The sequence below is a fragment of the Coffea arabica genome, chromosome 11e (assembly GCF_036785885.1).
Source record: "Coffea arabica cultivar ET-39 chromosome 11e, Coffea Arabica ET-39 HiFi, whole genome shotgun sequence".
Lineage (NCBI taxonomy): Eukaryota > Viridiplantae > Streptophyta > Magnoliopsida > Gentianales > Rubiaceae > Coffea > Coffea arabica.
This window is the reverse complement of record NC_092331.1, coordinates 31,378,144-31,450,232: the sequence shown is the minus strand read 5'-3', so window position 1 is coordinate 31,450,232 and position 72,089 is coordinate 31,378,144.

Genomic DNA, 72,089 nt, shown 5'->3' with positions numbered 1-72,089 from the left:
AAACTGGATTGAGTGACCTTCTTCAATATTGTAGCCCTATCTCTTAGCTTCGAAACGGTGTATCTTTCACCTTCATCCGACAATCGTAGCGCCTTTGGTGCCATTACCGTAAAATGACGTCAAAACTATTTTTCTGGTTTTGAACTTAACTTTCATTTCCGGACTTTTCCCTAGCTTGACTTGTACTAGTACTACTTGGAGCTTCCTGAATGGCTATTGGATGAACTTGTTGTTGTGTGTGTACCTTTGGGTTGGAAGGAGGAAATAATGAAGCGATGATGGCTGGAAAAGTTAGCAAATTTAGGGAAAGTGCTGTCCGAACTTTTAAAGGGCTTGATTGCATTGAGTTTGTGATCTAAGACTTGGATTTGCGCAAGGCAATGATATTTGCTGGATGATTTCGGAGCCGTGGAGGTGAGTGACCCTAAACTATTTCTAAAGTACTTGTGAAATGTTTCTTGCATTATTTATTCGATTGCATATCATGCGTGCTTGCATGTGGATTCATGACATGATTTGGCTTTAATGAGTTCTGGGAAAGTCTTGTGCTGGACACCAACGTCTCCACTCTGTTTATGGTTCATGTTCATGTTTATCTGGAGCTCAAGAAGGGGCTCCCTCTGAATGTTAATGTTAATGTTAAATGATCTATTTGAGCGTTGGGTGTTCAAGTGCTATGATTTCCCTGGCTCACGGGAGCACTAAACGAACATTTGATCTCTGAATCATGACATCATCGAAATGATCGAAATGCAACATTGTGAAATATATTTGTTTAATGATTTTACTGGTTACTCGCTGAGCTTCTAACTCACCCCAAAAATATTTTATTCCCCTCCACAGGGCTCAAGACGAAGGAAGGACTTGTTGTGCTTATTCATGTGTCTGGATGGCCTATATCTTGTACAGTTTGAATTTGGAATCATTTTATGTATAGTTGAGAATTATTTCCGCTTTGCTTTTGACATGTAATTATTGGAGAATTTGATGTAATATTTGAGTTTTATCTTGTAATCTGTTTAAGGACTGTAGTGAACGACTGAGTCCCGGCGAGAGCTGGGCAGGCGGCCCGCCGAACCCTCTGGTTCGCCTTAGGGGGAGGTGGGGCTGTCACAATTTTGGTAGTATTTGGAATTGTTTATGACTTGTAATCGAGTCTTATTGTGCTTATTTGAATGTTTTAGGACGTGACGGTGGTCCAAGACGCTCTTTGGGCGGAAGTTTATGAAATATCATTTGCTTGCTTGGTGAGTGTACCACTCACTTGTTTGTTTACAATGTGGCTTTATTATATTGAACTTGATGCCTTGAAGGCTTATTTGCACTGTTGAAACTGATTAAAGTGAGGGTGTACTTGATCGCCCTCACCCCTTTTGTATTATATACGACTGTCTACTGTTTCACTGTGGTACTTGAAATGTACGTGGAAAACTGGATTTGGTGTCGTTTGGACGAGGATCCAAAGGCTTTTACTGTTACTACGGAGCTCAACCCCATTGGTAGTCGATTGAATCGAGCCAGCGAGGGCTTGGTCGTGAAAGTTGACGAGCCATGGGGACTGTTATATGGAATCTTGTAGTAGTGAGACTCTTGATTCCGGTATACTCGAGTATTACCAAATTTCTACTGTTTGGAGTTCGGGCCCGGTAGGGGTATGTTGGGTGGAAGGAATGGATGTAAAGTGGAGCCTACGGTTGGTTACTGTCGTGCCCCATTTTTTATAAGAAAAATAAATGAAATGGTTTAAAAAGTGAATTTTTGTTTGAAAAATGAATTTTTGTTTTACGAAGAAAAAAATGAAGAAAAATATGGGTCTAAATGGGACTTGGAAATGCGACGATTTGACCCAAAATATAGTTTAAAAAGGGTTTTTGAAATAAAAATTGGAGTCGCCACTTGATATAGAGTTAAGATGTACCAAGTCACCTAAAATGAATTTTTTAAAGGAAAAGGTAGAAAGAAACCCCCTTTTAAACGACTCCTAGTCTACGTAAACCAACGAAAAAGGTTCGGGAGTCACATTTGACGAAGGGGAAGGCAAGGATAAAAATCCAAGGCACCCCTTCGACCTAGCCAAGGCTAGTTGCGCGATTTAGTCAAAGATTTTCTTGTTTTAACCAAAGCATTTATCACATTTGGATGCACTATATGAATGCAAAACCTAGACCTAGGGGGACATCGGGGGGCAAAATTTCTCTTCAAAGCTTGAGTTGTGCCAATCACATTAATTGTGATGCCCAATGCGAACTCTTTGAAAAGGTCACGAATGATGCAAAAATATGAGACTCTAAGAAAAGAAAAGAAATAAAATAATTATACAAATATACATGTCTTAAAGGAATGCATCATGTCGGGTACGGGGGACTAATGTTCGTGACTCAATTTTCCCTTTAATAGAGGGAATACGAGCGTGCTAAGGCTAGAAAAGCCAAACTCGTCCATATCCCATATTCAAGGGGTATCCCTAATCTAATCAAGCAAAATGATTTAACCTAATTCTAATGCTAAAATGAAATGCGATTCTAATGTTATGTATCACACATAGGGGTATATATATATAGGGAAATTAGGGATAAGGTCTATACGTATCAGGAGGGATGTCATGCAACATGGTGAAAGAAGCCCTAAAAGTAAAGATATGCATGAGATGAAGTGATCACACAATCATGATCTAATGCGCGAAGGGCTCCTAAGGGCTAGCGTTGGACTAGCCCACATCTACGCTCTCTCACAAGCATTGGACTTGCAAGAGCTCGAGGGTAAGACCATGACTAGCGTTGGACTAGCCACGGTTTCGTGCATTTGCATCCATCATACATATATAAGTAAATATGCATAATTAAAGCGAGTAGGCATGTGAGCACGTAATTCATATAACACATAACACATAAGCATGCATATCTAGATGCCAAACCCTAAGAAAGCAATTAAACACATAGCACATACGCATGCAAATCACACAAAGACAAAACAAAGAAACCCTAACTATTACATTAGGAGTGGGAAGCCTACTACAATCTAAAAGGGGAAACGGAATAAAATAAATAAAATAATAGCCTAGCTATTACAACTTTGGCATTCAAGTGCCTTTCAAATGATCGAAATTGAAAATAACTATACAAAACTAAAACAAATAAAGTGGATAAATAAATGGATGAATAAAATGAAAACATTCAAAAGACATGCAATTAAGCACATAAGTCACATAATGCACATAGGGTCAAATAAAGTGGAAATAGGGGATAGAGTGTACCTCCCTTGAGTTGGAGCCCTAAATGGAGTGAAATCACTTATTTATCCTCCAAAATAAAAGAAAAGGTCAAGGTACCAATTTATTTGGAAAAATTAAAGAAAATAGGCAAACACAAGCTCACTTGGACACAAAGTTCTTAAATTCATGCATTAAGTGCAATCTAAACAAAGCATGGTAATTAATTGAAGCAAACAAGCAATTGAGTTGAAAAAATTGAAGCTGCCAAGGACCAAATTGAGGACATTATTCAATTGGTTGGGTCATAGTAAAACAAAAGGGGACTTGAGGGGTCAAAGTGCAAATTTTTGAAAGTTTTTCATGCAAGTTCATGCAAAACAACGAAGAGAATGCTTCTGCAATTTTTTTTTTTTGCCATTACAGGAATTTGATTTCCAGCAAACACTCGAGCCTGATCTATGCGCCTTTGGACCAACAATCACACAAACTCACTCATCCAATTCCCTCTTTCAAACGCAAGGTTAAATAACCTATCAAGCAAATGAAACCCAGCAACGAACTACAAAGCAAAAGCTGCATTTTCAGATTCGTGAAAGCCATTTCTTCTCATTCAAACATAGCTTATGACTGTTGCCTTTTCCTTTTGTCGAGATTCAAGTTCAAATGCATATATAATCTAAACACTCAAATACATGAAACCAACATCCGCTGGTGTGGGGATCTTAGACTAATGACTTGCGGGAACATGGGGAAGAAAAATAGGAAGGCAGCAGAGAACAATTATCCCAGAAAACAAAGCAACATAGCGTAGCAGCAACGTTCAACAAAGCAGCAAACTTTCAACCCAAAAACCACAAAACATACACTCTACCGTTAAGGACTCATTCCATGTTTTGCATTTGTCAAAGGTTTCCCAACCCAGACCATTTCAAGAAGATGAAAACACAGCAAAGAATGAAAGAAAGAATCTTGCGCTAGACATGTACATGGAAAATCAGTCAAAACAACAAACGAGTTTCAAGCAATCCAAAAGCTCAAGCAACCCAGAAGGAAAATGACCCATTCGACATGGCTGTAACTCTGGACAACCAAACAGAGGAGATTTGGATATAAAGAACAGAAGAAACTGGTTCTACCTGTTGAAAACAAAGGACCGGACCAACTGTACGGCCATGACATCAAGACCGAACCTCTCCTGAGTCTCCTATTTCGGCTGGTTCCAGAGCTTTCCTTCCCAAGCTCTCCTTTTCTCAGCTTTTCCGTTTCTCGCCGCAGCCTGGCCCTGGTTTCTTGCCAAAGCCTTTCTCCTTTATTTCCATTTCTAGCCGAAGCCACCTTCTCCTCTCTTACCCTGGCTTCGTTTCTCCTCAGCCCATAGCCTATCTAGTTTCCCCTACTCCGCCGCTCCTTTCTTTTTTCTGGTTTTTTCTTTTCTTCTATTTTCTAGCCTCCGATGAAGCACTCTTATTTTTCCTCTCAACTGAAGCCCCCCCGAAGCTATTTTTCTTTCTTAGCCGTTTCCTTCTCTCCTTCACGTTCTTCTTTTTCTCTCCCTCCAACCGTCAACCAGTCTTCCTCTATCTGTTCCCCCTCAGGTCCCCCCCAGTTCTCCTCCAGATATTTCAGCCGTCCTCCCACCCCCGTAGCTTTCCTCTGCGTTTTTCTAGCCGTCAAAACTCTCAGCTCCCTCCAAAACCCTCGCCTTTCTCACAGCCGACCTCCCCCCCTAATCTCCCAGAACTCTCTCTCTTTTATATCCCCTAAACCCTGATCTTCACGGCCCTTAGTAAATCTTGTTTCACCTCATTTTTATGGCCATCCGATCGCTCTTCATTCCGGATGAGAGCCAGGTAGGATGAAGTCAAGGTAATCCAAGGGTAAAGGAAACACAATGGAAACAACGGCGGAAAATGAAATGGGCTAAGCTGTATTTTTTCTGCAATTTTCCGTGCGTTTTTCTTCTTAAATTGTAACATGAAGAAAGGGCTAGAATCCTATGCTTCTCATGGTCCGTGAGCTTGTCCTTTTTTCTTTTTCCTTTTTAACACGTAATGAAATAATTTTAACAAGATAAATGAAACGCTACAAAAATTGAATTTAAAAGAAAAATAAACATATTTTTGTGAACAATTTTCTCTCTTCTTTTTTTCGATAAATCCTAATACTAGAAAGTCCTAAAATAAAATTAAACGACTAAATGAGCAAAAAATAATAATAATAATCTAAAATGCTACAAAAAATGCTAAAAAAAATGCCTAAAACAAAAATCATGGGATTAATAAATAAATAAAATAATTATCAATAAATAAAATAAATAAGTTAAAAATTTGGTGTCTACAGTTTGCCCCTCTTTGTTTGAGTTTTGGAAAAACTTGAGACAAAGAAGTAGACACCAAATGCCCACCTGTGTTATTCGGCTGCAAACTGCTCGAGCGACTGAGGACTGACCCCTTTTAATGAGACTGACTCAGACGAGAAATTTGAAAAAGGACTGACTGAAGCAGGAAATTTAAACGGGACTGACCCGAACAAGAAATTTAAAACAGGACTGACCCGAACAAACTTTGAATCATGGGATTGACCCGAACAGAATTTAAATCATGGGACTGACCCGAACAAACTTTAAAATCATGGGACTGGCCCGAACAAAATTTAAAATCATGGGACTGACTCGAACAAAATTTAAATCATGGGACTGACCCGAACAAACTTTAAAATCATGGGACTGACCCGAACAAAACTTAAATCATGGGACTGACCCGAACAAAATTTAAAATCATGGGACTGACCCGAACAAAACTTAAATCATGGGACTGACCCGAACAAAATTTAAAATCATGGGACTGATCCGAACAAAATTTAAAATTGAATGCACACTAGTGGGACTGACCCTTGTTTAGTGGCAATAAAGCTGAAATGCACGCTAGTGGGACTGACCCATGTTTAGCGGCAATGATAATAAAATGCTCACTAGTGGGACTGACCCATGTTTAGTGGCAGTAAAATGCACACTAGTGGGACTGACCCACGGCTAGTGGCGATGGAAATAAAATGCTCACTAGTGGGACTGACCCACGGCTAGTGGCGATGTAAAATAAAATGCTCACTAGTGAGACTGACCCAACGGCTAGTGGGAGTGAAAATGAAATGCTCACCAGTGGGACTGACCCACGGCTAGTGGCGATGCAAAATAAAATGCTCACTAGTGGGACTGACCCACGGCTAGTGGCGATACAAAATAAAATGCTCACGGCTAGTGGCGATGCAAAATAAAATGCTGGTATGTATGAAGAAACTATATAAGATTTACTTGAAGAATCATCCAAAAATTTGCCCCAGTGATGAATTGGTCAGTGGGATTAAACCCGAGCCTGCCTTAATTGGTGGTACAAAATCCAAACCCAACATGATGTTTGCGAAGTTGGCGGCACAAAATCCAGGCCCAACGTGATGTTGGTGATGTTGGCGGCACAAAATCCAGGCCCAACGTGATGTTGGTGATGTTGGCGGCACAAAATCCAGGCCCAACGTGAACTTTGTGATGTTGGTGGCACGAAAACCAAGCCCAACGTGATTTTTCAAAAAGATTTGTCGAGAAACAAGAAGTTAAACTTGATTTTTTTTTTAAGAGAATCTTTTCAAAAATAATTTGCCCCAGTGTAGGGCTCTTTTCCCTTCTTTCTTCTCTTTCTTCGGCATCGGCCTTCCACATCACCAGATGCTCTTTCGTCGATTTCAACTATGAATACCTGCACAGGGGGCTTACCAAAGTATGACATGTACTTAAATTTCATGAAAAGAGCAGCGTGATTGATTTGAAAAATGTATAATTTGATTCTTGGACAAAATCCTCAAATGTGTTACAAAATTTGCCCCAATGTGGGCTTATTTCGCGAAATCTCACAAATAAAAATTTGCCCCAGTATGGGCCCATTTTGCAAAATCTCTTAAATGAAAATTTGTCCCAGTGTGGACCTATTCAATTGCAAAAATTTGTTTGGATGACTCTCCATTTATTTGAACACTATGTTTCCTAACAGAAAATTTCATGATGAATTTCTCAAAATAAAACCAAATCACAGAAGATTTCTTCCTCACCTTGGCATTGGTGCTTAGGGTAACGGGTCACCATTTCTTGTTGGCTCATCTTGCAGGACCAATCAAGTGGTCGTTATTTCTGATTTTGAGATGGCTAAGGAAAAATGAGAGGTTATGACCTGCTTTATTCTTGTGCCTCGATGGTATGTAACCTATCCAACATCACATCTTAATGAAAGCAAAGAGTTTGTCACCCTTATTTCTTAAGAAAACTTAGTCAACACATAGGTTTTGTATGCTTGCAACAGAGGGGTAGAAACGATAGCTAAACATGCGAAAACTGGTTATACCCTTATGATCACAAATGATTGATGGATTTTCTTATGAGCATAATCCTCACTTTGGGTTGTCATGAAGGATAACTCAGCGATGGACTTTACGAGCTTGTAATGTGGCTTGAAAACGATAGTTAAAGAATAAGTCTTTCAAGGACATTGCACCGAAGATCGCATTTTTTCAAAATTGCCCCTATTTTGAACTCAAAGATCTCAGATTTGGTGACCTTCATTATCACTTAACGGGGACTTCACCATCAAATCTTTTGCATTTCCTTTGCATTTATTTTCGCTTTTTCCTTTTCTTTTCTTTTCAAAGGTGCCCTGGCGGAATTTCAGATGATGAGCAATGTCAACTTCAAAGCTAATCAATTCAGAAATACATCCAAAAATTTCTTGGCGTCAGTATAGGAGCATCACTTGCCAATTAGAAAATTTCTTGACAGAGATATTGCAAAGAACAAAAGTCAGGACTTTCGACTTTTGTAATGGGGTCAGGTGGGGTGCTTAGAAAAGTTAAGACTTGAAAGCGGATTTCAAAAGCGGTTTGAAGAATCCGAGATCGCATTGTTGCGCCAACCCTATTTTAGGGCTAAATCAGAATTTGCCCCAGTTTATACTCAACTGAGGCTTTTCTCTTTCATTTTCTTTCTTCTTTTGATTTTTTGGCCTTCTGCCATTCTTTTGAACTTTCACAACATTTGTCCCATTTTATTTTTGAACTGAGGTTCTCTTTCCTTCTTTTGTCTTTTGATTTTGTTGCATTATCACTTTTCACTTTTTGAAACTTTTCCCTTTTCAACTCAAACTTGCCCCAGTGTGGGGTTTGCGATTCTCAGGGGTTGCCAAATGAAGTATTTTATTCTGAAGGTTCAAAAGGGATAACTAGGGATAGAATGTTTGATTGGAAAAGAAGAGGGCCTGACTTTTATTCCGTTCCTTATAATAACTCTGAAAGGAAACTTTCATTAATGCGAAATTTCTTGCATATATCTGAATTAATTGACTGAGGAAGACTCTTGTTCATCCATATCTATGAAACATAAGTGATCCGCCAGACAGAACTCGTCCTTTTTCTTTTCTCTCTTCTTTTTCAAAATTGAAGCCCAGATATTAATGGTAGAACCAAAATTTCCCCAATTCGCAATTCCCTCTCTTCTCTTTTTTCTTTCCAATCTCCTTCCCCAATGTGGGGTGCGATCATAGGTGCTTTGAAAAAAACCACCCATTTTAGCTCAAATAAGGATGCAAGGGATAAATAGTGTTTAGGTTGTAGAAACGATGGCCAAAGTATCATTCTTACACCTCATGACAATCAAAGTAACGAAATGGTCATTGATAATCCATTCCCCTTTTTGATATTTGAAAATTTTCCAATGTAGGGTAGTGATCATCAATGCACTTATTTTGTGACGGCCCCACTTTCCCCTAGGGCGTACCCCAGGGTTCGGCGGGTCGCCTGCCCAGCTCTCGCCGGGACTCACTCACTCACTACAGTCCTCCAATGAAGTATAAGATAAATCTCAAATATTACATTCAATTCTCCAAGAATTACATATCACAAGTACCAGAAAGTAAAACCTAGAAAAACTCATAACTACAATCACCACGCCAACTATGTACATCTTACTCGTCAACTTTTAACAAATACAAATTCAAGTATTCTATAGCTCAAAATCTAACCACCTTCCCGAGCGATCCCCGTGCCGTCCCCCTGCTAAGGAAAACAAATGGAACGGGGTAAGCTATATGCTTAGTAAGTAAACAGGGGCAAAAGCGTAAATTTTCACGTATCAACCAATTATATGGTAAGAGTAAAGCAAAAGCAGAAAGATAACATCACATAGTAAGGATACGGGTGGCTCCAAAGCCAGATCGTTTGCCATGTGTGACCTCCTGCCGACACTCCGTCGACCTCAAATAATGGTCCGTAGAACTTCACTTGTACACCCACCGTACACCTTATCACCCTCTCTGGCCAGGCACCTCACAAACTTGCTCGAGCGAACGAAATCACAAACTTGAGCTTGGTTCACAAGCTCGGGTCACAAACTTGGTCCACATTCTCGGTGAACCGGATTCACAAACTTGGTGACCTCAGACTAAGTTGGACTGGTTTCGACCAAGCCCGGACCGGCTCGAATAGTCCATCTAGGTCGGAAGATCAACCCCAAACTCACAAACTTCACAAAATTATTCAAAAGTCACCCCGAGCCACAAGCTCAAGGGTTTTAGTTTCAAAATTTCTCATATACACAAGCCATGTACAAATATGTGCGTAAGTTAGGGTTTAGGTCGAGTGCAATAAAGTACACCCTCGCCTAGGTACCCTCTTCATACATATCAAAACACATAAGCAACTAACACACAAGAGCAGCCTGATACTTACACAACGAACAAAAGAGCAAAATTCAAAATTTGTGCCGCGAATAGTAGCTAGTAGGCCCCACCGGCTCCACGTAGCTCACCACCGTCTGAAATAGAAGATTGCGTCACAAAATATCATAAACGGATACTAATATGCCTAAAACAAGCAAAACGGCAAAATCGGAACATACGGGTGCGGAAACGACACACGGAAACGGGAATGGCGGCCTAGCCATTTTGCCGTCAAAACTGTTTTGAACCTAATCGAAGCTATGAGTGTCGGATCAAGGTACATAAGGTACCGTTGCGAATCTAGGAGGAAGGGCTACAATTTTCATGAAGACACCTAAATCCGGATCTGAACAGAAATAGGTCGAAAGTGCAGAAAACCGTTCCAGGAATTTGCACTCCAGAGTAACGGACAGGGTATGTTTGCTGGACTATAACTCCCAGCTCACAAATCCAAATCAGGAAATTCCAAAGGAATTAGAAAGCTGAGACATAAGGATAAAACTTTGATGTTTTGGCCAAGACCTGAATCCACTCAGAACAGAACGAAATTTGAGTGTCAAAGTACTCGTCAGAACTGTCCAGATTCAAGGCAGTTCTGACGATCGATTTTGTTTTGGTCATAACAGGAGCTACGGAACTCGGATTTCAATTCACTTTATACCGTTTCGAAACCAAAACCAAGATCTACATTTCTTATGAAGGAGTCAAAACCCAGATCGTACGGGATCAAAACCGAAAAAGTCACGGACAGAAGCTAAACTAAAAACGCACAGAACCTGATGTTCAAAACAGGCTTGAGTATTTCATCTATAACTCATGATACACTAATCCGTTTGACCCGAAATTTTACAGAAATATTCAAGACTTAAGAGGCTACAATGTTGAAGAAGGCCACTTAGTCAAATTTCGAGTGTAACGACGTCAAAAATGTAACATACTACGCCAGAATCGCAAAACAGGTTCACAAACCGTAATCTAGTACAAACATCATAAAACAGCCTACATAAGTCCAAATCCAGAAATTCCAAAACCAACTGAAAGCTAAGAAACAGGGATAAATTCTATCAGAAGGCCTCAACAACCAATTCTGAAACAGTCCAAACCAAAATAACCAATTACAATCGCAGTTCTCAGGTTCGGGTAGAAACAGGACAGCAAGGGTAATTTCGACTTTTCTCATTCTACGCTACTCCGATTGTCCTGAAATTTTGTAAGAACCTCTAAAATGTCATTACCTACAACTTTAATGTTTTAAGCTAAGGCCAATTCGGCTTCTAACATGGTGCAAAAAAAACGGACAGAAAGGGGAAAAATTTTCCAGAAATCTGGAATCTTTTGGTTTCAATGATAGTTTTCTTAATTTCCTGCTACACTTGCTACCAAAACCCCCCTATATAACTTTGGATACAACATATATCAATCATACATTAAGTATAGGCAGAAATTAATCAAACCCTAACTTACCTATCTCATCCAAAATCATCACATCAACTTGCATAACTTGTAATCAAACCCAAAACATGAACTATTTAACATCTTAAACAAGAATAAAAGGATCAAAGCCATAGATCAGATTTTATACCTCAAAAAGAAGGCTTGCAAGAGTGATCCTCTACTATTTCTTGAAATTTTTAGTTCCCTTAGCTTCCCAAGCTTCCAAACTTACGATCAATCGGTTTAGAATTCGATTTTAGTACTTGGTTGGTGTAAATCAAGAAGAAAATGGTGCAACTCTTGCTCTCCCTTTCTCTCTCTCCTTACTCAGCCAAGATGCAGAAAATAATGAAGGAGATTAAGCTAAGTTTGTCTTATAAGAAGGTAGAAAGATAAGAATTAATTCTAACCACAAGTTTGGCCAACACTTGGCTTAACCTCAACCACAAAAATTTTCTCTTTCCTTCCTTGCATTTGAGCCACAAATTTCGGTCAAGCTTAGCTGTAAATTAGGAGATATTTTACTCAAATATCAGTAGACTTGTATGGGAAGAAAGTGGTGGTCAAGTGGTGCGTTCAATCGGTAGTGCGCGGGACCCTCCGGTTCGCGCCGTTTTTCTTAAAAAAAAAACACACGTACTAGGGTTTTTACTTCCTATTCACTAACCTTATATCATTGCTTCTAATCATATATTATTTCTTACTTAAAAGTCATTTTTAATCACCAAATTTGATCCTTGCTCCATACTGAAATTTCATCCGGCAAAAAAATCGCGAAAACCCTAATTTGCTCCAATCTTGAAAACGAAGAGTGAAAACTACTTTCTAGGTTTATTTACACTTATTGTGGAGTACTTGAGTAGGAGGATCATATTAAATAAATAATTTCCAAATAAAAGGAATTTTAAGAAAAGTGTGATGAATTTTACAATTCCATAAAATAAAATTAGGGTTTTGAGTCAAATATGAGGGATTTAAACATAGTCACAAGTAAACTAGGGTTTTTTGATTAAAATTTTAGGGTTTCTAGTCTTTTAAAACAAAATAAGATTTTAAATCAAACCCAAAGAAATAACTTTAGTATCTTCCCTGAAACAAAATAATGTTTTAAAATAAAATGAACTAAAGAAACCGTAAAAAAATAGCATCTTAAAAGTTGGGGTGTCACAATCTCCCCTCCTTAAAAGAATTTCGTCCTCAAAATTCCAATCAACGAACTAAAGGGTGGAATACTCAAAATAATCAAAAGATCAAAATGTATCCATATATATACAAGTCACGCCAAAATATACACAATATAATGCATCCTATACACCAAGGGACATTTCAAGTTAGACAAAGTCAAAACTGCAGGTACTATATATATAGGTATTCTCATACCACAAGTAAATGACATGTAGTGCAAGGGCAAAATGAAAGAAACGCGACTTATCGTCCCACGCTCAGGGAAAATAACCCTTGTCCGGTTTCTTACTCCACTCCCCAAGGTGCCCGTTGATATCTTGTACTCACTCTAGCCAGACAAAGCCTGTTCATGTTCTCAAAATGCTAGTCTCAAGTACTAAACTCTGGAGTACTCAGGCACAAGAATCCGAAATAAGATAATTCATATCTCGAGCTGCAGTCCCAAGAGTAAACTATCTACAATCGAAATTCCTACCTGACGTACCTATCTATAGTCCTCAGATACCATGAGAAAGATTTAAGGCCTATAACATTTATGATCCATAACTTATGCTCGAACGAACACTTGGTCCTTCATACTTATTCGCCACTTCATCCAGGCTCACTCTGCGCAGAGACCACGCGAAGCAGCTATAGGTTTTATCCCTCAATTGCTTAACTTTCAAATCACATCAAATCAAATCAAATCCCACAGTCCGGCATCCTAACTTCAAGCCAAGGATACACTACAGGAATTTGAAGCCTAAGCTCTGATACCACCTGTGACGGCCCCACTTTCCCCTAGGGCGTACCCCAGGGTTCAGCGGGTCGCCTGCCCAGCTCTCGCCGGGACTCACTCACTCACTACAGTCCTCCAATGAAGTATAAGATAAATCTCAAATATTACATTCAATTCTCCAAGAATTACATATCACAAGTACCAGAAAGTAAAACCTAGAAAAACTCATAACTACAATCACCACGCCAACTATGTACATCTTACTCGTCAACTTTTAACAAATACAAATTCAAGTATTCTATAGCTCAAAATCTAACCACCTTCCCGAGCGATCCCCGTGCCGTCCCCCTGCTAAGGAAAACAAATGGAACGGGGTAAGCTATATGCTTAGTAAGTAAACAGGGGCAAAAGCGTAAATTTTCACGTATCAACCAATTATATGGTAAGAGTAAAGCAAAAGCAGAAAGATAACATCACATAGTAAGGATACGGGTGGCTCCAAAGCCAGATCGTTTGCCATATGTGACCTCCTGCCGACACTCCGTCGACCTCAAATAATGGTCCGTAGAACTTCACTTGTACACCTACCGTACACCTTATCACCCTCTCTGGCCAGGCACCTCACAAACTTGCTCGAGCGAACGAAATCACAAACTTGAGCTTGGTTCACAAGCTCGGGTCACAAACATGGTCCACATTCTCGGTGAACCGGATTCACAAACTTGGTGACCTCAAACTAAGTTGGACTGGCTTCGACCAAGCCCGGACCGGCTCGAATAGTCCATCTAGGTTGGAAGATCAACCCCAAACTCACAAACTTCACAAAATTATTCAAAAGTCACCCCGAGCCATAAGCTCAAGGGTTTTAGTTTCAAAATTTCTCATATACACAAGCCATGTACAAATATGTGCGTAAGTTAGGATTGAACCTTCGAGTGGTTTGACTTTCCGCAATACCCGCAAGGCCCGCGTGCCGCAGAAGCCGAGCCTCCTCTCTGGCCTCTCCCCACTTGGCCGCCTAGTGACGGGCCCTCTCGTGACACTCCCGGCATCCTTTCTTCTCCCGTTCCCCGCCCAAACTTGGAAGGGGTACTCTCATCCCCCTGTCCCGAACTACTTCCAGGAATTCCTCGCTTTTTCACCTGGAAGTTCCTCACCTGTAGCCTAGCATTCTCTACTCGTTACGCCTTCTCTACTGCATCGCTGAAGGCGTTAATTTGGGCTACCGCGAGGTCCTTCTGGATTTCTACGTTCAGGCCCTGGACAAATCCCCGTGTTCTTCGTTGCTCGGTCATGATGAGTTCGGGCGCAAATTTGGATAGGCGGGTGAATTGGTTCTCGTATTCCGCTACAGATTGGGCCCCCTGACGAAGCCGAATAAATTCATCTTCCTTCCGCTCCTGAACTAGAGGAGGGAAGAATTTGGCATTAAATTCCCGATTAAAATTCACCCAGGTCCTGGGCATTTGTTCTCGTTCCCATTGTTGCCGAATAACGTTCCACCAGGAACGGGCCGCCCCTTCCAGCTGGAAAATGGCAAAAGTCACCTGCCGTTCTTCGGTGTAGTGCAGGGCAGCGAAAATGTCTACCATTTTCTCGAGCCACCTTTCAGCGACATCCGGATCGGGGCCCCCAAGGAACTTTGGTGGGGTAAACTTCTGGAATCTTTCAAGTGCCCTGTCGTCACTCTCGACGTGGTTGCCAGGGTTTCCAGGGTTAGAATTAGGGTTATGACCCTGTTGGTGCACTACTTGGGCTAGTAAATTAGTCATTTGCTGCATAGCAGCCGCTATTTGGATGTTAGGATCAGCCCTAGGTTCAGGGTTAGGTCCAGATGAGGTTTCCCCAGTGCCCCTTTCAGGCGTGGGTTGCCTACCCCTGCGTCCACGGCCTCGACCACTACGAGTGCCTTCTATCAAACTAAGTCGATCTAGGTCACAAAATAAATATATTGTTAAAGGGCACCTAACCCTCATTTTCGTAGCACTAAACAGGAACAATTAAACAAGAACAATTAACTAAAACAACTACCTCGTAGAGCATTTAAACACATAACACATATACATAGAACACATAACCGAATCAAGCAATTATACAGAATAGTCAGTCAAGTACATATAAAGTCATCCCATGAAAAAAAAGGGGTCCTCCAAAAGTACTATAGACAGACTAGGTCACGAGTACAAAAGAACTCACGAAAAGCTTTCCCCCCCTAGGGCTCCGTCCATAATCTACGAGAACAACACCATTTATATCATAATCAAGGTTGATCACGTTTAACCATACCCTAACAAACCACACGAAGTGCCATAGAATCGCATTTCTAGTTCACCCAATCCTTTCTAACCTAGGCTCTCATCTCTTTTGTATCCGGGCGCAAGAATCTCATCTAAGATGATTCACAACTCGAGCCGGCCGGTCCCAAGCGTAAATCATCCATATTAAAGATTCCTACCCGACATACATACCTAGCTTCCTCAAGTCCCATGATAATGATCCTTACACTTACGACATGCACAGTTCATAGCTTACGCTCAAAAGAGCACTTATACCTTTTGACGTATTCAAGAAAACAGGACCATAACACCACTTGGCCCAAGCTCACTCCGCGCAGAGACCACGCGAAGTGGCTCTGATACCACCTGTGACAGCCCCACCTTCCCCTAAGGCGAACCAAAGGGGTTAGCGGACTGCCTGCCTAGCTCTCGCCAGGACTAACGGTTCAGTTTAGAGCGATCTAATACGTTCCGGAACTTACAACCGCGCGTAAAGAAGTCAAAATGTCAAAATAAAAAAAAATGAAATCGTAGTCGGCCATGAATAGTAACCGACACTTCAAAACCCAACTAAACATCAAGCAAATATTTACATGTTGAAATTAAGCATATACAATCCAAAGTGGCATACAAAAGTTATTCAAAAGTGGATACATGTACGGTTTGCCAAATCACAAGAGAAACGGACCCAAAAGTACATTTAGGGTTTCAATCAAGGAGCTATACAAAAGATATGTCCATCTAGCTCAATTCGGCAACCAACTATCAAATCCAGTCCAAAAGTATTTATTTTCCTGTAAGGAAAACAAAAGGGAATAGAGTGAGCTTACGCCCAGTGAGATAATACCACTCAAGCAGCAAAGTTCACATAAGCATAAAGCTTTTCATTCCAACTCATCAAAAGTAAGCAAAGGCACACATCAATAGTGGTGATTAAAGGATACGGGCGGCTCTCAAGAGCCCTTTTCCTCGTTTGCATTCTTGATCGAACCTCATTGACCCTCCGTCAATGTTTAAGAGTAACCAACCGTAGGCTCCACTTTACTTCCATTCCTTCCACCCAACATACCCCTACCGGGCCCGAACTCCAAACAGTAGAAATTTGGTAATACTCGAGTATACCGGAATCAAGAGTCTCACTACTACAAGATTCCATATAACAGTCCCCGTGACTCGTCAATTTTCACGACCAAGCCCTCGCTGGCTCGATCCAATCGACTACCAATGGGGTTGAGCTCAGTCGTATCAGTAATGGTCGTTGGATACTCGTCCAAGTGACACCAAATTCATGAACCAATTCAGTATTTCATGTATCATTCAATTATTACAGTAAAACAGTAGACAGTCATATGAGATACCAAATGGGTGAGAACGATCAAGTACACCCTCACTCAATTAAGTTCAACGGAGCAAATAAGCCTTCAAGGCATCAAGTTCACATATACCAAAGCCACATTGTAAACAACAAGTGAGTGGTACACTCACCAGGCAAGCAAGTGAAATGTCATAAACTTTCGCCCAAAGAGCGTCTTTAATCACCGTCACGCCCTAAAATATTCAAACAAGCACAATAAGACTCGATTACAAGCCATAAACCAATTCCAAATACTACCAAAATAGGGCTCCATAAGAATGTATAAGCACTAGAGTAAACCAGGGAAATCCGGAAATGGAATTAAACTCTAAACCATAAAAACAGTTTTTGACATCATTTTACGGTTTTGGCACCATTGGCACTATGATTATCGGATGGAGGTGAAAGATACATTTTTTCGAAGCTAAGAGATAGAGCTACAATGTTGAAGAAGGCTACTCTGTCCAGTTCCGAGTGTAACCAGGTCAAAATTTCAATATACTACACCAGAACCTCAAAAACAGGTTCACAAACCGCATTCTGGTTCAAACATCATAAGTCTGGCTACCTAAGTCCAAATCAAGTGATTCCAAAGCCATCCAAAAGCTAAGATACAAGGGTACAATTCATCAGAAGACATCAACAACCAAATCCAATGCATTCCCTATCAAATTTACCAATTACCAGAACTGATTACCAAGTTCGGGTAGAAACAGGGCAGCAGGGGTATTTCAGTCTTTTCACAATCTACGTTGCTCTGATTGATCTGAAATTTTGTAGCCATCTCTAAAATATCATTACCTACAACTTTCATGTTTTAATCCAAACACATTCGGCCTCTAACTATGAGGTACAGTGCCAGGCAGAATGTTAGAAAATAAAACCCTATCTTCCAAAATTTCTTTCCAAAACAGAAATTTCCTGCAATTAACCACACTTTCCACCTTCTAGCTTCCTTCAATAGCATTTCCAATCATCATACATAGCCACACATTAATAATCATATGAAAACAGAAAAATCATCAATAATTATAAAACTTCACCAAATTCAACCAAAATCAAGATATAATCCACAAAATTCCCTCTTAGGCTACCACAAATCATGAATTATACATCATTAGATGGAGGAGAGGGGTTCCTTCACTACTCACCTTGGTAACCAAAGAAAAGAGACCACTTAGCAACTTAAGCTTCCAAATAACTTCACCAATCACCTAAATACCACTAAACTAATAGGTTTTATGGAGTAATTTGAAGATTAACCGGTTGGAATGAAAGATTGAGCAAGATTGAAGGTAAGAAAATTGAGTAGTTTTTCTTCTTTTTGCTTGAGGAAGAGTCGGCCAAGAAGCTTTGGAAATAAGGGTGAATTTTGGTCAATTTTTGATTTAAATGGTAAAAGGTTGAATAGTAGTCATAACTTAAGACTTAATCTTATGGTGACACTTGTCACCCTATTTAATGCATCTCTATCTCTTTGTTCCTCTCACACCAATCCACTTGGTAACCTCTAATTATCTCTTAACACCCGATAAATTAAATCCAGTATCCAAATCTTAACCTAACTGGCCGAATTTTTCCGAACTTTTCGCCCCAGTGGGTCCCACGTCCGATATACGTTCTTAATTTCTTAAAAACTAACCGATACTAGAAAAATCACCGAAAAACTATATTTACTCATAAACATTATCTAGAAATTTTCCTAAGAACGAAAATGCAGAAAAACATGCCATTGAATATAATAAAACCTAGAAAATGAGAAAATTACGGGTTCTCACAGACTGACCGTCACCGTCAAAAACCTCAAAATCTGTATGGGTAGATTATATACATACATAAGTGAAACGGCCATACAAAAGCAGTTTATAATTTAAATGATCAAATACGGTTGAAAACGATCAAAAATAATCAAAACGGGTTACACGATTTTGCCCATAACTGGAGCTGTGGTTATCGGATCAAAATGTACTAGATGGTGTCTCGAACCTTAGACAAAATGTTATAACTTCCGTGAAGATATCTCGACCCATTTTTCAGTGCATCCAAGTTAAAGTTACAAAATACAGAACTAGAACTCCAAAGGCTAGTTTATCTTTCTCTGAAAATTTGGCGGCATGCCCCTTGTTTTTACCCATTTTCCAGCCATTATGGCTTCAATATTTTCCTCCAAAAAACCCAAAGTTACACATAAAATAATCTCATTTCAATAGCCGTTCAATAGGCTCAAGGTAATACAGGTACAAAGTCAAGCTAACAACAAGTGCGGAAATGAAGTTTACAAAAGACAGATTTGACGGTTTTTTGCGGAAAGAACGCATCCAAGGCTATGCTTATCGGATTGAGGTAAAAATTATACCATTTCAAATCTAAGATGAAGGCCTACAACTTTCATGAAGGTCACTTAGTCAAATTTCCCGTGTAACCTGGTCAAATTCCAAATTTACAGAGCCAACTTCCAACTATACGGCTAATTAACTGCACTGCACTAGAATGGTCATATCTCAGGCTACCAAGGTCCGTTTAAGGTGTTCTTGTAGGTGTTCAAAAGCTAAGATAGAGTAATAAAACTTTCATGTTTTGGTAAATGGCTACATCAGCACGGATCCTAGTGAATAAACATGATAAACTGGATGAACTGACTAAAACGGAACACTGGACACATCCTAAAATAGTGAGGGTAGTTTGGTCTTTTCACAAGCTACGTTGCTCCGATTGAGCTGAAATTTTGTAGACACCTATAAAATACCATTCTATACAACTTTCATGTTTTATTCCAAGCCTAATTCGGCCTCTAACATGATGCAATAAAACCGGACAGAATGGCTAAAATTTTCCAGAAATCTGGACTGAGTGGCCTTCTTCAACATTGTAGCCCTTTCTCTTAGCTTTGAAATGGTGTAAATTTAACCTCAATCTGACTAGTGTCGCTTCAGTTGTGTTAGTTCCGCTAAGCAACAGCAAATCTGCCTTTTATTTTCCAACCTAAACGTCATTTCCGCACATGTCCTAACTTGATTTGGTAATCATATGACATTGAGCCTATTGAGTGGCTATTTATGTTGTGTGTAATGTTGGGATTGATTGAGGAAAATAATGAAGTCATAAATGGCTGGGAAATAGGTAAATACAAAGGGCGTGCTGCCCAAATTTTCGCTCGAGGGCTAAGTTTCTATTTGAACTTGTATATTTTTCGTTTGGCAAATACTATGACCATTTTCCATATTAAAACATGATCCTTCTTCAATTGGAAACTCCAAATGTGTACTTACTCTTACCCAAATAAAGAGGAGTGGTTTAGGGTTTTCCTGGGTATTTTGACCTCTTTTTTTCATGAATTTCATTAAGACCTTTAGTGTATAATATCTACTTGAATATGAGATGATTTTGAACCGTATAAACGATTCCGAAAACAGTATTTCTTAGCCTATCTAGTTGGATTCCGACTTGTCTTTAGTTTGGTTTTACGTTTGGTCTACGAAACCCTAATTATTCTTGTCCACGGGTCCAAATGTCCTTGTTTCACTTTAAAGTCTTTTTATACGTTCTACTCATCAATTGTTGAGTTTCTTTGATTTCACCTAATTGTTTGTGCTAGATGAGTTGTAATATTCTTTCTCGTTTAATCTTAGATTTTCTCGGTGACTAAGGATAATATCCGGAAGAATATTTTGCACGTTGTTTCACGTACATAGGTGAGTGTTCCTTGTTTGTTATATTCTCCTTGACTTCATGACTTGTTGTTATTGTTTGATAATGTGTTAAGTGTTTCCAATGATTTCCAAAACGAATTTTCTAGGCGAGCGTGTACTTTATCGCGCTCGACCTAAATGGAACGTGAAATTTTCAACGATTTAATGATTGATACATTAGTTGTGCATGATGTAAGCCTTTTGGCTGAACTTGGCCCTGCCCTTCGTTACCGATCGACTCGAGCCAGAAGCGGACTCGGTCGGGCGATATGGTGACCCTGTGTGTGAACGTTGGTATACTCGAGTATTACCTTGTAGATTGGTGGAGCCTGGCCAACGTCCAGGAGGGGGTGAATAAAATGAACGATCGAACGAGGGTTTTACTTACAAAAATGCATTTTCAAATGATTGGAGGAATACGGGGAATGACAGGAGAACGAACGAACAAATAGCTCCCTGTAAGCCCGTATCCTTTTAATGTATGTGTTATTATCACTTTCCATTGTAAATGTTTCTTGAATTATTGATTATCGATGGTTAATGTATTGGTTTTATTGTTGAATATGTGTTCAGATCCTCACTGAGCTTTTAACTCACCCCTTTAGTTTTGTTTTCCTTAACAGGGGGATGCGAGCAAGGACGAGAGCCCAATGTAGGTTAGCCTAGTCTAGTTTTTTTTGTTTTGTAATGGTTCTCGCCCTAGTGCTTGGCACGGGCTGGATGTATGACGAATTGAGAACCTTTGTATATTCGATATTTGTACTTCCTTTTGAGATAGAAATGTATATAAGTTTCGCTTTAAGTTTTGGATTGTTATTTCGTTTGATCTTGTGGTTTTATTTCGGATTTGATTGAGGTTCGACTGAGTCCCGGCGAGAGTTGGGCAGGTGGTCCGCCGAACCCTCTGGTTCGCCTTAGGGGGAGGTGGGGCTGTCACATTAGAATACTTGTGTTGGGTCTTTATCTTAAATTCTTGAGTTTAAAGTGAGAAGTATATGGAATTCTTTGGAATACTGACGCGTATGTTTTGGCTAGGTGAACCTACTAAGTTTAAATCTATTGTGATTATGAATCTTGCCTCAGGGTTTGATAGCGATCATGGTTATCATCCAGAGATTTAACATTTACTCTACTGATATCGATAAGTGTTCCTTGCATGTTTGTGCAATAAGTGAATATGTTGAATCTGATTACAACTTTGGTCGGTAACAATTTTTGGTCGTGACCCATGACCAGAAAGGAGGCAAGAGGGAGGAGTGTTACAAGAGAATGGAAGGGAATGGAGGAGAAAGGAGTGAAAGGTAAGGGAGGAAGAGAGGAGAAGGAAAAGAGAAAGGAAGAGAGAGGAAGGGAAGGGAAGGGGTCGTGGTGGGCGGAAAAAATTATAGTAGGATTTTTTTTTTGTGTTTTTATTAGATGTATTTGAGATATTTTCATAATTGAAATGTTTTTGGGTGTGTATTTTGGAGGTGTTATTTTAACTTCCAAATACAAAAAAAGTGAATAAAAAAATGGCAAATTCGCAGAGCATAGCAATGAAAAAATGAACTTTGGATTGCTAATATTTTGAGCACTAAACTAACTCAATGTGTTTCATGCATTAGCAAAATGTTATTTGAAAGTCCTCATTTTGTTGCACATTTATCAATCAACCTTCTTGGGTTAAGGGAATGGTTGTATGTTTCGGGGAAATGAGTGTAAGTGAGAGGTCTCATGTTTGAACCCTCTCACTTATACTTAAAAAAAAAACTTCTTGGGGTCAGAGGTTTTGAAGTTAAATTTTTTCCATTAGATACTAATGTATTTAAATATATACCATGAGTTTTCTCAAAAAAAAAAAAAATTTCTTACCTATTCTTGCTCAATGAATTTCTAAAGGAAAATTAGATTGAAAAGGTTCAAAGAAACTTTCCTTCTCCAATATTTTGTGCACCAGTCTATATATGAGTCATTAAATAATCTGGACCTTGCTTTTTCTTTTGGAAAAATGGCCAATTTCATCCCTCAACTTTTTCACTTGCACCGATTTAGTCCCTAACTTGTAATTTTGGCCTATTTGATGTCTAAACTTAACATACGAGTCCAATTAAGGTCCTCTGTGGTAGCGTCACCACCTATAACCCATCTGACACTATATAAGACCAACTATATAGGGGTATATTTGGAACATCACTTAAAATGAAGTTAAATGTATTTTTACACTAGACAAAACTTAAAAAAAAAACCAAAAAGATTAAAAACAACTTTTGCCTAAGAAAGCGAGGGTCGTTAATTGCTGTTAATCGATGATAAGGGGTGCATAAATTAAAATTGATTGATGACATATAAGGAATCGGAGATTGTCAGGACTACAATGATGGACAGAGTGGGTGGTGAAATGCAGGAAAGTGGCAAATTTGATGAAAGGCATCATGCAGAGCAAGTGCAAGTGCTCAAATGATGATATTCCGACAATAGTTTAGTCATATTTGGAGTTCGTGAGAATCCGTAATTTTCTCATTTTCTAGGTTTTATTCTCTGAATTGACATGTTTTCTGCATTTTCTTTATTAGGAAAATTTTTCCGATAATTTTTATGAGTAAATATAGGTTTTAGATGATTTTTCTAGTATCGGTTAGTTTTTGAGAAATTAAGAGCGTATACTGGACGTGGGACCCGCTAGTGCGAAAAGTTCGGAAAAATTCGGCCAATTAGGTTAAGTTTTGGATACTGGGTTTAAATTATCGGGTGCTAAGAGATAATTAGAGGTTACCAAAAGGATTGGTGTGAGAGAAAACAAAGTGATATGCATGCATTAAATAGGGTGACAAGTGTCACCATATGATTAAATCTTGCATTTTGACTACTATTCACCTTTTTACCATTTTACTAAATAAACCCAAAAATTGACCAAAAACTCTTCATTTCCAAGCTTCTTGTGGCCGGCCACTTCAAACAAAAAGAAAGGGAAAAGCTCTCCAAATTGTTGCTCCAATCTTGCTCAAATTCAACAAACCAACCATTTAATCTTGCATTTACTCCATAAAAACCCTTAAGTGAGTGGTTGTAAGGTGATTAGTGGAGTTGTTTGGAGGATTAAGGTGCCAAGTTGCTCTTTTCCTTTGGTTACTAAGGTGAGTAGTGAAGGAACCCCTCTCCTCTATCTAATGATGTCTAATTAATGACTTGTCGTAGCCTAAGAGGTGATTTTGTGGATTATATCACGATTTTTGGTTGAATTTGGTGAAGTTTTATAATTATTCATGATTTTTCAGTTTTAATATGATTCATATGTTGTGGCCATGGATGATGATTGAAAATGATCTTGAATGAAGCTAGAAGGTGTAAATTGTGGTTAATTGCAGAAAATTCCACGGTTTTCTTCAGGCTTCAAAGGGCCGAAAATTCTGACTTGAACAACCACCAAAGTAGGTAATGATCCAACACTCTAAACTTGTCCTATGGAGGTTAAATTACACATATGAGCTTGAATCTTTACATGGGTAACTTGTATTGTTGGAAAATTTTGATGGTGGGCTCTATGAACTCCTACCCTTGGCTTGATGGCTGATGAAATGATTGATGTTGGATATAATGCTGGTTTAGTGTTTAAAATGGTGGATTAATGGTGTATTATTAGTAGAAACTTCAAGGAACTCATGGGATAGAAATTTCCGATTTTGCCCCTACCTTGTTCGGTTATTTTAAGGCCAACTTTTGATGATCTAATGGCTTGAATATGATTTTTATATGTTGTATTAGTTGTGTAAAAATTTTTCATTGGAAAATATTAAGGTTTGGTTGGGCAAATGAATTTCTTTGTGAAACTAGTCAAGCTGGAAAACTGTTCCCGTGTAGCTCTGTCCAGCGATAGTGTTTCGGCCGTAACTTTGTCCTCCGATGTCGAAATCAAGTGCCGTCGGTGGCATTTGAAACTAGACATCCATACCTTTCCAACGGCATAAAATACACATTTGGTTCCAAGTATGTGAGTCAAACCAATCATTTTAAGAAGGCTGCCCTGTTTCTCTGTTCTGCTGGAATGATTTGATGATGCTGCAACTTTAGGCTCAATTTCGAGCCAGTTTCATGCTGAATCTTAGAAAGATTTCTTCTGTGAAAATTTAGCCTCATGAATTTATTTTCCAACACTATCAACCATAATCAATTCCGAGTTAAATTGAGTGAGTTATGATCAAAATACGGTGACTGCCCTGTTCTTGAAAACCCTTGGATTTGGACAGATTTGATGTGAGACTTGTTGTGGTCTTACTAAATGAATTTCTTGGTGCTAAACACCTACCAAATGTACCATGTATGTTTCTTAGACTTTTCTTGCACAAATGAACCATGTTTGGAGGTTATCCTTAGCCGAATGTTTGGAAACGGAGAGAAATGGAGCTAAAGGCAGTTTGGCATTAGTAATTTCAAAACTTTGGTTGATTGGTTAACCACCTTCCCGAAGGTATTTTTTCACGAAATTTGATCGAGAGATACCCTTCATATAGGAGTACTATACTACAAAATTTGGCAACAATCCAAGCCCGTTTCAACACTTAACTAAAGGTCCAAAATCGGAAACCCAAATCTGGAAATTGTTCAACAGTCTTGAATTTTCCCTAAGTTTGAGCCACCATATCTTGGTGCTCGAAACTCTGAGTCCTGATCCGCTTGTTCTGTCCTAAACCTTACTTTCACCTCTAATTTATTTATAAATTTCAAGGGCTGGTTTGCAACGAGTGAATTCTGCCGAATTTCCAAAGTTAGCGAAAAACCAACCCCTGCTCAATCCTGGGTGATCTGGAACAGCAACTTTAAGCTCATTTTTGAATACCTTCCACTTGGATTCGTGGAAAAGTGTCTTGTAAAAACTTTTAGTACTTTCCAAGAGGTTTCCAACGGTATAAAGTTTTCCAATTTTAGACTTGTATCGAGTGAGATACGATTTTCAAAGATCCATATCAAAACTGAAATTTTCCAACTTTCAAAGAAATAGAGTTTTCCAAGAACTCTTTATTCTTTCGACATTATGCAAACGTTTTAACCTCAATTTCCAAGATAAAAATCCAAATGTTTTTGTATTTTAAGAAACTCTAATTGAACCTCGATTTACGAGTAATTGAGGTTCGATTTCATGAAATTTCCTTAGATTGTACTGGTGTACAATCTTCCTTGATAGTTGGGATATATGAATGACAATATATTATTAATTGCTCAGGCGCACACGAGGACCTTCAAGAGGATCCTACCGTGCACACTTGAACTTCCTGAAAATATTTCTTCTTGATTTGCTCGGTGAGTGTCAAGTGTATGACTACTTGAACTCTATGGAGTTGATTCATGCTTGGCTTACCTGATTACATGCTTAGCCTGCTTAATTTTGAAAAATGGAGTCGGGTGTGTACTTTATCGCACTCGTTCTCATTTGAAACAAATGACTCATGCTTAACATGGTTTGCCTGATTTACATGATCTGAAATACATGCTTAAACCTGTCAAATGCTTAAATACATGACATGGTATGCTATGACTGCGTACGTCGATGGAGTGAATCTCCTCGACACTTACATGATACATGTGGGACGCCCAAACTCATAGGCCGACCTTGGAACCCGAGCCGGCATGGGCTTGGTCGGGAACCTCGGTGAGCCATGAGATTCACATGATAAGCTTTATCTATTGGAGAGATCTTGCTTGGCATACTCGTGGAGTATCGCCTCATAAATATCGTGCGGACCCGAAGCGGTGTATGGTGGACGGATGAGAAGTAAGTGGTGAACTACGGATATGAAATATCAACCCGGATGACGGAGAGTCATCGCGGGGAGATACGAATGACATCGGCAAAATGTGGAACTTAGCTCCTGAGAGCTACCATATCCTTGAATTGTTTCTGGTTACATTCTTGTTGGCATTATTAATTACTTGTAAGCTATTACTTGAATTGTTACTTGGGCTTGTTACCTGAACTGTGTGCCTGCATGTGTGTTCTTGGCCTCACGAGCGTTTTGCTCACCCTATAGATTTGTTTTCCTTAACAGGATTGAATCTAAGGGAAGTATGGAGAAACCCTCCTGATGTACTTTTGTTTTAGGGTTTCTATTATATTTTGGCTATGCCCTTGGTTTTGGATTGTACTTTTGGAATTGAAATGTAACTTTTGGGGCGTAATGTATATTTGGGATTCATGATGTATTTTGAATACCCGACGTGCGGGTTGAATATTGGATGACCATTGTTAAGCTTGAACGCTTCCGCATTTACTGTACTTAAGTTACTTACTTGTGTGGTGTAGTTCGATAATAAGCTTGAATGATTTGGCTTGAGTCTTGGCGAGAGTTAGGCAGGCGTCCCGCGGATACCTTTTGGTTCGCTTTAGGGAGAAGTGGGGGCGTCACAGTTGGTATCAGAGCGCTAGGTTAGAGATCTATATGGGAGACATATTAGATACTCTACCTTTAAGACTCGATATGGGATGACTTAGTCATACCTAAAATGATACTCGGGGCGAACTAGCAACTAAGTTAGTTTTACCTCGAGTGATACTTGGAGACGAATTAGTGAATAAGTAAGCATGCATTACAGGATATTCGAACTAGATAGTGATTTAAATTTCTAACCCGAAAAGTGCTATTATTTTGCAGGAATGGAAAACAGAAATGGAGTTCCAGCAGCTGACGGGAATGGCCATGCGAATGGCCATATAGTGCCTCCTAGGCCTATCTACTACCGGGCTCTAGTTGAGGGACCTCGAGTACGCTATTCCCCATCTAACAGATATCCCCGATGTGCGTGTAGGGTTACCTTTGCTTACCCGAACCACCTTGTGCTTGCTCTGGACGACGAGCGTCGTCAGCTTGTGGATCTTAACAGGGATCTTCAAGCAGAGGTGGACGAGCTTAGACAGATGGTTAGCGCTCAGGGTGAGCGGATTGCCGAGCTCGAGGAGGTGATCGAGGGTGAGGTGGCCACATCTGCTATGGTTAATGAGGAGCTTCGGAGCACTAGGGCTCAGCTTACTAGGTTGAGAGGGGAGGTCCGTAGTCGGGCTTCCGATATCGTAGCTGATGCCACTAGGCTAGTTGATGAGGCTATGGGTGTGGCTCAGGACTCTGAGGAGGAGGTTCCTCCTGATAGTCCTGCTGCGGACTAGGTCTAGATTGACTGACCTTTCTTTTGACCCTTTTGACTAGTATAGCTAGTATTAGCAGGGGTGATGCTAAGTGCTGAGGCCATTGTATTTTGCATGACTGTTTGGCTTATTTTTGAAGCACTTGCTCTTACTTTAGTCTTCTGTGACTAAAAGTACTTCTGTGGCACCTGTGTGCTATATTTTTGTGACTACCCCATGACTTGCTAATTGTATGAACTTGATATGCTAATGAATGTAAATTATTGTTAATTTCAATATTTTCTTGATTGGTTCTTGCTCTCTACTTTGCATCGCATAATTTATTTATTTCTTGCACTAGGCACGCCTAGGTTATGGAAGGGCTAAGAAGGGGTCGAGGCCGTGGTCGACGCCGTGGGTGAAGGACTAGACCGGCCCAACCCCAGGGGAATGACCAGAGATCAGCAACTGGACCGACCCAGGGCCAGGAAAATATTGAGGGTAATCAAGTGGCTACTGCCATTAACAGGATGACTGATATCCTAGAGCGCTTAGCTGATAGACAAGGACCTGGACCGTTCAACCAACCTGGGGGTCAAGAAAGAGGAGAGGATAGAGCCTTAGAGAGGTTCTTAAAATTTAACCCGCCTAAGTTCCTTGGCGAACCTGATCCTGAGGTAGCGGAGAATTGGGTAGAACGGATGACCAACATATTCGCTGCTTTAGACTACACTGAAGATAGGCGAGTGAATTTCGCTGCTTTCCAATTTGAGGGAGTAGCCCGTGCTTGGTGGGATCTGATAAAAGGAAAATGGGAAAGAACTCAGACCCCTTGGACTTGGGAGAATTTTACAAGGGAATTTAATGAGAAGTTTCTTCCGCCCTTAATTCAAGAGAAGAGGGAGGATGAGTTTATTAACCTGAAACAAGGAACCCTTAGTGTAGCTGAGTATGAAGGCAAATTTACTAAGCTTTCAAAGTACGCTCCCGAACTGGTGACCAATGAGCGAAAAAGGATTAGACGGTTTGTTCAGGGACTTAATGTGGAGATACAAGAGGACTTGGCCGCAGCCCAAATCTCTACCTTTACTGAAGCTTTAGAGAAGGCACAAACGGTTGAGAGTGCAAGATTGCAAGAAAGAGACTTCCACAATAGGAAAAGAAACTTTTCTAGCCATACCTCTGGACAAGCTAGTAAAAGTGCACAGCCTTCCAAAATGGGAAGAGGAGCGGGATGACCAAGGACCGCTGGAGCTTCGAGAGGAGCTTTATCTAGAGGAGGTCGTAGTGGACTGACACAGGCTAGGAGAGCGCCTTCTAGTGGTTCAGCGGTGACCCCTCAAGTTTCGTGTGGTTATTACGGAAAACCCAACCATTCTGAAAATGACTGTTGGAGGAAGTCTGGGAAGTGCTTGGCCTGTGGTAGTACTGAGCACCAACTCATGAATTGTCCAAACAAAATGAAGACAGGAAGTGATACCCAGAGACCGGAAAAGTCAGCCTCTAAGCAAACCAGTGCCGGAGGGAGTCGACCGAAAGTACCGGCCAGGGTTTATGCACTGGATTATCAACGAGTTCCTGAGGCAACTGAGGTGGTAGAAGGTACAATTCCAATCTTTCACCGTTTAGCTAGGGTTTTAATTGATCCAGGTGCTACACATTCTTTTGTAAACCCTAATTTCATGAGTGGGATAGACTTGAAGCCAATTAAGTTACCATATGATTTAGAGGTTAAAACGCCTACTGGGGATCAAAGTCTAATTGCTAATTTGGTGTATCAAGATTGTGAAGTCTGGATTGGGGAACGAAAATTATTAGCTGATTTGATGGGATTGACGATTAAGGGATACGATGTAATCTTGGGGATTGATTGGTTAGCCCGTTATAACGCTCAGTTAAACTGTAGGACGAAGATTGTAGAGTTGCGTATTCCAGGAGAAGCGACCTTGAAACTGGATGTAAGGGGTAAATTAGCTTCGTCTGCACTTATTTCAGGAATTCGGGCTAGAAAGTTATTAAGCAAAGGAGCTCAAGGGTATTTGGCTTTTCTTATTAACACCCCTAGTGATAAGGTGAATTTGGAGGACATGCCTGTAGTGAAAGACTTCGCTGATGTTTTTCCTGAGGAATTGGAGTCCCTACCCCTGGAACGGGAAATAGCCTTTAAGATCGATGTAACTCCGGGAGTAGCCCCTATTTCTAGAACGCCATATCGAATGGCCCCAGCCGAATTGAAGGAGTTGAAATTGCAACTACAAGACTTGTTAGAGCGGGGTTTTATACGGGAAAGTGATTCGCCGTGGGGAGCCCCAGTTTTGTTTGTTAAGAAAAAGGACGGGAGTTTGAGGCTATGTGTAGACTATAGAGGCTTGAATGAGGTCACCATTAAGAATAAATACCCACTGCCCCACATTGACGAGTTATTTGACCAATTGCAAGGGGCGGTAGTATTCTCGAAGTTAGATTTGAGACAGGGTTATTATCAGTTAAGGATTTTGGAGAAGGACATACCCAAGACTGCTTTTAACTCGAGATTTGGGCATTTTGAATTTGCCGTGATGCCGTTTGGGTTAACGAATGCACCTGCTGCTTTTATGGATTTAATGCATAGGGTCTTTAAACCCTATCTAGATCAATTCGTGGTAGTGTTCATTGATGATATATTGGTGTATTCTAAGAATGTGAAGGATCAAGAGAAGCATTTGAGAATCGTTTTGCAAACTTTGAGGGAACATCAATTATATGCTAAGTTTAGTAAGTGTGAGTTCTGGTTAAAAGAAGTGACTTTCTTGGGACACATAATTTCTAAGGATGGAATTAAAGTGGATCCAGCTAAAGTGGAGGCTGTTTCAAAATGGAAACGACCGGAAAACCCTACCGAGGTTCGGAGTTTTATTGGATTAGCAGGGTACTACCGGAGATTTATCAAAGATTTCTTTAGAATTGCTGGACCCATGACTGAATTGACCAAGAAGAATGGGAAGTTTCTATGGAGTTCTAAGTGTGAAGAAAGTTTTCAGGAGTTGAAAGGTCGGTTGACAAGGGCGCCTATGTTAGCTTTGCCAAACGGAAAGGATAGTTTTGTGGTTTATACAGATGCATCTAAAGAAGGTTTGGGATGTGTGTTGATGCAAAATAACAAAGTGATAGCATATGCCTCTAGGAAGTTGAAACCGCATGAAGGGAATTACCCGACTCATGATTTAGAGTTAGCAGCTGTGGTCTTTGCTTTGAAGAAATGGAGGCATTATCTGTACGGAGTGACATTTGAGGTTTTTACAGACCACAAAAGCCTTAAGTACTTATTTTCACAGAAGGAACTGAATTTAAGGCAACGTAGATGGATGGAATTTCTAGAAGACTATGACTGTACGATCAAGTACCATCCTGGGAAGGCCAATGTAGTGGCCGATGCTTTGAGCCGTCAAGTGCAAATGGCTGGATTGATGATTAAGGAGTTTCAATTATTGGAAGAAGTGAGTCAGTGGAATCCTCGACTGGAACCGAGGAAGGTAATTTTAGGGAATATTGTACTGAATTCCACTTTGATGGAATGTATCAAGGAATCGCAAGGAAAGGACACTGAAGTGCAGAAATAGTTGGAAAAAGTTAAAAAGGAGGACGAGTCGGACTTTAACTTGGGATCAAATGGTGTATTGAGATTTCAGAATCGAGTAGTTGTGCCAAAGGATGAAGGGCTTAAAAGAGAAATCTTAGAAGAGGCACACCGATCAAAGTTTACGGTACATCCAGGAGGGAATAAAATGTACCAGGACTTGAAGAGTCTGTATTGGTGGGAGAACATGAAGAAGGAGATTGCTAAATTTGTCCAAACGTGCTTAGTTTGCCAACAGGTTAAAGCTGAACATCAGAAACCATCAGGACTTTTGCAACCTCTAGAAATACCTGAGTGGAAATGGGAGAATATCACTACGGATTTTGTATCGGGATTACCAAGAACACAGAGAGGCCATGATGCGATTTGGGTAATCGTAGATAGATTGACCAAATCGGCTCATTTTCTGCCGATTAACATGAAATACCCGTTGGAGAAGTTGGCCAGGTTGTATTTGGATGAGATCATCAGGTTGCATGGAATACCTGTGAGTATCGTGTCCGACAGGGATCCGAGATTTGTTTCGAGGTTCTGGCAAAAGATGCAAGAGGTCTTAGGGACTAAGTTGAACTTTAGTACCACCTATCATCCCCAGACTGATGGACAGTCGGAGAGGACAATTCAAACACTTGAGGACATGTTAAGGACTTGTGTTCTGGACTTTAGAGAAAATTGGAGTAAGTTTTTGACTTTAGTAGAATTTGCCTACAACAATAGTTTCTACTCTTCTATTCAGATGGTCCCGTATGAGGCACTTTATGGTCGGAAATGTAGGTCTCCAATTTGTTGGGACGAAATAGGTGAACGGAAAATCTAAAACCCGACGACAGTGCCTTGGATTGAGGAAGCTAATGAAAAGGTAAAGTTGGTACGACAAAGAATTCAGACCGCTCAGAGCCGCCAAAAGAATTATGCCGATAATCGAAGAAAAGATTTGGAGTTTACTGTTGGAGATTTGGTATTTCTCAAGATTACACCTATGAAAGCAAGTTTGATGTCTGGAAAAGGAAAGAAGTTACAGCCAAGGTTTGTAGGGCCTTACAAGATTATCCAACGTGTGGGGAGTGTAGCCTATAAGTTGGAATTACCGCCGAGTTTATCTCGAATCCATAATGTGTTTCATGTATCTATACTTAAGAAGTATCATCCGGACCCTTCTCACGTCTTACAACCGGAAAATGTTGAGATTGATGAGACTTTGACCTATGAGGAAAAACCGGTTAAGCTTCTGGATAGGAAGGTGAAGGAATTGAGGAATAAACAGATACCATTAGTAAAAGTCCTTTGGAAGAACCATGGGTTGGAGGAAGCAACTTGGGAGGTCGAAGAAGCAATTCGAGAAAAGTATCCAGTCCTGTTCACCAATCAAGGTAAATTTCGAGGACGAAATTTTCTTAAGGGTGAGAGGATGTGAGAACTCGTAAAAGTATTATTTTCGACTCCTATTTTTGATTATTTAATTATTTATTCAAATATTTGCTTCGATTAATATTTTCTAGCCTTATTAGACCTAAGTACATGGTTTTCTAGTTTTGTTATATTTTTAAAGTGTCTCGTTTCAAAAATTATTTTCTTAAAAGCTTGATTAGTGGAAAAGTGAAAACGTGTCTGAAAACTTTAGCCAATTGGAAGTACAATAAGGTCGAAAATTTGAGACATGTACAATGGTCTTAAAATAGGTAAATTTAGGTTTAAGTACTCAAGTAATAGTTAGTGGTACGATCGTTACAAGAATTTCTCGAACGTTTCATTTTATCGCGCCTAAATTGGAAATACGTGTTTTCACGCGCGCGCTTAATTGAGGGACTTTGGACCATTATTTTGGGACAATTAAGAATGAATAATATTTATATGAATGTAAGTGCCTTAGAGGTTTAGTGCACTAGTGCAACAAACTTAAGAGAAATCGAGCACAAAACGCGCGCGTATGCGCACTATTTGCGGTTGACTTTTGCGCACCTAAACTATTAGACGTTAAGCTTTCTTTGTACGCCAAAGAGTCAGACCAAACATATCATTTCTCCAAGCTTCCATGGCTGGCTAGCAGCTGCAAAGAAACAACCAAAACTCCTCAACATTTTCCTCTAAAAATCTTACTCAAATCACTACCAAATCCTCTCAAATTTTAGCACCACCTAGCTCAACACTTGGGAAGTCCATCTAGCTGCAAAAGAAAGGAGCTCTCCACGGTTTTCTTCAGGCTTCAAAGGGCCGAAAATTCTGACTTGAACAACCACCAAAGTAGGTAATGATCCAACACTCTAAACTTGTCCTATGGAGGTTAAATTACACATATGAGCTTGAATCTTTACATGGGTAACTTGTATTGTTGGAAAATTTTGATGGTGGGCTCTATGAACTCCCACCCTTGGCTTGATGACTGATGAAATGATTGATGTTGGATATAATGCTGGTTTAGTGTTTAAAATGGTGGATTAATGGTGTATTATTAGTAGAAACTTCAAGGAACTCATGGCATAGAAATTTCCGATTTTACCCCTGCCTTGTTCGGTTATTTTAAGGCCAATTTTTGATGATCTAATGGCTTTAATATGATGTTTATATGTTGTATTAGTTGTGTAAAAATTTTCATTGGAAAATATTAAGGTTTGGTTGGGCAAATGAATTTCTTTGTGAAACTAGTCTAGCTGGAAAACTGTTCCCGTGTAGCTCTGTCCAGCGATAGTGTTTCGGCCGTAACTTTGTCCTCCGATGTCGAAATCGAGTGCCGTCAGTGGCATTTGAAACTAGACATCCACACCTTTCCAATGGTACAAAATGTACATTTTGGTTCCAAGTATGTGAGTCAAACCAATCATTTTAAAAAGGCTGCCCTGTTTCTCTGTTCTGCTGGAATGATTTGATGATGCTGCAACTTTAGGCTTAATTTCGAGCCAGTTGCATGCTGAATCTTAAAACTATTTCTTCTGTGAAATTTTATCCTTATGAATTTATTTTCCAACACTATCAACCATACTCAATTCTGAGTTAAATTGAGTGAGTTATGATCAAAATACGGTGACTGCCCTGTTCTTGAAAACCCTTGGATTTGGACAGATTTGATGTGAGACTTGTTGTGGTCTTACTAAATGAATTTCTTGGTGCTAAACACCTACCAAATGTACCATGTATGTTTCTTAGACTTTTCTTGCACAAATGAACCATGTTTGGAGGTTATCCTTAGCCGAATGTTTGGAAACGGAGAGAAATGGAGCTAAAGGCAGTTTGACATTAGTAATTTCAAAACTTTGGTTGATTGGTTAACCACCTTCCCGAAGGTATTTTTCCATGAAATTTGATTTAGAGATACCCTCCATATAGGAGTACTATACTGCAAAATTTGACACCAATCCAAGCCCGTTTCGACGCTTAACTAAAGGTCCAAAATCGGAAACCCAAATCTGGAAATTGTTCAACAGTCTTGAATTTTCCCTAAGTTTGAGCCACCATATCTTGGTGCTCGAAACTCTGAGTCTCGATCCGCTTATTCTGTCCTAAACCTTACTTGCACCTCTAATTGAGTTATAAATTTCAAGGGCTGGTTTGCAACGAGTGAATTCTGGCGAATTTCCAAAGTTAGCGAAAAACCAAACCCGGCCCAATCCTGGGTGATCTGGAACAGCAACTTTAAGCTCATTTTTGAATACCTTCCACTTAGATTCGTGGAAAAGTCTCTTGTAAAAACTTTTAGTACATTCCAAGAGGTTTCCAACGGTATAAAGTTTTCCAATTTTAGACTTGTATCGAGTGAGATACAATTTTCAAAAATCCATATCAAAACTGAAATTTTCCAACTTTCAAAGAAATAGAGTTTTCCAAGAACTCTTTATTCTTTCGACATTATGCAAACGTTTTAACCTCGATTTCCAAGATAAAAATTCAAATGCTTTTGTACTTTAAGAAATTCTAATTGAACCTCGATTTACGAGTAATTGAGGTTCGATTTCATGAAATTTCCTTAGATTGTACTGGTGTACAATCTTCCTTGATAGTTGGGATATATGAAAGACAATATATTATTAATTGCTCAGGCACACACGAGGACATTCAAGAGGATCCTACCGTGCACACTTGAACTTCCAGAAAATATTTCTTCTTGATTTGCTCGGTGAGTGTCAAGTGTATGACTACTTGAACTCTATGGACTTGATTCATGCTTGGCTTACATGACTACATGCTTAGCCTGCTTAATTTTGAAAAATGGAGTCGAGTGTGTACTTTATCGCACTCGTTCTCATTTGAAACAAATGACTCATGCTTAACATGGTTTGCCTGATTTACATGACCTGAAATACATGTTTAAACCTGTCAAATGCTTAAATACATGACATGGTATGCTATGGCTGTGTACGTCGATGGAGTGAATCTCCTCGACACTTACATGATACATGGGGGACGCCCAAACTCATAGGCCAACCTTGGAACCCGTGCCGGCATGGGCTTGGTCGGGAACCTCGGTGAGCCATGAGATTCACATGATAAGCTTGATCTATTGGAGAGATCTTGCTTGGCATACTCATGGAGTATCGCCTCATAAATGTCGTGCGGGCCCGAAGCGGTGTATGGTGGACGGATGAGAAGTAAGTGGTGAACTACGGATATGAAATATCAACCCGGATGACGGAGAGTCATCGCGGGGAGATACGAATGACATCGGCAAAATGTGGAACTTAGCTCCTGAGAGCTACCATATCCTTGAATTGTTTCTGGTTACATTCTTGTTGGCATTGTTAATTACTTGTAAGCTATTACTTGAATTGTTACTTGGGCTTGTTACCTGAACTGTGTGCCTGCATGTGTGTTCTTGGCCTCACGAGCGTTTTGCTCACCCTATAGATTGATTTTCCTTAACAGGATTGAATCTCAGGGAAGTGTGGAGAAACCCTCCTGATGTACTTTTGTTTTAGGGTTTCTATTATATTTTGGCTATGCCCTTGGTTTTGGATTGTACCTTTGGAATTGAAATGTAACTTTTGGGGCGTAATGTATATTTGGGATTCATGATGTATTTTGAATACCCGACGTGCGGGTTGAATATTGGATGACCATTGTTAAGCTTGAACGCTTCCGCATTTACTGTACTTAAGTTACTTACTTGTGTGGTGTAGTTCGATAATAAGCTTGAATGATTTGGCTTGAGTCCTGGCGAGAGCTAGGCAGGCGTCCCGCGGATACCCTTTGGTTCGCCTTAGGGAGAAGTGGGGGTGTCACAGAATTAGCCTTGGGTTAAAACATGAAAGTTGTAGAGAATGATATTTTAGAGATGCCTGCAAAATTTCAGGCCAATCGGAGTAGCGTAGCTTATGAAAAAACTGACATACCCCTGCTGCCTTGTTTCTACCCAAACTTGATAATTGCTTCTGTAATTGGTTAATTTGGTTGGGAATACTTCTGATTTGGTTATTGACGCCTTCTTAAGAAATGTAGCCTGGTGTCTTAGCTTTCGGATGGCTTTAGAATCACTTGATTTGGACTTAGGTAGCCTGAATTACGGTTCGTTACCCAGAATGCGGTTTGTTAACCTGTTTTTGCGGTTCTGGTTTAGTATATTGAATTTTTGACCTAGTTGCACTAGAAACTGGACTGAGTGGCCTTCTTCAACATTGTAGCCCTACCTCTTAGCTTCGAAACGGTGTTTATTTTACCTCCATCTGATAATCGTAGTGCCAATGGTGCTAAAACCACAAAATGATGTCAAATACTATTTTTATGGTTTAGAGCTTAATTCCATTTCCGGATTTCCCTGGTTTACTCTAGTGCTTATACATTCTTCTGGAGCCGTATTTTGGTAGTATTTAGAATTGGTTTATGACTTGTAATCGAGTCTTATTGCGCTTATTTGAATGTTTTAGGACGTGACGGTGGTCCAAGACGCTCTTTGGGCGGAAGTTAATGAAATATCATTTGCTTGCTTGGTGAGTGTACTACTCACTTGTTTGTTTACAATGTAGCTTTACTATATTGAACTTGATGCCTTGAAGGCTTATTTGCACTGTTGAAACTGATTAAAGTGAGGGTGTACTTGATCGCCCTCACCCCTTTTGTATTATATACTGTGAGAACCCGTAATTTTCTCATTTTTCTAGGGTTTTTCTCGTTAATGGCATTTTTTCTGCATTTTCTTTATTAGGAAAATTTTCCTGATAATTTTTATGAGTAAATATAGTTTTTAGATGATTTTTCTAGTATCGGTTAGGTTTTGAGAAATTAAGAGCGTATACCGGATGTGGGACCCGCTAGTGCGGAAAGTTCAGAAAAATTCGGCCAACTAGGTTAAGTTTTGGATACTGGGTTTAAATTACCGGGTGTTGTGAGATAATTAGATGTTGCTATTTGGATTGGTGTGAGAGGAAACAAAGAGATAGAGATGCATTAATTATAGTGACAAGTGTCGCCATATGGTTAGTGGTTACTTTTGACTACTATTCATACTTTTACCCTTTTACTAAAATAACTCAAAAATTGACCAAAATTCACTCCAATTTTGCAAGCTCATAGCCGGCCCTCTCCAAGAAAGAAAGAAAGAAAACTCTTCAAGTTTTTGCTTCAATCTTGCTCAAATCTACCAAATCAACCACTTAATCTTGCTTTTGTTCCATAGAAAACCTTAAGTGAGTGATTGTGAGGTGTTTAGTGGAGTTGTTTGGAAGGCTAAGGTGATTAGTTGTTCCCTCTTTTGTGTTGCTAAGGTGAGTAGTGAAGGAACCCCTCTCCTCCATCTAATGATGTTTAATTCATGATTTGTGGTAGTTTAAGATGTAATTTTATGGATTCTATCTTGATTTTGGTTGAATTGGTGAAGTTTTATAATTATTGGTGATTTTTCTGTTTTCCTATGATTATTATAGTGTGGCTATGTATGATGATTGGAAATGATCTAGAATGAAGCTAGAAGGTGTATATGGTGGTTAATTGCAAGAAATTTCTGCTTTGGAAAGAAATTTGGAAAGGTAGGGTTTCATGATTTTACATTCTGCCCGGCACAGTACCTCATAGTTAGAGGCCGAATTGGCCTTGGTTTAAAACATGAAAATTGTAGGAAATGATATTTTAGAGATGCCTACAAAATTACCCCTGCAATCGGAGCAACGTAGCTTGTGAAAAGACTGAATTACCCCTGCTGCCCTGTTTCTACCCGAATTTGATAATTGCGTCTGTGATTGGTTATTTTGGTTGGGAATACTTCGGAATTGGTTGTTGTGGTCTTCTGATGAATTGTATCCATGTATCGTAGCTTTCGGATGGCTTTGGAATTACTTGATTTGGACTTAGGTAGCCTGACTTATGATGTTTGAACCAGAATGCGGTTTGTGAACCTGTTTTTGCTGTTATGGTGTAGTACATTGCATTTTTGACCTGGTTACACTCAAAACTGGACAGAGTAGCCTTCTTCAACATTGTATCCCTATCTCTTAGCTTCGAAACGGTGTATCTTGTACCTCCATCCGATAATCGTAGTGCCAATGGTGCCAAAACCGTAAACTGATGTCAAAAAACTATTTTTTTTGGGTTAGAGCTTAATGCCATTTCCGGATTTTCCTGGTTTACTCTAGTGCTTATACATTCTAGTGGAACCTTATTTTGGTGGTATTTGGCATTGGTTATGACTTGTAATTGAGTCTTATTATGCTTATTTGAATGTTCTAGGCCGTGACGGTGGTGCAAGACGCTCTTAGGCGGAAGTGCATGAAATATCATTTGCTTGATTGGTGAGTGTACCACTCACTTGTTGTTTACAATGTGGCTTTGGTATATGTGAACTTGATGCCTTGAAGGCTTATTTGCTCCGTTGAACTTAATTGAGTGAGGGTGTACTTGATCGCCCTCACCCATTTGGTATCTCATATGACTGTCTATTGTTTTACTGTAATGATTGAATGATACATGAAATACTGAATTGGTTCATGAATTTGGTGTCGCTTGGACGAGTATCCAACGACCATTACTGATACGACTAAGCTCAACCCCATTGGTAGTCGATTGGATCGAGCCGGCGAGAGCTTGGTCGTGAAAATTGACGAGCCATGGGGACTGTTATATGGAATCTTGTAGTAGTGAGACTCTTGATTCCGGTATACTCGAGTATTACCAAATTTCTACTGTTTGGAGTTCGGGCCTGGTAGGGGTATGTTGGGTGGAAGGAATGGAAGTAAAGTGGAGCCTACGGTTGGTTACTCTTAAACATTGACGGAGGGTCAATGAGGTTCGATCAAGAATGCAAACGAGGAAAAGGGCTCTTGAGAGCCGCCCGTATCCTTTTATCACCACTATTGATGTGTGCCTTTGCTTACTTTTGATAAGTTGGAATGAAAAGCTTTATGCTTATGTGAACTTTGCTGCTTGAGTGGTATTATCTCACTGGGCGTAAGCTCACTCTATTCCCTTTTGTTTTCCTTACAGGAAAATAAATGCTTTTGGACTGGATTTGATAGTTGGTTGCCGAATTGAGCTAGATGGACATATCTTTTGTATAGCTCCTTGATTGAAACCCTAAATGTACTTTTGGGTCCGTTTCTCTTTTGATTTGGCAAACTGTGCATGTATCCACTTTTGAATAACTTTTGTATGCCACTTTGGATTGTATATGCTTAAGTTCAACATGTAAATATTTGCTTGATGTTTGGTTGGATTTTGACGTGTCGGTTACTATACATGGCCGACTCCGATTTCATGTTTTTTATTTTGACATTTTGACTTGTTTACGCGCGGTTGTATGTTCCGGAACGTATTAGATTGCTCTAAACTGAACCGTTAGTCCTGGCGAGAGCTGGGCAGGCAATCCGCTAATCCTTTGGTTCGCCTTAGGGGAAGGTGGGGCTGTCACATATACGACTGTTGTGAGAACCCAGAAAAAAAAATTATTTTATTCCTGTGCACCCGATTTCTTTTATTATTTTTTATTATATTACTTTTATCAACATTTTATCAGTAAATATAGTTTTTAAATCAGTTTTCTAGTATAAGGTAGTTCGTGAGAAATTAGGAATATATTTTGGACGTGGGACCCGCTAGTGCATTAAGTGAGAGAAATTCGGCCAATTAGGTTAAAGTTTTGCGTAAAGGGATTTTACTACTAGGTATTAGAAGATAGTTGGAGGTTACCTAGATGGATTAACCATGAGGGGACAATAAATGACTTCTAGCAACAACAAGGTGCCAAGTGTCCAATTGTGGTTGGATTAGACTTGCCTAACTTTTGGCCTAACTTTCCCTAACTTTACTAAAAGGCTAATGTTGACCAAATCATCTTCATTTCAGCCTTGCCTTGGCCGAACCTCTCTAGCAAACAAAGGAGAAAAACTTCAACCTTCCATCTTCTAATCTTTGCTCAAATCTTGAAAACTAGCCGATTGTTTCTTGAATTCGTCCACAAAATCAACTTCCCAAGGGTGTTTGAAGAGCTTGGTGGTGTTGTTTAGGAAGGAAACCTCCTAAGCTACAATCTTTCTTGAAGAACTAAGGTATCTTGCTTGGAACTCATATTTTGTTTCTAATTTTGGCCAATTGGTGCCTTATAGCAGCTATATACGTGATTTTTCGGAAAATTTGGTGGATTGGAGTGAAGCTAGCTAATTTTCTGATTTTTGTGGGAATTTTCTGTTTTCCTATGATTGAGATGATTGAGCTGGAATTGATGGTTCTAAATGGCATTATATAGCTCTCTTGTACGTTAATTGTGGTTAATTGCGGAAAATTTCCGCTTGTGCGGAAAATTTCAGATTTAGGGTTACTAATTGGGGGTTTTCTATGGTTGATAGTTGAGCTTCTAATTGGCTATAATTGAGGGGTATTATGACCCCAATGAAGTATATTGAATGGCTTATGAATTGTTTGGGTGCTTGTGGTTGTGTTGGATAGCTTTTAATGGTTGTCTTGTAGGTTGGAAAAGCTGAAAATTTAGGGGAAATGTTGTCCAAGTGTCTAGGGTATCGGATTCCTATGAGTTGGGTTGAGATTTGATAGAAATGAATAATCTTAGGGTTTATTTCTACTTTTAATCCTAAATGTTATGTATTTTTCATTTCCAAGCTATATTTGGGTCTTGCCTCAATAGTTCCTAGAAAAAGGTATTCGACTTGTGTTTGCGTTTTCATTGTACTTTCTTGATTATTATAGGGCGTGCCGGTGATCCGAGGCTCACGTCGGCCGAAAACTTGTGAAATTTCTTTGTTGAACTTGGTGAGTGTACTACTCACATGTTTGTTATTCCGTGGCTTTCTTGCACTTGAATTCTGTGATTTGGACTAGTTGAGATGATTGTTTGAGCTAGGTGAGGCGAGGGTGTACTTTACCACTCTCGTACTCTCTGGCCTTCTTGACTGGTTATTATATTAGGCTTACTTGACTGTACTTGTATCACTTGAATACTCTTGACTGTACTTGATTTGGTGTCGATTGGATACCAATCTTTACTGTTCACTCTGAGCTCTACCTCATTGGAAGTCAATGGACTCGAGCCAGTAAGGACTTGGTCGGGGACATTTGATAAGCCATGGGGACTGTATTTGGGAATCTTTGGGTATGAGACCCTTGATTCCGGTATACTCGAGTAATACCAACTCTGTACTGTTTGGTGTTCGGGCCCGGTAAGGGGAAAGTGAGGTGGACGGATAATTGGAGTAAAGAGGAGTCTACGGTCATGATTACCTGGTATACATTGACGGAGAGTCAATGAGATGAGATCAAGCATGGCAAAAGAGGAAAAGGGCTCTTGAGAGCCATCCGTATCCTTTTATTCCTTATACTTGGGTGTTGTTTTTGCTTTCTGGACGTACGTATTTGGATTGAATATTCTTGTGTTTATGTGATCCTGGTAAATTTACGTGACGGTACCTCATTGGGCGAAAGCTCACTCCGTGAATTTTGTTTTCCTTACAGGGATTTACCTTTTGGACTTTTGATTTTGAAGAATGAGTTGAGTAGAGCTAGTTGAGAGATTTTGTATAGCTCCTCAATAGTTGGAAACTTAATTGTACTGGGATTTAAATGCTTCCTTTTGGCTTGTAACCACACGAATGTGGTTTGTAACGGTGTGTGTGTACTCATGTTCGATGTATTATATTTGGCTTGTATATATTCCTTTCAGGGGTTGTAAAAAGTTACTTGTATTCGATTGGGTCCTGGCGGATTGTGACGTGGTAGTCACTATTCACTTTACATTTTAACTTTTGATTTTCCGTTTCTTGATTGTTGGCTTGGTTGAGCGCGCTAGTAGATTCCCGAACGACTTGAGTTATTGTTTTACCATTTTAGTAGTCCTGGTGAGAGCTGGGCAGGCAGTCCGCTAACCCCTTTGGTACGCCTTAGGGGAAGGTGGGGCTGTCACAACTGTCTACTGTTTCACTGTGGTACTTGAAATGTACATGGAAAATTGGATTTGGTGTCGTTTGAACGAGGATCCAACGGCTTTTACTGTTACTACGGAGCTCAACCCCATTGGTAGTCGATTGAATCGAGCCAGCGAGGGCTTGGTCGTGAAAGTTGATGAGCCATGGGGACTGTTATATGGAATCTTGTAGTAGTGAGACTCTTGATTCCGGTATACTCGAGTATTACCAAATTTCTACTGTTTGGAGTTCGGGCCCGGTAGGGGTATGTTGGGTGGAAGGAATGGAAGTAAAGTGGAGCCTACGATTGGTTACTCTTAAACATTGACGGAGGGTCAATGAGGTCCGATCAAGAATGCAAGCGAGGAAAGGGGCTCTTGAGAGCCGTCCGTATCCTTTTATTAACTCTATTGATGCGTGCTATTGGCTTACTTTTGATGAATTGGAATGAAAAGCTTTATGCTTATATGAACGTTGGTGCTTGAATGGTAGTATCTCACTGGGCGTAAACTCACTCTATTCCTTTTGTTTTCCTTACAGGAATTTGAATACTTTTGGAAAGGCTATGAATGTTGGTTGCTGAGTTGAGCTTATGTGAATGTAATTTGAATAGCTCCTTTTGGGCAAAACCCTAAATGTATTTTGATCCAATTATCTCCCTTTTCTTTTGTAAATTTACAAACGTATGTGTATAACACTGTTTTAACCCCGTTTATGTGTCCTATTTAGTTTGGGAATGTTTTTCCGAGTTATATGACATGGCCCCCACTATTCACCGACGGTTTAGTTTACGTTTGGCTATTTTGCAATTTCGGCTTGTGTGAGCGCGTATTATTTTTCCGAAACGTCTTCGATCGTGTTTGCCTACACCGTTAGTCCTGACGAGAGCTGGGCAGGCAGTCCGCTAACCTCTTTGGTTCGCTTTCGGGGAAAGTGGGGCTATCACAGAGTTGGTGTGTCTTGTGATGACCACACCTCCCCCTAGGGCGTACCTTAGGGTTTGGCAGGCCGCCTGCCTGACTCTCATTAGGACTCACTCACAACCTTAAAAGCAATAACAATGGCCTCGAAGAAAATAACAATTGCCAAATTCCAAAATATATATATGTATACACACATTGATATCGACTATCAATATAGACTCAAAATAAAACAAAGATTCAAGCTTACAAAAGACCGATATAAAGCTAAGAAGTGGTCGATAGGTCATCTAACAAAAACTTAGACAAAAGCTCTGCCTTATCTGACTCCCACTCCCAAGTTCTCGTCCCTTGTAAGGAAAACAAACTAACGGGGTGAGGTTTCACTGAGAGAGGTTCTAAGAAATTCGCAATCAAAGTGGCAAAATGACAATCACATATATCACAATCTTAAAGTGAAGAAAGTAAATGACAACAAGCTAAGTCATTAACATTTCTCCAATATTCAAATAAATAATTAGCACTTTTTGTGAAGACCCAAAATTTTCTTATTTTTATTTTATTTTTCGGGCTTAATTAATTATTTACTCACCTGTTTTCTGTGAGACCCCGTAAATTTTCTCAGTTTTTAGGTTTTATTTTATTTAATTGCATGCTTTTCTGCATTTTCTTTATTAGGAAATTTTCTAGATAATTTTTATGAGTAAATATAGTTTTTAGATGATTTTTCTAGTATCGGGTAGTTTTTGAGAAATTAAGAGCGTATACCAGATGTGGGACCCGCTAGTGCGAAAAGTTCGGAAAAATTCGGCCAGTTAGGTTAAGTTTTGGATACTGGGTTTAATTTACCGGGTGTTAAGAGATAACTAGAGGTTACTAAATGGATTGGTGTGAGAGGACAAAAGGATAGCCATGTATTAATTATAGTGACAAGTGTCACTTGGAGACTTGTTCTTACTTTTTGACTACTATTCACCCTTTTACCATTTTACTAAATAAACCAAAAAATTGGTCAAAAATCCTCTTCATTTCAAGCTATTGTGGCCGGCTCTCTTCAAGCAACAAGGAAGGAAAACCTCTCCAAATTTCTAGCTCTAATCTTGTCCAATCTCAATTCCACCGTTTAATCTTGTATTTGTTCCATAAAACCCCTCCACTTAGTGATTGTGACGTGATTGGTGAAGTTGTTTGGAAGGCTTAAGTGGTTAGTTGCTTCCTTTCTTGCATTTTAAGGTGAGCATCTAAGGAACTCCTCTTTTGTTCTTGATGATGTATAATTAATGACTTGTGGTAGCCTAAGAGGTGTTTTTGTGGGTTATTTCATGATTTTAGTGAGATTGATGACATTTTTCTATTAATTCATGATTTTTATGTTTTAATATGATTACCATTGTGTGGCCATGTATGATGGTTGTAAATAATCTATAATGGAGCTAGAATGCATAAATTGTGGTTGTTGCGGAAAATTTCCGCATTTGACGGAAAATTTCAGAAGTTAGGGTTTCATGTAACCACATTCTGCCCGGCACTGTTCCTCATAGTTAGAGGCCGAATTAGCCTTGGGTTAAAACATGAAAGTTGTAGGGAATGATATTTTGTAGTTGCCTGCAAACGTTCAGGCCAATCGGAGCAATGTATCCCGTGAAAAGACTGAAATACCCTGCTGCCCTGTTTCTGTCCGAACTTGGTAATCAGCTTTGGTAATTGGTTAATTTGATTGGGAATACGATTGATTTTGTTGTTGATATCTTCTTAAGAAATATATCCTGGTATCTTAGCTTTCGGATGGCTTTGGAATCACTTGAATTGGACTTTGGTAGCCTGACTTATGGTTGGTTAACCAAAATGCGGTTTATTAACCTGTGTATGCGGTTCTGGTTTGGTATATTGATCTTTTGACCTAGTTACACTACAAACTGGACTGAGTGGCCTTCTTCAACATTGTATCCCTATCTTTTAGCTTCGAAACGGTGTATAGTATACATCCATACGATACTCGTAGTGCCAGTTGTGTCCAATACGCTTAATGGCGTCAAAACTGTGTTTAGGTCTTAGAGCTTAACTTTCATTTCCGGATTTTTCCCTAACTTACTTTGGCACTTATACGTTTATTTGGAGCCTTATTTTGGGAGCATGTGGATTTGGGTTATGACTTGTAATCGAGTCTTATTGTGATTATTTGAATGTTTTAGGACGTGACGGTGGTTCAAGACGCTCTTTGGGCGGAAGTATATGAAATATCATTTGCGTGCTTGGTGAGTATACTACTCACTTGTTTGTTTACAATGTGGCTTTGTTATATTTGAACTTGATGTCTTGAAGGCTTATTTGCACCGGTGAAACTGATTAAAGTTAGGGTGTACTTGATCGCCCTCACCCCTTTTGTATTATATATGACTGTTAACTGTGGTACTTGAATAGTACATGAAATACTGGATTGGGTGTCGTATGGACGAGTATCCAACGGCCATTACTGTTACTACTGAGCTCAACCCCATTGGTAGTCGATTGAATCGAGCCGGCGAGAGCTTGGTCGTGAAAATTGACGAGCCATGGGGACTGTTATATGGAATCCTGTAGTATGAGACTCTCGATTCCGGTATACTCGAGTGTTACCAAATTTACACTGTTTGGAGTTCGGGCCCGGTAGGGAAATATTGGGTGGAAGGAATGGAAGTAAAGTGGAGCCTACGGTTGGTTACTTTGTAAACATTGACGGAGGGTTAATGAAGTCCGATCAAGTATACAAGCGAGGAAAGGGGCTCTTGAGAGCCGTCCGTATCATTTTACCAATTTTATTAATGTGTGATCTTGGTTTACTTTTTTATTGAATGAATTGGGGTGAAAAGTCTTATGCTTATATGAACTTGGTTGCTTGGGTGATAGTATCTCACTGGGCGTAAGCTCACTCTATTCCTTTTGTTTTCCTTACAGGAATTTGAATACTTTTGGAAAGTCCATGAATGTTGGTTGCCGAGTTGAGCTTATGTGAATGTAATTTTGAATAGCTCCTTTTGAGCAAACTCTAAGCGCATTTTGATCCAACCAAAAATGTTGAGTTGTAATTTGCAAACCGTACTTGTATAAACTTGTTGGACAACTTGGGTATGCCCTTTTGGTATGTAAATGCTAAATTTCAAGATGTATATGTTTGATTGATGCTTGGTTGGATTTTGACATGTCGGTTACTATTCTTGGCCGACTCTGTTTTCATTTTTTTTTATTTAGTAATTTTGACCTGACTAAGTGCGCTTGTATGTTCCAAAACGTGCTAGATCGCTTTACACTGTCCCGTTAGTCCTGGCGAGAGTTGGACAGGCAGTCCTCTAACCCCTTTGGTTCGCCTTAGGGGAAGGTGGGGCTGTCACATTTTCTCTGAATAATTTATTTCAATCATTTTAAACTTACTTACATGGAATAATGTCTCAATTATATTTTTAACACGTTTCGTTAGTAAAATTAATTTTTCTAGGGCTCGTTTAGCGAGAAATAAGGAGTGCACATTTTTCGAGGCTATGTTCGATCCGAGAGTACATTAGTCCTGGAGATTTAAGAATGATCAATAGTAGATTAAGAACAGTTAATTGAGAGATTAGATGTGAGTAAGTTAAAATTAAGCTTATACCCTGCACGCGTCGAAAGTTTTCCGAAAGACGCGCTGGTACAAATTAATTGGAGATTTGAGGAATTATTACTAAACTCATGTGAGGACTCATGTTTTTATTTCTAAAATAGTTATTTTCATGATTACTTTCCTTAGTATTAGTTAGTTATATCATCGTTACAAGAATTTCTTTGAAATTGCGTTTTATTGCGCACGAGTCGGAAGTTCGCGTTTTCACGCGCGCGACTAATTGATGGACTTTAGAAAATTATTTTAGACTACTAAGAGTGAATAATTATAGTGTTAAAGGAAGTACAATTGAGGTTTAGTGCACAAGTGAAACATACCCGAGAGAAAACGAACACAAAATGCGCGCGCGCGACACTTTTGGTAGTTGACTTTTTCCCAAACTTTGGCCCCAAGTTTCCAAGCTTCCAAGGGAAGCTTTAGTCATCAGATTTCTCTCTCTCTCCTCACTCATAGCCTGGCCGAAACTCTTCAAGGAGAAGAGGAGGAAAAGCTTCTCCATTTTTGCTTCAATCCTTGCTCCATTTCATCTCAAATCTTGCAACCAATTTCCACTTCACTTGGAGATTCACTTGGACTAGGAAAGAAGCATCAACTCACGGTTTGTCTTGAGGTTTTAGAAGTGCAAAATTTCTGGTTTTTATCAAAGAAATAGAAGGTAATCATCAAATCACTTAAACTTAGCTTTAATGGGTTAATCTTTGCTAGGAAACTTGTAGTTTCATGGTTATTGTTGTGGTTTGAGTTTAAATGTTGGAGTGGACTCTATGAAATCCCACAATGGATATATTGGACTGATATGATGATTATGAGTGTTTTTGGTGTTAATTATGTGTTAAACAAGTGGATATAAGTTAGAAGAATGAAAAGAAAACCGAAGGAAAGTTGCGTAAGAAATGGCCGAATTCTGCTCTGTTATTTTTGTGCGCTTGGTTCAATTTTTTTTAATCAAATGACCTTGTATCTGATGTAGATATATTGTATAGGATGTGTGGAAAGTTTTCACCAAAAATCATGTGATTTGGTTGAGTAAAATGTGAGTTTTGGACAAGAACCAAACTGGAAATCGCGTAACAGGGGTCTCCTGGCAGTAATTTTTGATCAAGCATATCTCTCTGCTCAGATGTCAAAATTAAGTGCCATTTGCGGCATTTGAAACTAGACACTTCCAGTTTTCTAATGGTATAAAATGTATTTCCTGATTCTGCTTGAGTGAGCCGTAGTGGTTCACCAAAGTTACCTGTCCTGTTTTACGGCTTTGCTCGAGGGTCAGTGATGAGCTGAGGCTTGTTGCTTGAATTCGAGCTAGCTATGAACTGAATTTTAGAACAATTTCTTCTGGTGAAATGTACCCTGTTGAATTTATTTTCCAACGCCACTAACCACTCTCAATTTCAAGTTGTATTGAGTGAGATATGGTACAATTTGTAAACTGCAGCAGAGCTGGAAAACCCTTTCTTGTGTTGGCCAAATGGTTAGGCTAATTGAGGGATGCTTTGCTTTGAAAATTTTGATGTCAATTGACTACCAATTACTTGTTAAGTGTTTCTTGGACATTGGTTTCACAAATGAACTGAAGTGGGACTGATTTCATTGTGCAAAATGTTCGGAAACGAACTAAAAGCAAGAAGACAGATTTACTAGGAAATATTTTCCAAACTTTGGTGGTCTTGTTAACTGTCTTTCCATACTAGTTTTTGTGTGAAATTCGATAGGAGAATAGTAATCATATGGAAGTTTATGTGTACCAAATTTGGTGTTATTCTAAGACCATTTCGATACCCAAATGATGTCCCAAAGCCTGCTTTTCAAATCTGGAAAATGGACTAAGCAGTCCTTATTTTTAATCGACTTTGAGCTGCTATATCTTGATGCTCAAAACTCCAATTCTAGTTCTATTTGTTGTGTTTAAAACTTTGATTGTAGTTGTAATTGATTTTCAAATTTCAGAGGCTATTTCACTTTCTGTGAATTTTTCCGAATTTCCAAAATTTACCGAGAACCAAGCCCGAATCTGTCTTGAAGAGACAAGTCAGCCACTTTAAGCCGAAATTTGAGTGTCTTCCATTTAGAATGTTGGAAAAGTGTCTTCTAGGAACTTTTAGTGCTTTGTATCTAGTTTCAAACGGTATAAGATTTTCCATTTTTGAACCTACTGAGTGCAAGATATGATTTTTCTAAGTTTGACGCACAAAGCTGAAATTTGCCGATTTCTTAGAAAATGAAATATTGGAAACTTGACTTCTTATCTTGATATTAATCTATCGTTTTGAACCCGATTACGTGGAGGATATGAGTTTCCTCAATAACTTTAAAATCCACACTTTTGAATCTTAACTTTCGATAAATTGACTTGAATTCTAAAGTAAGTGTGCATTCTTTCTTGTTTGATAAGGAATTTATGAAATTGTGAGGGTGATTATTGGTCACTTTTCTTCAGGCGATCAAGAAGGTCTCGAAGAGAATTCTGAAGTGGATCATTAACGACTTTCTTTACTCACTTATTTTCAATTGGTGAGTGTTCCATATAGGAGTACGTGATTTGAATAGTTTTACGACATGTTTACTCCATGTCATTATGTGTTTAACTGTTAAGTGCTACTGATAATTGCTCATATGAACTTTTTCACCGTTTTAAGGTGAGTGTGTACTTTATCTCACTCGACCTACTAAAATGACAGATTTTTACCGTTAACCGAGAACTATTACCGTTTACCGATTTACTTGATTACTTGTGCATGTTGTAAGCTCTAAGCTGGGCCCTGCCCTTGGTTACTAACCTGCTCGAGCTAGGACTGGGTTCGGTCGGGTTGGTTGGAACCCTGAGACACTGTTTCGGTATACTCGAGTATTACCACTGGAGGGATAAGGTGATGGCCAGACAAACCGAGGGGATCTGAAGTTATAATGTGAAGTTGACCGAAATGGTTTCACTGGAACACCGTATCCTTCAATATGTGTTTATTTCTATATCATGATAACTGTCTTATTGTAAATGTACCAATGTGAAATCTTGAACCGTATATGTATCATGCTTAACTTACATGATTTATTAGAACTGCTAGAATGTCTTGGAACCTCATTGGGCTGTTTAGCTCATTCCACATTTTTGTTTTCCTTAACAGGGTTCGAGACCAAAGGTGCTCATGAATGGTACTAGATTGTTTTCTTTTGAAGACCTTAAGTTGTATTATAACGGATGGTTGTAGTACATATTCTTTTGGATTGTATTATGCTTGAAAGCTAACTAATTGTAAGTATGAAATATTTTGGAGTACTTTAATTATATAGTGAAAATATTTGAAGTATTTCGACCTTTTGAATTATAGATTGTAGTGAGTCCCGGCGAGAGCTGGGCAAGCGTTCCGCGGATACCCTAGGGTTCGCTCTAGGAAGAAGTGGGGGTGTTACACTTTCAAATATAAGGATACAGTTTGCTCACGTGAACCAGTTTAGTTACAGCTTGTCTAGAACCCAATGACACTCTGTCAACCTTGAAAATATAGAACAATATCCTATAGATCACCTGTGAGGCCCCGCAAATTAGGTTCTTATCTTTTATCTTGTTTTTTCTTGCTTGCCTTGAATTTGTGGTTGCTTTGATAATTGAGGTGTGTTTTTAACCCTATTACCTTATTTAACTTGGTGCATGTTTAAGTTGGTGCACATTAATCTTCATAGTGCATGATACTAGTATGATCGACTAGTGAGGTGTGTGCAACAAATTTAGGGAATTAGGAGGAGTTTTGTGCAAAAGGAATTATGTGGTAAGAGGTGGGAAGAGAAGATTGGAGGGGAGCTAGATATTTGGACAAATAGATCGACATCTCTTCTTTGCTTGCCACTTGTCGATCATCCCTCAAACCTTGACCTTGACCAAAACTAGTACATATTCAACAAAGCTATCCTTTCATCACCATTTTCTTCTTCTTGCTAGCCTCTTGGATGAAATTTGAGAGGGAAAAGGGAAAGAAAAACACTCCATTTCAAGCCATGATTCTTGTCCAAATCCGAGAGAAAACAAGAGAAAAACTCAAATCTACTCCGACACATCTTGCATCAAGCTTGGAAGGAAGCTAGTGGAGGAGTTTTAGAGGAAGAAAGCCTTGCCTTTTTCTTGATTTGCTTGCCATCCTTGGGTTTGGAGGTTAAGAGGTGAATTTTGCTAGAAACCCTGGTTTTCTTCTCTTATCCTTGAGTTTATATGAAGTATGCGTTATAGAAGGAAAAAGGATGACTTTTATGGAGGTTTTCATTTCTTCTCAAGTTGTTTGTGAAATTTCTGTGACAGCCCCACCTCCCCCTAAGGCGAACCAAAGGGTTCGGCGGACCGCCTGCCCAGCTCTCGTCGGGACTCAGTCGTTCACTACAGTCCTCAAATAAATTACAATATAAGTCTCAAATATACATCAAATGTTCCAACATTTACATATCAAAAGCGAAGCGGAAACTAATCACTTGCACTATCAACTAAAACCTCAAGAAATCAAAGCAATACAATTTTCCCGAATAAGACAAAGGTCCCTAGTTCTCACATAATTACAAGTACAATCGCAGTCTCAACTATTACACAGGATAAAACTAAAACTTCAACTGAAATGGAGATAATCCAATCATAACCCCAGAGAACTTTAATACAAATGCTTCCTTCGCCTCGAGCCCTGTGGAGGGGAATAAAAATATTTTTGGGGTGAGCTAGAAGCTCAGTAAGTAACCAGTAAAATCAGTAATCAAATATATTTCACAATCGTTCATTTCAATGATGTCAAGAATCAGAAATCAAATGTACGTTTATTGCTCTCGTGAGGCAGTGAAATCATTGCACTTGAACACCCAACGCTCAAATAGATCACTTAACGTTAAACAATAAGGGGGAGCAACGTTGGTGCTCCAGATCATGTCATGAACAATAAACAGGGTGGAGACGTTGGTGTTCGGCACAAGACTCCCCAAGAAATCATTGAAGCCAAATCATGTCATGAACTCACATGCAAGCACGCATGATATGCAGTCGAGTAAATAATGCAAGAAACATTTCAAAAGTACTTTGGAAACAGTTTAAGGTAACTCACCAACCACGGCTCAGGAACCATCCATCATATATCATTATCTTGTCCGAATCCAAGCCCTAAATCACAAAGTCAAAGCAATCATACATTCTCAATGTTCGGACAGCATTTCCCCATAAATGCTTCATTTCCAACCTACAATATATCACCAATCACACATACAGTTAACAAGCAATAAAATACATCCAATTAGGCCACAATATCCCTCAATCAAAGCTAATTAGAAGCTTAAGAGCCATCATTAGAAAACCCCCAATTAAACCCTAGAAACCGGAATTCATTCCCTCAAGCGTAAATTTTCCGCAACGATCGCAATTAACGTATAAAAGTTCCGTTTAACACCTTTCGGTACAATATCCATAAGTGAAGCTACCCTTATAGGATTGAAATGAATCTTATGGAGTTTCGAAGCCAAGACAGAGGGCTACAACTTTTATGAAGACAACTCAGTCCATTTTACAATGTATCTAGGTCAAATTTACCAAAACAACCCCAGATTTTCCAATTCGAAGTTTACTGTGGCAGTCCTGATTGATTCAGTCATATCTCAGCATATACAACTCCAATTCAAGTGATTCCAAAGCCATTTGAAAGCTAAGATACAAGGATATAAGTCTTAAGAAGATATCGACAACCAAATCAGTAGTATTCCTGGTCAAAACAACCAGTTACAGAAGCTGATTAGCTTGTTCGGATAGAAACAGGGCCGCAGGGGTATTTTGGTCTTTTCATAGGCTACGTTGCTCCGATTGAGTTGAAAATTTGCAGGCTACTATAAAATATCATTCTTTACAATTTTCATGTTTTGTACTAAGGCCAATTCGGCATCTAACAAGGTATAACAGTACCAGACATAATTGGGAAAAAAAAACCTTAATCTGGAATTCATGCATTCAAGTGCTAATCTTCCACAAAACAACATATAAAACAACTAAAAACCACTAATAAGCAATTAATTGAAGAAAAGAGGATGTTCTTGGCAAAATACCTTCAAACCACAAGAAAGGTAGGAGCTTAATCTTTCCTCCTCCAAAACAACTCCACCAACACCTTTAACCTTCCCTAATGATCACTTGTATGGTGTAGTTTGTGATTTGGTTGGTTGAAACTCAAGATTTGGACAAGAAATTGAAGTGGAAGATGAAGAACTCTCTTGGTTTCTCTCTCACTAATTTCAGCCAAAGGAGACAAGAAAATGAATGAATTTTGGTCAAAAATCTGATTTTAGTAAAGTTACCAATCTTGGTCAAAAGTCCAACTTCTAATAGCATAGTGACACTTGGCCCCTTTTAGGGTTGTAAACTTATCCTTTTGTCTCTCCAATGATAATCCGTCTAGGTAACCTCTAATTATCTCTTAACACCTGATAAATTAAACCCAGTATACAAAACTTAACCTAGTTGGCCGAATTTAACGAACTTACCGCACTAGTGGTTCCCACATCCATAATATACTTCAAAATTAACGTGGATTTACTTGTATCAAAGAAATGATTTGAAAACTATATTCCCTTATAAAAATGTATAGGAAATTAATATATTGAAGAAATGGACAAAACTATAGCCAAGGAAACAAAAATAATGTCCAGAAAATATACAAAAATTTTCGGGTTCTCACACTCATCCTTTCGGGGCGTCACAAACTCCCCTCCATAAAAGAATATCGTCCTCGACATTCCACCTTGTACCAATCAAGTCAAGCCATCCCGCAAGAATCACTGATATTTCAAACCAAACCCACAGTCCGGCATCCTAAACTTCAAGCCTAGAATACACTACAGGAATCTGAAGCCTAAACTCTGATACCAACTGTGACAGCCCCACCTCCCCCTAAGGCGAACCAAAGTGTTCGGCGGACCGCCTGCCCAACTCTCGCCGGGACTCAGTCGTTCACTACAGTCCTCAAATAAAATACAATATAAGTCTCAAATATACATCAAATGTTCCAACATTTACATATCAAAAGCGAAGCGGAAACTAATCACTTGCACTATCAACTAAAACCTCAAGAAATCAAAGCAATACAATTTTCATGAATAAGATAAAAGTCCCTAGTTCTTACATAATTACAAGTACAATCGCAGTCTCAACTATTACACAGGATAAAACTAAAACTTCAACTGAACAGGAGATAATCCAATCATAACCCCAGAGAACTTTAATACAAATGCTTCCTTCACCTCGAGCCCTGTGGAGGGGAATAAAAATATTTTTGGGGTGAGCTAGAAGCTCAGTGAGTAACCAGTAAAATCAGTAATCAAATATATTTCACAATCGTTCATTTCAATGATGTCATGAATCAGAAATCAAATGTACGTTTATTGCTCTCGTGAGCCAGTGAAATCATTGCACTTGAACACCCAACGCTCAAATAGATCACAAAACATTAAACAATAAGGGGGAGCAACGTTGGTGCTCCAGATCATGTCATGAACAATAAACAGGGTGGAGACGTTGGTGTTCAGCACAAGACTCTACAAGAACTCATTGAAGCCAAATCATGTCATGAACTCACATGCAAGCACGCATGATATGTAGTCGAGTAAATAATGCAAGAAACATTTCAAAAGTACTTTGGAAACAGTTTAAGGTAACTCACCAACCACGGCTCAGGAACCATCCATCATCTATCATTATCTTGTCCGAATCCAAGCCCTAAATCACAAAGTCAAAGCAATCATACATTCTCAATGTTCGGACAGCATTTCCCCATAAATGCTTCATTTCCAACCTACAATATATCACCAATCACACATACGGTTAACAAGCAATAAAATACATCCAATTAGGCCACAATATCCCTCAATCAAAGCTAATTAGAAGCTTAAGAGCCATCATTAGAAAACCCCCAATTAAACCCTAGAAACCGGAATTCATTCCCTCAAGCGTAAATTTTCCGCAACGATCGCAATTAACGTATAAAAGTTCCGTTTAACACCTTTCGGTACAATATCCATAAGTGAAGCTACCCTTATAGGATTGAAACGAATCTTATGGAGTTTCGAAGCCAAGACAGAGGGCTACAACTTTTATGAAGACAACTCAGTCCATTTTACAATGTATCTAGGTCAAATTTACCAAAACAACCCCAGATTTTCCAATTCGAAGTTTACTATGGCAGTCCTGATTCATTCAGTCATATCTCAGCATATACAACTCCAATTCAAGTGATTCCAAAGCCATTTGAAAGCTAAGATACAAGTATATAAGTCTTAAGAAGAAATCGACAACCAAATCTGTAGTATTCCGGGTCAAAACAACCAATTACAGAAGCTGATTAGCATGTTCGGAGAGAAACAGGGCAGCAGGAATATTTTGGTCTTTTCATTGTCTACGTTGCTCCGATTGAGTTAAAAATTTGCAGGCTACTATAAAATATCAGTCTTTACAACTTTCATGTTTTGTACTAAGGCCAATTCGGCATCTAACTAGGTGTAACAGTACCGGACAGAATTGGGAAAAAAAAAACCTTAATCCGGAATTCATGCATTCAAGTGCTAATCTTCCACAAAACAACATCTAAAACAACTAAAAATCACTAATAAGAAATTAATTGAAGTAAAGAGGATGTTCTTGGCAAAATACCTTCAAACCACAAGAAAGGTAGGAGCTTAATCTTTCCTCCTCCAAAACAACTCCACCAACACCTTTAACCTTCCCTAATGATCACTTGTATGGTGTAGTTTGTGATTTGGTTGGTTGAAACTCAAGATTTGGACAAGAAATTGAAGTGGAAGATGAAGAACTCTCTTGGTTTCTCTCTCACTAATTTCAGCCAAAGGAGACAAGAAAATGAATGAATTTTGGTCAAAAATCTGATTTTAGTAAAGTTACCAATCTTGGTCAAAAGTCCAACTTCTAATAGCATAGTGACACTTAGTCCCTTTTAGGGTTGTAAACTTATCCTTTTGTCTCTCCAATGATAATCCATCTAGGTAACCTCTAATTATGTCTTAACACCTGATAAATTAAACCCAGTATACAAAATTAACCTAGTTGGCCGAATTTATCGAACTTACCGCACTAGTGGGTCCCACATCCATAACACACTTCAAAATTAACGTGGATTTACTTGTATCAAGGAAATGATTTGAAAACTATATTCCCTTATAAAAATGTATAGGAAATTAATATATTGAAGAAAGGTACAAAACTATAGCCAAGGAAACAAAAATAATGTCTAGAAAATATACAAAAATTTCCGGGTTCTCACACTCATCCTTTCGGGGCATCACAAACTCCCCTCCTTAATAGAATATCGTTCTCGACATTCCATCTTGTACCAATCAAGTCAAGACATCCCGCAAGAATCACTGATATTTCAAACCAAACCCACAGTCTGGCATCCTAAACTTCAAGCCTAGGATACACTACAGGAATCTGAAGCCTAAGATCTGATACCAACTGTGACAACCCCACCTCCCCCTAAGGCGAACCAAAGGGTTCGGAGGACCGCCTGCCCAGCTCTCGCCGGGACTCAGTCGTTCGCTACAGTCCTCAAATAAATTACAATATAAGTCTCAAATATACATCAAATGTTCCAACATTTACATATCAAAAGCGAAGCGGAAACTAATCACTTGCACTATCAACTAAAACCTCAAGAAATCAAAGCAATACAATTTTCCCGAATAAGACAAAGGTCCCTAGTTCTCACATAGTTACAAGTACAATCGCAGTCTCAACTATTACAAAGGATAAAACTAAAACTACAACTGAACAGGAGATAATCCAATCATAACCCCAGAGAACTTTAATACAAATGCTTCCTTTGCCTCGAGCCCTGTGGAGGGGAATAAAAATATTTTTGGGGTGAGCTAGAAGCTCAGTGAGTAACCAGTAAAATCAGTAGTCAAATATATTTCACAATCGTTCATTTCAATGATGTCATGAATTAGAAATCAAATGTACGTTTATTGCTCTCGTGAGGCAGTGAAATCATTGCACTTGAACACCCAACGCTCAAATAGATCACTTAACGTTAAACAATAAGGGGGAGCAACGTTGGTGCTCCAGATCATGTCATGAACAATAAACAGGGTGGAGACGTTGGTGTTCAGCACAAGACTCCCCAAGAACTCATTGAAGCCAAATCATGTCATGAACTCACATGCAAGCACGCATGATATGCAGTCGCGTAAATAATGCAAGAAACATTTCAAAAGTACTTTGGAAACAGTTTAAGGTAACTCACCAACCACGGCTCAGGAACCATCCATCATATATCATTACCATGTCCGAATCGAAGCCCTAAATCACAAACTCAAAGCAATCATACATTCTCAAAGTTCGGACAGCATTTCCCCCATAAATGCTTCATTTCCAACCTACAATATAACACCAATCACACATACGGTTAATAAGCAATAAAATACATCCAATTAGGCCACAATATCCCTCAATCAAATTTAATTAGAAGCTTAAGAGCCATCATTAGAAAACCCCCAATTAAACCCTAGAAACCGGAATTCATTACCTCAAGCGCAAATTTTCCGCAACGATCGTAATTAACGTATAAAAGTTCCGTTTAACACCATTCGGTACAATCTCCATAACTGAAGCTACCCTTATCGGATTGAAACGAATTTATGGAGTTTCGAAGCCAAGACAGAGGGCTACAACTTTTATGAAGACAACTCAGTCCATTTTACAATGTATCTAGGTCACATTTACCAAAACAACCCCAGATTTTCCAATTCGAAGTTTGCTGTGGCAGTCCTGATTCATTCAGTCATATCTCAGCATATACAACTCCAATTCAAGTGATTCCAAAGCCATTTGAAAGCTAAGATACAAGTATATAAGTCTTAAGAAGACATCGACAACCAAATCAGTAGTATTCCTGGTCAAAACAACCAATTACAGAATCTGATTAGCATGTTCGGAGAGAAACAGGGCAGCAGGGATATTTTGGTCTTTTCATTGTCTACATTGCTCCGATTGAGTTGAAAATTTGCAGGCTACTATAAAATATCATTCTTTACAACTTTCATGTTTTGTACTAAGGCCAATTCGGCATCTAACTAGTGTAACAGTACCGGACAGAATTGGGAAAAGAAAAACCTTAATCTGGAATTCATGCATTCAAGTGCTAATCTTCCACAAAACAACATCTAAAACAACTAAAAATCACTAATAAGCAATTAATTGAAGTAAAGAGGATGTTCTTGGCAAAATACCTTCAAACCACAAGAAAGGTAGGAGCTTAATCTTTCCTCCTCCAAAACAACTCCACCAACACCTTTAACCTTCCCTAATGATCACTTGTATGGTGTAGTTTGTGATTTGGTTGGTTGAAACTCAAGATTTGGACAAGAAATTGAAGTGGAAGATGAAGAACTCTCTTGGTTTCTCTCTCACTAATTTCAGCCAAAGGAGACAAGAAAATGAATGAATTTTGGTCAAAAATCTGATTTTAGTAAAGTTACCAATCTTGGTCAAAAGTCCAACTTCTAATAGCATAGTGATACTTGGCCCCTTTTACGGTTTTAAACTTATCCTTTTGTCCCTCCAATGATAATCCATCTAGGTAACCTCTAATTATCTCTTAACACCTGATAAAGTAAACCCAGTATGCAAAACTTAACCTAGTTGGCCGAATTTATCGAACTTACCGCACCAGTGGGTCCCACATCCATAATACACTTCAAAATTAACGTGGATTTACTTGTATCAAGGAAATGATTTGAAAACTATATTCCCTTATAAAAATGTATAGGAAATTAATATATTGAAGAAAGGTACAAAACTATAGCCAAGGAATCAAAAATAATGTCTAGAAAATATACAAAAATTTCCGGGTTCTCACACTCATCCTTTCGGGGCGTCACAAACTCCCCTCCTTAATAGAATATCGTCCTCGACATTCCATCTTGTACCAATCAAGTCAAGACATCCCGCAAGAATCACTGATATTTCAAACCAAACCCACAGTCCGGCATCCTAAACTTCAAGCCTAGGATACACTACAGGAATCTGAAGCCTATGATCTGATACCAACTGTGACAACCCCACCTCCCCCTAAGGTGAACCAAAGGGTTCGGAGGACCGCCTGCCCAGCTCTCGCCGGGACTCAGTCGTTCGCTACAGTCCTCAAATAAATTACAATATAAGTCTCAAATATACATCAAATGTTCCAACATTTACATATCAAAAGCGAAGCGGAAACTAATCACTTGCACTATCAACTAAAACCTCAAGAAATCAAAGCAATACAATTTTCCCGAATAAGACAAAGGTCCCTAGTTCTCACATAATTACAAGTATAATCGCAGTCTCAACTATTACAAAGGATAAAACTAAAACTTCAACTGAACAGGAGATAATCCGATCATAACCCCAGAGAACTTTAATACAAATGCTTCCTTCGCCTCGAGCTCTGTGGAGGGGAATAACAATATTTTTGGGGTGAGTTAGAAGCTCAGTGAATAACCAGTAAAATCAGTAGTCAAATATATTTTACAATCGTTCATTTCACTGATGTCATGAATTAGAAATCAAATGTACGTTTATTGCTCCCGTGAGGCAGTGAAATCATTGCACTTGAACACCCAACGCTCAAATAGATCACTTAACGTTAAACAATAAGGGGGAGCAACGTTGGTGCTCCAGATCATGTCATGAACAATAAACAGGGTGGAGACGTTGGTGTTCAGCACAAGACTCCCCAAGAACTCATTGAAGCCAAATCATGTCATGAACTCACATGCAAGCACGCATGATATGCAGTCGCGTAAATAATGCAAGAAACATTTCAAAAGTACTTTGGAAACAGTTTAAGGTAACTCACCAACCATGGCTCAGGAACCATCCATCATATATCATTACCTTTTCCGAATCCAAGCCCTAAATCACAAACTCAAAGCAATCATACATTCTCAAAGTTCGGACAGCATTTCCCCATAAATGCTTCATTTCCAACCTACAATATAACACCAATCACACATACGGTTAATAAGCAATAAAATACATCCAATTAGGCCACAATATCCCTCAATCAAAGTTAATTAGAAGCTTAAGAGCCATCATTAGAAAACCCCCAATTAAACCCTAGAAACCGGAATTCATTACCTCAAGCGTAAATTTTCCGCAACGATCGCAATTAACGTATAAAAGTCCCGTTTAACACCATTCGGTACAATATCCATAACTGAAGCTACCCTTATCGGATTGAAACGAATTTATGGAGTTTCGAAGCCAAGACAGAGGGCTACAACTTTTATGAAGACAACTCAGTCCATTTTACAATGTATCTAGGTCACATTTACCAAAACAACCCCAGATTTTCCAATTCGAAGTTTACTGTGGCAGTCCTGATTCATTCAGTCATATCTCAGCATATACAACTCCAATTCAAGTGATTCCAAAGCCATTTTAAAGCTAAGATACAAGGATATAAGTCTTAAGAAGACATCGACAACCAAATCAGTAGTATTCCTGGTCAAAACAACCAATTACAGAAGCTGATTAGCATGTTCGGAGAGAAACAGGGCAGCAGGGATATTTTGGTCTTTTCATTGTCTACGTTGCTCCGATTGAGTTGAAAATTTGCAGGCTACTATAAAATATCATTCTTTACAACTTTCATGTTTTGTACTAAGGCCAATTCGGTATCTAACTAGTGTAACAGTACCGGACAGAATTGGGAAAAAAAAACCTTAATCTGGAATTCATGCATTCAAGTGCTAATCTTCCACAAAACAACATCTAAAACAACTAAAAATCAATAATAAGCAATTAATTGAAGTAAAGAGGATGTTCTTGGTAAAATACCTTCAAACCACAAGAAAGGTAGGAGCTTAATCTTTCCTCCTCCAAAACAACTCCACCAACACCTTTAACCTTCCCTAATGATCACTTGTATGGTGTAGTTTGTGATTTGGTTGGTTGAAACTCAAGATTTGGACAAGAAATTGAAGTGGAAGATGAAGAACTCTCTTGGTTTCTCTCTCACTAATTTCAGCCAAAGGAGACAAGAAAATGAATGAATTTTGGTCAAAAATCTGATTTTAGTAAAGTTACCAATCTTGGTCAAAAGTCCAACTTCTAATAGCATAGTGATACTTGGCCCCTTTTACGGTTGTAAACTTATCCTTTTGTCTCTCCAATGATAATCCATCTAGGTAACCTCTAATTATCTCTTAACACCTGATAAATTAAACCCAGTATGCAAAACTTAACCTAGTTGGCCGAATTTATCGAACTTACCGCACCAGTGGGTCCCACATCCATAATACACTTCAAAATTAACGTGGATTTACTTGTATCAAGGAAATGATTTGAAAACTATATTCCCTTATAAAAATGTATAGGAAATTAATATATTGAAGAAAGGTACAAAACTATAGCCAAGGAATCAAAAATAATGTCTAGAAAATATACAAAAATTTCCGGGTTCTCACACTCATCCTTTCGGGGCGTCACAAACTCCCCTCCTTAAAACAATATCGTCCTCAACATTCCGGCTTGTACCAATCAAGTGAAGACATCCCGGAAGAATCACTGATATTTCAAACCAAACCCACAGTCCGGCATCCTAAACTTCAAGCCTAGGATACACTACAGGAATCTGAAGCCTAAGATCTGATACCAACTGTGACAGCCCCACCTCCCCCTAAGGCGAACCAAAGGGTTCGGCGGACCGCCTGCCCAGCTCTCGCCGGGACTTAGTCGTTCACTACAGTCCTCAAATAAATTACAATATAAGTCTCAAATATACATCAAATGTTCCAACATTTACATATCAAAAGCGAAGCGGAAACTAATCACTTGCACTATCAACTAAAACCTCAAGAAATCAAAGCAATACAATTTTCCCGAATAAGACAAAGGTCCCTAGTTCTCACATAATTACAAGTATAATCGCAGTCTCAACTATTACAAAGGATAAAACTAAAACTTCAACTGAACAGGAGATAATCCGATCATAACCCCAGAGAACTTTAATACAAATGCTTCCTTCGCCTCGAGCTCTGTGGAGGGGAATAACAATGTTTTTGGGGTGAGCTAGAAGCTCAGTGAATAACCAGTAAAATCAGTAGTCAAATATATTTTACAATCGTTCATTTCAATGATGTCATGAATTAGAAATCAAATGTACGTTTATTGCTCTCGTGAGGCAGTGAAATCATTGCACTTGAACACCCAACGCTCAAATAGATCACTTAACGTTAAACAATAAGGGGGAGCAACGTTGGTGCTCCAGATCATGTCATGAACAATAAACAGGGTGGAGACGTTGGTGTTCAGCACAAGACTCCCCAAGAACTCATTGAAGCCAAATCATGTCATGAACTCACATGCAAGCACGCATGATATGCAGTCGCGTAAATAATGCAAGAAACATTTCAAAAGTACTTTGGAAACAGTTTAAGGTAACTCACCAACCATGGCTCAGGAACCATCCATCATATATCATTACCTTTTCCGAATCCAAGCCCTAAATCACAAACTCAAAGCAATCATACATTCTCAAAGTTCGGACAGCATTTCCCCATAAATGCTTCATTTCCAACCTACAATATAACACCAATCACACATACGGTTAATAAGCAATAAAATACATCCAATTAGGCCACAATATCCCTCAATCAAAGTTAATTAGAAGCTTAAGAGCCATCATTAGAAAACCCCCAATTAAACCCTAGAAACCGGAATTCATTACCTCAAGCGTAAATTTTCCGCAACGATCGCAATTAACGTATAAAAGTCCCGTTTAACACCATTCGGTACAATATCCATAACTGAAGCTACCCTTATCGGATTGAAACGAATTTATGGAGTTTCGAAGCCAAGACAGAGGGCTACAACTTTTATGAAGACAACTCAGTCCATTTTACAATGTATCTAGGTCACATTTACCAAAACAACCCCAGATTTTCCAATTCGAAGTTTACTGTGGCAGTCCTGATTCATTCAGTCATATCTCAGCATATACAACTCCAATTCAAGTGATTCCAAAGCCATTTTAAAGCTAAGATACAAGGATATAAGTCTTAAGAAGACATCGACAACCAAATCAGTAGTATTCCTGGTCAAAACAACCAATTACAGAAGCTGATTAGCATGTTCGGAGAGAAACAGGGCAGCAGGGATATTTTGGTCTTTTCATTGTCTACGTTGCTCCGATTGAGTTGAAAATTTGCAGGCTACTATAAAATATCATTCTTTACAACTTTCATGTTTTGTACTAAGGCCAATTCGGTATCTAACTAGTGTAACAGTACCGGACAGAATTGGGAAAAAAAAAACCTTAATCTGGAATTCATGCATTCAAGTGCTAATCTTCCACAAAACAACATCTAAAACAACTAAAAATCAATAATAAGCAATTAATTGAAGTAAAGAGGATGTTCTTGGTAAAATACCTTCAAACCACAAGAAAGGTAGGAGCTTAATCTTTCCTCCTCCAAAACAACTCCACCAACACCTTTAACCTTCCCTAATGATCACTTGTATGGTGTAGTTTGTGATTTGGTTGGTTGAAACTCAAGATTTGGACAAGAAATTGAAGTGGAAGATGAAGAACTCTCTTGGTTTCTCTCTCACTAATTTCAGCCAAAGGAGACAAGAAAATGAATGAATTTTGGTCAAAAATCTGATTTTACTAAAGTTACCAATCTTGGTCAAAAGTCCAACTTCTAATAGCATAGTGACACTTGGCCCCCTTTACGGTTTTAAACTTATCCTTTTGTCTCTCCAATGATAATCCATCTAGGTAACCTCTAATTATCTCTTAACACCTGATAAATTAAACCCAATATGCAAAACTTAACCTAATTGGACGAATTTATCGAACTTACCGCACCAGTGGGTCCCACATCCATAATACACTTCAAAATTAACGTGGATTTACTTGTATCAAGGAAATGATTTGAAAACTATATTCCCTTATAAAAATGTATAGGAAATTAATATATTGAAGAAAGGTACAAAACTATAGCCAAGGAAACAAAAATAATGTCTAGAAAATATACAAAAATTTCCGGGTTCTCACACTCATCCTTTCGGGGCGTCACAAACTCCCCTCCTTAAAAGAATATCGTCCTCAACATTCCAGCTTGTACCAATCAAGTGAAGACATCCCGCAAGAATCACTGATATTTCAAACCAAACCCACAGTCCGGCATCCTAAACTTCAAGCCTAGGATACACTACAGGAATCTGAAGCCTAAGATCTGATACCAACGGTGACAGCCCAACCTCCCCCTAAGGCGAACCAAAGGGTTCGGCGGACCGCCTGCCCAGCTCTCGCCGGGACTCAGTCGTTCACTACAGTCCTCAAATAAATTACAATATAAGTCTCAAATATACATCAAATGTTCCAACATTTACATATCAAAAGCGAAGCGGAAACTAATCACTTGCACTATCAACTAAAACCTCAAGAAATCAAAGCAATACAATTTTCCCGAATAAGACAAAGGTCCCTAGTTCTCACATAATTACAAGTACAATCGCAGTCTCAACTATTACAAAGGATAAAACTAAAACTTCAACTGAACAGGAGATAATCCGATCATAACCCCAGAGAACTTTAATACAAATGCTTCCTTCGCCTCGAGCTCTGTGGAGGGGAATAACAATATTTTTGGGGTGAGTTAGAAGCTCAGTGAATAACCAGTAAAATCAGTAGTCAAATATATTTTACAATCGTTCATTTCACTGATGTCATGAATTAGAAATCAAATGTACGTTTATTGCTCCCGTGAGGCAGTGAAATCATTGCACTTGAACACCCAACGCTCAAATAGATCACTTAACGTTAAACAATAAGGGGGAGCAACGTTGGTGCTCCAGATCATGTCATGAACAATAAACAGGGTGGAGACGTTGGTGTTCAGCACAAGACTCCCCAAGAACTCATTGAAGCCAAATCATGTCATGAACTCACATGCAAGCACGCATGATATGCAGTCGCGTAAATAATGCAAGAAACATTTCAAAAGTACTTTGGAAACAGTTTAAGGTAACTCACCAACCACGGCTCAGGAACCATCCATCATATATCATTACCTTGTCCGAATCCAAGCCCTAAATCACAAACTCAAAGCAATCATACATTCTCAAAGTTCGGACAGCATTTCCCCATAAATGCTTCATTTCCAACCTACAATATAACACCAATCACACATACGGTTAATAAGCAATAAAATACATCCAATTAGGCCACAATATCCCTCAATCAAAGTTAATTAGAAGCTTAAGAGCCATCATTAGAAAACCCCCAATTAAACCCTAGAAACCGGAATTCATTACCTCAAGCGTAAATTTTCCGCAACGATCGCAATTAACGTATAAAAAATCCGTTTAACACCTTTCGGTACAATATCTATAACTGAAGCTACCCTTATCGGATTGAATCGAATCATATTTAGTTTCGAAGCCAAGACAGAGGGCTACAACTTTTATGAAGACAACTCAATCCATTTTACAATGTATCTAGGTCAAATTTACCAAAACAACCCCAGATTTTCCAATTCGAAGTTTACTTTGGCAGTCCTGATTCATTCAGTCATATCTCAGCATATACAACTCCAATTCAAGTGATTCCAAAGCCATTTGAAATCTACGATACAAGGATATAAGTCTTAAGAAGACATCGACAACCAAATCAGTAGTATTCCTGGTCAAAACAACCAATTACAGAAGCTGAATGGCATGTTCGGATAGAAACAGGGCAGCAGGGGTATTTTGGTCTTTTCATAGGCTATGTTGCCCCGATTGAGTTGAATATTTGAAGGCTACTATAAAATATCATTCTTTACAACTTTCATGTTTTGTACTAAGTCCATTTCGGCATCGAACAAGATGTAACAGTACCGGACAGAATTGGGAAAAAAAAAACCTTAATCTGGAATTCATGCATTCAAGTGCTAATCTTCCACAAAACAACATCTAAAACAACTAAAAATCACTAATAAGCAATTAATTGAAGTAAAAAGGATGTTCTTGGCAAAATACTTTCAAACCACAAGAAAGGTAGGAGTTTAATCTTTCCTCCTCCAAAACAACTCCACCAACACCTTTAACCTTCCCTAATGATCACTTGTATGGTGCAGTTTGTGATTTGGTTGGTTGAAACTCAAGATTTGGACAAGAAATTGAAGTGGAAGATGAAGAACTCTCTTGGTTTCTCTCTCACTAATTTCAGCCAAAGGAGACAAGAAAATTAACGAATTTTGGTCAAAAATCTGATTTTAGTAAAGTTACCAATCTTGGTCAAAAGTCCAACTTCTAATAGCATAGTGACACTTGGCCCCTTTTACGGTTTTAAACTTATCCTTTTGTCTCTCCAATGATAATCCATCTAGGTAACCTCTAATTATCTCTTAACACCTGATAAATTAAACCCAGTATGCAAAACTTAACCTAGTTGGCCGAATTTATCGAACTTACCGCACTAATGGGTCCCACATCCATAATACACTTCAAAATTAACGTGGATTTACTTGTATCAAGGAAATGATTTGAAAACTATATTCCCTTATAAAAATGTATAGGAAAATAATATATTGAAGAAAGGTACAAAACTATAGCCAAGGAATCAAAAATAATGTCTAGAAAATATACAAAAATTTTCGGGTTCTCATACTCATCCTTTCGGGGCATCACAAACTCCCCTCCTTAAAAGAATATCGTCCTCAACATTCCAGCTTGTACCAATCAAGTGAAGACATCCCGCAAGAATCACTAATATTTCAAACCAAACCCACAGTCCGGCATCCTAAACTTCAAGCCTAGGATACACTACAGGAATCTGAAGCCTAAGATCTGATACCAACTGTGACAGCCCCACCTCCCCCTAAGGCGAACCAAAGGGTTCGGCGGACCGCCTGCCCAGCTCTCGCCGGGACTCAGTCGTTCACTACAGTCCTCAAATAAATTACAATATAAGTCTCAAATATACATCAAATGTTCCAACATTTACATATCAAAAGCGAAGCGGAAACTAATCACTTGCACTATCAACTAAAACCTCAAGAAATCAAAGCAATACAATTTTCCCGAATAAGACAAAGGTCCCTAGTTCTCACATAGTTACAAGTACAATCGCAGTCTCAACTATTACAAAGGATAAAACTAAAACTTCAACTGAACAGGAGATAATCCAATCATAACCCCAGAGAACTTTAATACAAATGCTTCCTTCGCCTCGAGCCCTGTGGAGGGGAATAAAAATATTTTTGGGGTGAGCTAGAAACTCAGTGAGTAACCAGTAAAATCAGTAGTCAAATATATTTCACAATCGTTCATTTCAATGATGTCATGAATTAGAAATCAAATGTACGTTTATTGCTCTCGTGAGGCAGTGAAATCATTGCACTTGAACACCCAACGCTCAAATAGATCAGTTAACGTTAAACAATAAGGGGGAGCAACGTTGGTGCTCCATATCATGTCATGAACAATAAACAGGGTGGAGACGTTGGTGTTCAGCACAAGACTCCCCAAGAACTCATTGAAGCCAAATCATTTCATGAACTCACATGCAAGCACGCATGATATGCAGTCGAGTAAATAATGCAAGAAACATTTCAAAAGTACTTTGGAAACAGTTTAAGGTAACTCACCAACCACGGCTCAGGAACCGTCCATCATATTTCATTACCTTGTCCGAATCCAAGACCTAAATCACAAACTCAATGCAATCATACATTCTCAAAGTTCGGATAGCATTTCCCCATAAATGTTTCATTTCCAACCTACAATATTACACCAATCACGCATACGGTTAATAAGCAATAAAATACATCCAATTAGGCCACAATATCCCTCAATCAAACCTAATTAGAAGCTTAAGAGCCATCATTAGAAAACCCCCAATTAAACCCTAGAAACCGGAATTCATTACCTCAAGCGTAAATTTTCCGCAACGATCGCAATTAACGTATAAAAAATCCGTTTAACACCTTTCGGTACAATATCCATAACTGAAGCTACCCTTATCGGATTGAAACGAATCTTATGGAGTTTCGAAGCCAAGACAGAGGACTACAACTTTTATGAAGACAACTCAGTCCATTTTACAATGTATCTAGATCACATTTACCAAAACATCCAAGATTTTCCAATTCGAAGTTTACTGTGGCAGTCCTGATTCATTCAGTCATATCTCAGCATATACAACTCCAATTCAAGTGATTCCAAAGCCATTTGAAATCTAAGATACAAGGATATAAGTCTTAAGAAGATATCGACAACAAAATCAGTAGTATTCCTGGTCAAAACAACCAATTACAGAAGCTGATTAGCATGTTCGGAAAGAAACAGGGAAGCAGGGGTATTTTGGTTATTTCATAGGTTACGTTACTCCGATTGAGTTGAAAATTTGCAGGCTACTATAAAATATCATTCTCTACAAATTTCTTGTTTTGTCCTAAAGCCAATTCGGCATCTAACTAGGTGTAACAGTACCGGACAGAATTGGGAAAAAAAGAAACCCTAATCTGGAATTCATGCATTCAAGTGCTAATCTTCCACAAAGCAACATCTAAAACAACTAAAAATCACTAATAAGCAATTAATTGAAGTAAAGAGGATGTTCTTGGCAAAATACCTTCAAACCACAAGAAAGGTAGGAGCTTAATCTTTCCTCCTCCAAAACAACTCCACCAACACCTTTAACCTTCCCTAATGATCACTTGTATGGTGTAGTTTGTGATTTGGTAGGTTGAAACTCAAGATTTGGACAAGAAATTGAAGTGGAAGATGAAAAACTCTCTTGGTTTCTCTCTCACTAATTTCAGCCAAAGGAGACAAGAACATGAATGAAGTTTGGTCAAAAATCTGATTTTAGTAAAGTTACCAATCTTGGTCAAAAGTCCAACTTCTAATAGCATAGTGACACTTGGCCCCTTTTAGGGTTGTAAACTTATCCTTTTGTCTCTCCAATGATAATCCATCTAGGTAACCTCTAATTATCTCTTAACACCTGATAAATTAAACCCAGTATGCAAAACTTAACCTAGTTGGCCGAATTTATCGAACTTACCGCACTAGTGGGTCCCACATCCATAATACACTTCAAAATTAACGTGGATTTACTTGTATCAAGGAAATGATTTGAAAACTATATTCCCTTATAAAAATGTATAGGAAATTAATATATTGAAGAAAGGTACAAACTATAGCCAAGGAAACAAAAATAATGTCTCGAAAATATACAAAAATTTTCGGGTTCTCACACTCATCCTTTCGGGGCGTCACAAACTCCCCTCCTTAATAGAATATCGTCCTCGACATTCCATCTTGTACCAATCAAGTCAAGACATCCCGGAAGAATCACTGATATTTCAAACCAAACCCACAGTCCGGCATCCTAAACTTCAAGCCTAGGATACACTACAGGAATCTGAAGCCTAAGATCTGATACCAACTGTGACAGCCCCACCTCCCCCTAAGGCGAACCAAAGGGTTCGGCGGACCGCCTGCCCAGCTCTCGCCGGGACTAAGTCGTTCACTACAGTCCTCAACTAAATTACAATATAAGTCTCAAATATACATCAAATGGTCCAACATTTACATATCAAAAGCGAAGCGGAAACTAATCACTTGCACTATCAACTAAAACCTCAAGAAATCAAAGCAATACAATTTTCCCGAATAAGACAAAGGTCCCTAGTTCTCACATAGTTACAAGTACAATCGCAGTCTCAACTATTACAAAGGATAAAACTAAAACTTCAACTGAACAGGAGATAATCCAATCATAACCCCAGAGAACTTTAATACAAATGCTTCCTTCGCCTCGAGCCCTGTGGAGGGGAATAAAAATATTTTTAGGATGAGCTAGACGCTCAGTGAGTAACCAGTAAAATCAGTAATCAAATATATTTCACAATCGTTCATTTCAATGATGTCATGAATTAGAAATCAAATGTACGTTTATTGCTCTCGTGAGGCAGTGAAATCATTGCACTTGAACACCCAACGCTCAAATAGATCAGTTAACGTTAAACAATAAGGGGGAGCAGCGTTGGTGCTCCAGATCATGTCATGAACAATAAACAGGGTGGACACGTTGGTGTTCAGCACAAGACTCCCCAAGAACTCATTGAAGCCAAATCATTTCATGAACTCACATGCAAGCACGCATGATATGCAGTCGAGTAAATAATGCAAGAAACATTTCAAAAGTACTTTGGAAACAGTTTAATGTAACTCACCAACCACGGCTCAGGAACCATCCATCATATATCATTACCATGTCCGAATCCAAGCCCTAAATCACAAACTCAAAGCAATCATACATTCTCAAAGTTCGGATAGCATTTCCCCATAAATGCTTCATTTCCAACCTACAATATAACACCAATCACACATACGGTTAATAAGCAATAAAATACATCCAATTAGGCCACATTATCCCTCAATCAAAGCTAATTAGAAGCTTAAGAGCCATCATTAGAAAACCCCCAATTAAACCCTAGATACCGGAATTCATTACCTCAAGCATAAATTTTCCGCAACGATCGCAATTAACGTATAAAAGTTCCGTTTAACACCTTTCGGTACAATATCCATAACTGAAGCTACCCTTATCGGATTGAAACGAATCTTATGGAGTTTCGAAGCCAAGATAGAGGGCTACAACTTTGATGAAGACAACTCAGTCCATTTTACAATGTATCTAGGTCACATTTACCAAAACAACCCCAGATTTTCCAATTCGAAGTTTACTGTGGCAGTCCTGATTCATTCAGTCATATCTCAGCATATACAACTCCAATTCAAGTGATTCCAAAGCCATTTGAAATCTAAGATACAAGGATATAAGTCTTAAGAAGACATCGACAACAAAATCAGTAGAATTCCTGGTTAAAACAATCAATTACAGAAGCTGATTCGCATGTTCGGGTAGAAACATGGAAGCAGGGGTATTTTGGTCTTTTCATAGGCTACGTTACTCCGATTGAGTTGAAAATTTGTAGGCTACTATAAAATATCATTCTCTACAACTTTCATGTTTTGTCCTAAAGCCAATTCGGCATCTAACTAGGTGTAACAGTACCAGACAGAATTGGGAAAAAAAGAAACCTTAATCTGGAATTCATGCATTCAAGTGCTAATCTTCCACAAAACAACATCTAAAACAACTAAAAATCACTAATAAGCAATTAATTGAAGTAAAGAGGATGTTCTTGGTAAAATACCTTCAAACCACAAGAAAGGTAGGAGCTTAATCTTTCCTCCTCCAAAACAACTCCACCAACACCTTTAACCTTCCCTAATGATCACTTGTATGGTGTAGTTTGTGATTTGGTTGGTTGAAACTCAAGATTTGGACAAGAAATTGAAGTGGAAGATGAAGAACACTCTTGGTTTCTCTCTCACTAATTTCAGTCAAAGGAGACAAGAAAATGAATGAATTTTGGTCAAAAATCTGATTTTACTAAAGTTACCAATCTTGGTCAAAAGTCCAACTTCTAATAGCATAGTGACACTTGGCCCCCTTTACGGTTTTAAACTTATCCTTTTGTCTCTCCAATGATAATCCATCTAGGTAACCTCTAATTATCTCTTAACACCTGATAAATTAAACCCAGTATGCAAAACTTAACCTAGTTGGCCGAATTTATCGAACTTACCGCACTAGTGGGTCCCACATCCATAATACACTTCAAAATTAACGTGGATTTACTTGTATCAAGGAAATGATTTGAAAACTATATTCCCTTATAAAAATGTATAGGAAATTAATATATTGAAGAAAGGTACAAAACTATAGCCAAGGAAACAAAAATAATGTCTAGAAAATATACAAAAATTTCCGGGTTCTCACACTCATCCTTTCGGGGCGTCACAAACTCCCCTCTT